Raw genomic sequence first — 72,089 nt, forward strand, 5'->3', positions numbered from 1 at the left:
TCGGCCGCCTGTATGCGCCATATTGTCTATATATAGAGGTACCTTAATTAACAAATATTTGGGGGCTCTTAGACGACGCCCGTCCCCCACATCCTTATATGAATTTTTCCGGGGGCTCCTACCCTATATAATATCGTTCAGTGGTTCCTAAGAATTAAGAAAGCTCTATATACCAAAATGGCGCTTTTATCCGGCAGTTGTTAACGGTAATCGATAAATTTGACGCTATAAGCCTTAGCTGCCTGCAGTTACCACACATAGCTGCATTACTATACTTGCTGTGTACTAAAAACTGTGCTATTGATTCTCAACATTTTAAACACCACTGTACAAAACTCAACTAATTTCACTCAAAATTGGTACTTTAGGGACAATTGACGACACCTCAATAGCAGTAAAATATATTTTTTTTATTTTTTTGATCTTAATTTTTTTTTTTTTAATTCAAATTGTGGGTCTACTGTCAAACTTTCCGATCAACCGCATCGGCATAATTGTGTGCATTTGTGCGTTGTGAGTGTATTGACTAAATGCCCGTGCCCGCAAGCGCATAAGCATTGACTTTCGATCTCGTATAGTCTATGTTTTGCTGGAGTGACGAAAATGAAGAGTTGTTGAAATACGAGGTGAGTCAAACACACTTCAGCTTGAACCTTGAAATTTCGCTGGGATTTTATGTTTGACTTGTAACGCAGATATAGCAATTTTTCATTATTCTAAAGCTATTACTATAGGTCTAGACCTAGACCTAGATCTATATAGTAATATTCGGATCTAGATTTATTTTAGTATTATGCTGAATTTAATGTTCAGTCCCATGTATTAGTTTCCTTGTGATCTGGCTGTGTATTAAAAGCTGTGCAATTGATACTTTACATTTCGACGCTTGTTCAGAAACTTATCCAAAATTTGACCCGTTACTCCGGCGTGGGGATACCCTACTAAAACATATCCAAAATGAAGTGTAGGAGTCTAAATATTATTAAATGTCCAAATAAAGATCACAAGTTAAAATTTGTTGTGTTTATTTAGGGAGGTCAATGCCCGGGCGTAAGGCTTCTACACTTACGATTTGTGCGCTCGTCGCCCACTTCAAAAAATTAGCAAAGGGAAAAAAATGATGTAAAAATAAAAATTGAAGAAAATAAGAAAAGAAAATACAATTATACATTTCACAACATACCTATAATCACGGATCTGTAACAGTCTTTCACCATTTGTTGACAATCTTGCAGATTTTGACGTTTTTTAATCCAATAATTGTGGTTGCAGACGACCTTGACGCACTCGCACCACCGACTAAGAAAATCCTAGAGGGCGTAGAGGTTTGCTCACTAAAAACCTTCTCATTGGCAGAAGGTAGACCCTAAAAATATGGGATCCGTTTTGAGTAAAGAACTTTTGATAGAGATCAACATTTCAGATGTTCACAATTGCCACTTCTAACAACTAGAAAATATAAAGAAAAAAGATTATATCTTTTTAAATACAGATTTTTACAAACTGAACATTCGAAAGTAGATAGAGTACGATGTTTCTGTCAATCGTGCATTGGTTTGAGCCCTATAGCTACATCCATCTCAAAATGAGAAGGAAAACAGTGAACAGTGACGTCATTGTTCGCGCCAAAAATAAAGGGTATTGCGACATAATCTGAGCTCCGGTCAGATCGTGCGCAAAGCGTAGTCTTATTTATAGACCCTAGTACGTTATTCTCACAGCACTAGATACGAGTGTCGTGCAGTAATGTATGAGAAGTGTTAAAAAAGATATTTCAGTAAAAAAAAAAGTCTACGTGAGCAGTCTATACTCCAATTGAGAATTGAAATGAAAGCCATGATTTGAAGGTGTGTGTTGTATGATACATGGTTAGTGAGTGTGTATGTTACGTATAGCGAAAGGGAGAGAGAGAGAGAGAGTGAGAGAAATATTAGTACACGTACGTTGCATGCATGGATGTGCGCTATGATTGTGTTCGCTGCAAGATGGATGTTAATTGGACCTCGTAACTTCTCGATCGTTGATAATAAGGAATACTCATGAGGAAATCAAATCATTGGAATGCACATCTAAGGTAAATATCAATGAATTATATATATTTCTATTCTTCATTTTTGAACCATCGTCTTCGGCTCGTAGTAGTAGAAGATGTAATCGTTCGCACATTGATGGCTGGACTTCAGCCTGCATCGGGGCTTGCCTGTGTCGGTGGTGGGATCAACTAAGAAGAAGAAGGTGTGTACGTGTGCGACCGATTCAAGGCTAGCCGCTGTTGAGTGATTGCACTTTCGCGCGAAGTTTTAAACTTCATCATGAACTTTGTCCCTCGGGCCTGTCTAATTATGAACGTAACTTTGCGACATGAAATATAATTGTTTCAAGGCTCTTACGTACGGAAAGGCGTAGAAGGAACCTCATAGGAACTAGCTGGATATCTCCTATTTGATGGAACTTCTGGAGTCGGCAGATGGGTGGATTTTCTTAGTGAAAGTAAATGCTTTCTTTTAATCTTAGTTTTAGTATAAACAAATTAGTAATTAAAAAGTTAGATTTGGGCATTGGCCTCCCTAGTTTATTACCTGTTTCGTGTCAATTTTCTTATTTTTGGAGTATTTTTCGGAAAAACATTAGACTAGGTCTAGTATACACTTTACAGGTTTCACGGCAAGCCGTTGCACAATACAAGTACATATCGATGGTGGGTTGCGCGTCCGTGTGAAGTTATCTACCGTAATGAGGATCTGAGTACTGAAGAAAGGTGTTTAGAAATAAGATTCTTAAGGAGAAAATAGGAAATTGATATCATCAATATAAAGAAAATAATAAGTGGATAGTGAGGACATGACGTCACTTACTCATGAGTGAGTTGCCAATTTGTCTAGTGATTTTCAAAGTTGTTAATGTCATTAAAAATTCATAACTTTCATATTAGTTTTTTTTTAATAGTAAGTCTGATTTTTCTGCTTCTATCGAAAGTACCGGTAAGTTGTTTTTGGAGTGGACTTGGGCTTTAAGGGCTTGTTGGTAATATTTTTATGATATCGATTTGTTACATTGCAGTGTAAATTGATTACATGTATATGTTTATAAACACAATATTGATGTACATCAATGAAGTTTATAACATGTAGATGAGAAATTACTAAAATATTGACAAAATATGCATGTTCATGGGGCACACTCAACACAGCATTACCAGTACTGTACTTAGTATGTAGGAAAAAAATTGTAAGAACTAAGACACTCCTGATTAATTCTCAAAACTCTCAAACACTGGTCACTGCTGGACAAAGCTCCTCAACATCTGTAGAGAAAACAAGACAGAAGAGGTTGAGAAGTTCCATCCTCCCCATTTTTTTTTTTTTATATATTTTTTTTTTTGGGGGGGGGGGGGGTGGGAGAGATGGTATTTATGTATTCTTTTATTGCTTTATTATCATAATTGCTTCTATTTTATTTTTATTTTTTTTATCTATTTATTTATTAATTTTAATTTTTTTGGGGGGGTGGTGGATTTTTTAATTTTTTTATTGTGTTAATATCATAATTGCTTCTATTTTTCTTTGTTTTTTGGGAGTGGGGGTATTCATGTATTCTTTTATTGCATTATTATCATGATTGCTTCTATTTTTTTTTGGGGGGGGGGGGGGGTGGGGGTATTCATGTATTCTTTTATTGCATTATCATCATAATTGCTTCTATTTTTTAATATTTTTTTTATATCGGTAATCGTTATGGTCCATCGTCATCAGGCCTAGAGTTTTTTCATCGGGCCTAAAGACGAGTCTGGTTCTTGAACATACAGGTGTATCTGCAATCATTTGGGAATTGGGATCTTACCCTGACATGGTGTGTTATTCATTTCAGACCAGTTGCAGGAAAGTACATGTGGTTGTAGCCGAGTGAGCAGAAGATGGAACATCTCACAGGGTGTGGCAACACTGGAACAAGTGAGGGCGCTGGTCAAACAAAGTTCATTCAGGAACGGGGAATTTCAGTTGAAGATGGTAAGACAAAGAGCCAAACCTTTCGCATGCTTCGGGATCGTTTAACAATACAAATCTGAGATACATGGCCCTATGAGTAATCAGTGTCTGTGATATGGTGTAACATTGAAGCCCTAAAAAAATTGCACTTCAAAATGGTCATGAAGTGCCTCAACAAATTAAAAATCTCTGAGTGACAGGTTTTACCATACTCATTTTCCCAGATAGAATGTAATGTTATAAAAAAACAGTAGGAAACTGTTGTTTGAAATTTCGAATTCCAATCAGAAATATTTTGATAATCAGACAGGCGAAACATTGCCCTTTTTCTTATGTGAATTGAGAGCTGATTTGATGAGATGACCACCAGTCAGTGACCATGCAGAGAGGTCTTATCCCTCCTGGCCATTCTAGTGCAGATTGGCTTTAATCTAAGTTTTTGTAGTTTCGATGACACCACATGCACTTCAAAATTATTCATACTTCTCACCTTAAAGGTAAAGACCAGTTCTGGACATGCGATTGCATTGTGAAAGGAACGTTGTGGAATCGATCAGAAAAGGTTGATCATCTAGCAAATAAGTATTGGTGTGTACTGCAAGGTTCTGGAATATTCAAAATGATAAGAAATTTGGCCCAGTCTTGGTAAAGTTACAAGCACTGTACACAGAAAGATGTACACATGGGACTACGTGACACGTGGGTGATATCTATCCGGTCCGGATAGATATAATAATTTACCAAAAATATCAATTAGTAGGCAGTTTCCCGGCAATATTCGTATTATCATGTATGAGTCAAAACATATTCTTTCACATGATTGGTAATAACAACTTCCATTTCATTTTTTTGAGAGGGGGCCGTTTCCAAAACTGGTCTATACCTTTAATAGCAAATTGCTGTGAAAGAAAGCAGAAAATAAGAGAAGCAAATTGTTGAAAGATGTATGATGTAGTGACTGACAACTCTACCATTTGTTCCTACAAGCAAAACAATTAAATTTAAAAAATGTTTTACTCTAGAGTCTTTTCTTTCTGACCAATAACTACATGTATGCAATCCATGATATATTGTTAGTAGTGCCTCAGGGAGAATTTTACTTAAAGTATTACAAAGTTTTGGTATGGGGTCATGAATTTGGTTCAAATTCAAATTAATTCAATTCAATTCAATTCAATTTTTTTCAATTCAATTCAATTCATTTCATTTTCCTCTTTCAATCGTTCATATTTACAATGATGGTACATTTTAACATATTCACATATTTATATACATATAGATCAATTTGCACAATACAATACATTAAAGAAAATAAACATGATATTGAAAGGGAAGGAGGGCCGACTAAAAAGCAGAGCTTGTAGGGTGTAAGCCCCCCTGTAAAAGTAATTATTTATGAATTATTATTTTGTGAGAAAAAAACAACAACAATAACTGATTCAATAATACAAAAAAAAAATTACTTTTAAACTAACGAGCATCGGATCGGCCGCCGATACCGATCCGATCAGGGGTGATCGGGGAAAAATTTCCGATCGCCGATCAATTAAAATGATCGGAAAAAAATCGGCAATTTTTTTTTTTTTTTTTTTTTTAATGACGAAAATTTTCAAGTTTTTGGCTGTCAAATGCTCAAAAAAGTTCATGGCTGGGATTATTTTGTCATTTGGAGTTGTTGTAGACAATGATCGTTGATATTTAGTGCCTTTTCATGACTTTGAAATTAATAATATTGGTCTAAGAGCAGAGGCAAAACATGCGGGCCGCCATCTTGGATTATAATGTAGGTTTTTTTTTTTTTTTTTAATGACGAAAATTTTCAAGTTTTTGGCTATCAAATGCTCCAAAAAAGTTCATGGCTGGGATTATTTTGTCATTTGGAGTTGTTATAGACCATGTTTGTTGATATTTAGTGCCTTTTCATGACTTTGAAATTAATAATATTGGTCTAAGAGCAGAGGCAAAACATGCGGGCCGCCATCTTGGATTATAATGCATACCTACATTATAATTCAAGATGGCGGCCTGCATGTTTTGCCTCTGCTCTTAGACCAATATAATTTCAAAGTCATGAAAAGGCACTAAATATCAACAAACATGGTCTACAACAACTCCAAATGACAAAATAATCCCAGCCATGAACTTTTTTTAGCATTTGATAGCCAAAAACTTGAAAAATTTCGTTATTAAAAAAAAAAAAAAAAAAAAAAAATCGGCCGATTTTTTTTGTCGCTCTTCCGATCCGATACCGATCAAAGGTGCGAGGGTGTCGCTCCAATCCGATCAGAGCCCCAACTTACAGGGTTATTTTAAACGCAAAACATTGATAAATACATGTTTATAAAAAGAAACAATAAAAGTTGCATAAAGTCACACTACAAATGATATTTGATTCGGGAAGGCAATAGCCTAGTAACTATTCAGAAGAAAGCTTTTAAGTCTCCTTTTGAAAATTTGTATCGAATTACACTGTATATTATCATTTGAAAGAGAATTCCACAGTTTTGGACCTGTAAAAACAAATGTCTTTTGTGCAAAAGATGTTCTATTTAAAATTGAACATATTGGAAGCATATATGCGATCCTACAATATTCAGTGATCGTTGTCGCGGTTGAAATCAAGTCTAAAGTTATGAAATTGTAAATAATAAACTCTTTATGTTGTATAGCTCCCTATCGAGGTCAAGATATTAATGAAGCTAAAAAACAATGTTTCTTGACTAAAATCGACCTACAGTGTATTAGCTATTCCCGTTTGGAAATTATATATCACAACTACATATTCTGAGATTTTCATGGTCGAAACAACCATTGTACGGCCGTAGGAGCTATTTGAAATTCATCAAAATTTACCAGGAGCACTAGTAAATTTGTATATTCAATTTTTTCTCGAAAGCAGAAGTGTTTTAGGGGGCTAAATTTTCTATAGTGCTTATAATACATCCCAGGGGCATCCAAATATATCAAAATTGTAAAGAATTACCATCCACTCAATTTTCAAAATTTCCCAGAACTTTGTATTATTCCTTTAAGAGAAAAACACAAACAGGAGAATTGCTCGGTACTACTACATGTACATGTACTGACCAAATTGCTAATTTGAGATTCACACAGATGAATAACCACAACTCAACTTTATCTTTAACATACCATTTACAAGGCTTTCTGTAGATTTCTTTACATGCATTATGTGTGTAAAAGTATATCTGTTGTTGAAAGTGACTTCATCATATACTAAGTAGTTGTTAAGCCTTCTCTGTGTTCCTTTCTATTACAGATAGCATTCTAAATCCCTTTAGACCAAAGGAAGTTTCCATTGAGAGGGATCAAAGCACCAATGATAGCCCTCGTATTCCAGTCAGCAATAACAGCAGAGGTGAAAGCACTCCCAGTGCAGCCGGCAATACATGCACTACAAATGTGGCAAGAATTGCACCACTGAAGACCCTGGCGAATCGAGTCTATGTGCATTCTATCCAGAAAAGCGTTTGCCAGAGGACAAAGAGTTACAATGCTACATACAAAAGACAAAGAAGTGTTAACAATGAAGAAGGCATCTGCCAGGGAGATGCACCTGAGAGAGGCAATGATGACGGCAGAGGAAGCGTGCCAAAGACTATTGCTAAGACGCCTGTGTATCCAATCTATGCCCAGTCCCTACACCAGAGTCCAGGCAAGAAGGACGCAAGTAGTAGAAGATCTCCCCATAAGAATGAAAGCTGGAAAGCCAGTAATATTGACAACGACTTGAGTGGTACAGCCCATGGATCAGACCACCGTAGAAATCAGATTTCCACAATGGGTGAAGTGGAAGCTACCTTGGGTGAGAGGGAAGGTGCCACCATGGTGTCCAAGAGCCTTGGGCATCCTCCGTCGGTACAGCACCTTGCTACCTCAGGTGAGAGGGAAGGTGCCACCATGGTGTCCCAGAGCCTTGGGCATCCTCTGTCAGTACAGCCCCTTGCTACCTCAGGTGAGAGGGAAGGTGCCACCATGGTGTCCCAGAGCCTTGTTGGGCATCCTCCGTCGTTACAGCACCTTGCTACCTCAGGTGAGAGGGAAGGTGCCACCATGGTGTCCCAGAGCCTTGTTGGGCATCCTCCGTCGGTACAGCACCTTGTGAATGGGACTGTGAGTGACATTAGCAGCTTTGCTCGTGAGATTGAGAACAACCTGCGTGAACGGAACAGCTGGTTAGGTGTCTATCCTATTCCCATGTATAGCTCCCTTGATTCCCAGACTCGTCCCAACATGCTGCAATACCCAATGAACTTCCAGTCTATGCATCAGAACAACCTTAGAGTGGACAGTGAAAATGATGGCAGCAGCTGCACCAGCAGAACCCAAACTGTGTCAAGGGATGATAATGAATTGAATGATGCAGAGAAGCTGGCTATTGAGAAGGCTCAGAATGTTGTGAAGTCTCTTTCATTGAAGACATCATGGAAACCCAAAGAGCAGTTCAAGTGCGAGTCCTGCGACAAGATCTTCAAGTATCAAAGTCAACTGAAGCTGCATGAACTGAAGCACACTGGTGATCGTCCATTCCAATGTGATGTCTGTACCGATTCTTTCCGAAGCCGTAACCAACTCACAAATCATCACCGGAAACATTCAGGGGAGAAGCCTTACGTGTGTAAAGTTTGCAACATGGCGTTTCGCCGAAGCAACCAGCTCAATGTCCATGTTCGCCAGCATTCTGGTAAGCGTACCTTCCAGTGCCAGTATTGCGAAGAGGCATTCGCGGAGAAGGGTAGCTTGTGTTCTCACATGAGAACACATGCAGGTATCAAACCGCACAAGTGTGAGGTCTGCGGCAAGGCTTTTAAGAGGCGGAGTCAGATGACGCCTCACATGCGTGTGCATACTGGGGACCAACCATTCCTGTGCTCCCTGTGTAACCAAGCCTTTAGCCAGAAGGTACACCTACAGTCACACATGAGGAAACACAGTGGGGAGAAGCCGTATGAGTGTGAGGTCTGCCACAAGACGTACCGGGATCATAGCCAGCTCAAGTCACATTTCCGGGTGCACACTGGAGAAAAGAATTACAAGTGCAAACTGTGCCCGCTGGCTTTTAGGTATCTACCGCAACTTAAAAAACATTTGAAATCATTGCATGCAGATGAGGCGCCCGTTACTAGTTCATAGGTGTTCGTTCGTTCTGATGAAACCGCTATGATACTGCCCCCAGGCGCGGATCCAGGATTTCTTAGGGGAGGGGGCCCAACTTTTTTTTTTTTTGCTCCCGAAAATTTGAAAAGCGCGCCGGCCAAAAATTCGCTCAGTGGGGGGGGGGGGGGGGGGGGGTAGTGAACACATTTTTTTTTTTTTTGATCCTCAAAAAAAATTTCAATTTGCACCCCCCCCTTGAGCGCCAGGGGGGGGGGCCCAACCCCCCAAAAAGGTAAAAATCACGTGATTTTACATGATTTTTTTCTCAAGGGGGGGGGGGGGCCCGGGCCCCCCGGGCCCCCCCCCTGGATCCGCCACTGACTGCCCCCGATTTGTTAGTTACAGGAGTTTGAGAGAAAAGTCAGAAAACTGTGAAGAAGACTAACATGACATCTAGGCAATAACAGAACAAAACAAAACAAATCCTATGGATATAGGTTTATAATTTGTAACAGTCATACTGTACACTATGATGGTAAACGTTAAAAGGTTCCAATATTTTTTTGTCCAAATTGATTGAAATATGGCTGGAGGCATTCTATAGAGTGGTTTGTGAATACTAAAGCACCTTTTCACCTTGAAAGTATCCATTGACTGATTGTTTCCCATTAATGCTTCTTTGAACCCTTGTTGGTTTCTCTTCTACCCTGTTTGGTTTCAAGACCAAGGGTGTAACACAGTGCTGAGAAACCCAGTGTCGCATCTTTGACCTACTGTAGTCAAGGATAATAAGCAATTTAGAAGTATAATATTTGATATGTACATCCACACGGCCCCGTCTTACAAAGACTTTAATACGATAGATCCAAATCAATCCCAAGTCCTCCAATCAATCAGTTTGCAATCTCCCATCTGTTATGTACATAGTTGCGATTGATATCAATCGCAAATAGGTTTTGATTAAAGGGAAAGTCCACCCCCAAAATAAGTTTGTTTCGATAGAGGCAGAATAATAAGAAAATCAGGTGAGTGAAAGTTTGAGCAAATTCTGAATGAAAATAAGAAAGTTATGAATTATTGAAGTTGTGATCAATCAAATACAAATTGGCAACTCTGTGACTTATCATACGAGCTCTCCTTCATTTGCTTTGTGCATAATTTTCCATAAAATCATGTTTTCTTCGTTATTGATGACGGAATATATATTTGTTCCTTGCAGGGGGAGTATAGAAACATATTTGCAATTATTATATTTAGGGTGCATGTATGGTTGAAATTTTTCTTGAGGGAAAATGAAAATTTTAGATTTTTTTAGTACTGAGCAAATGGAAGTTGAGCTCGCATGATATGTCATAGAGTTGCCAATTTGTGTTTGATTGATCACAACTTAAAAAATCCTAACTTCCTTATTTTTAATCGGAATTTGCTCAAACTTTCACTGACTTGTTTCTCTCATTTTTCTACTCCTATTAAAACTAACTTAATTTCAGGGTGGACTTTCCCTTTAATATCAACGCTTACAATGACTTACAACGCACCAATCATTAAAGGGATAGTCGAGTTCTTGTTTCAGACCGCAAATACCTTCAAAGTGTGTGTTTATTGCTCTTATTCTTATCTATGACATTTCTAGTGCCCTTTTGGGAACTAAAACTGCTATGAAGGTAATTTTAGACCCCAAAATGTGTAAAATTTAGCCAATACGATCATACCAATTCAGCTCCACTTTCAAAAAAATATGGTGACCGTTAATTAATTAATGAATTAATAATAATAACAATACATGGGCCAGCTGGTTGTGCGTAATATAACCAACACGACAAAGCCAACAAAAAACAGCTTTTTCAAATTATCTGATATTTGTGGTGGTACACAAAATTAGAAATCATTATATTTATGGATATTTCAGCCGTCTCTGAACCGATTTTGATCAAACAAAGATGATATTGTCATTTAAATTGTATTTTCTTTCAAATTTTACACTCAGTTTTTCATTATTTCACCAAAAAAATTATTTTGTGTAGCGCCCTCTGCAACGGAACTCAACTATCCCTTTAAAAAAATAATGTGTGTACAGCTAGAATCATGTATAAAATCTAGCCCCCTAAAAACTATACCGGCTCTCTATGGGTAAACAGATACATGTATAAGGGGTATGAAGAAAATAAGAATATAATAAAACAGTGCACGTGACATGGAACCCAATTCGGGCCTGGGTTCCGTGCGTACCATGATATGCGAGCGCGTCCATGAGCGTTCAGTATTCTACTTGATCAGTACTTGCAAATCACTTTCATGTATAAGGCCTAAAAAAAAAAAGATGTTGTATTGCCCTTTGCCACCGACCCAAACATCTTGAAATCTATGGTCAGCTTTTAATTTTTAATTTTTAATTTTTTTTTACCGTTTTTGGCGGAAAAAAATGTATTAAAGCATTCAAAACTGAGAAATATCTGCCCAAAGAGGGAGAAGAAAAAAAAAGTTTAAAAAAAAGATTTCTGACCGACCAACCAATGTTTTGGCACCTAAAGGGCAATACAACATTTGTTTATTTTGTTTAGGCCTACCGTAATGGAAAGTGTACGTGTTAAGTTAAAATTGCAAAATCTCTTTATAGAATTGATATTTGAAGCTCATATTAATTGCAACATGAAACTAATGGAAGAATATACAAAACAATAGTTTGTGGGGATTGGTACCTTTCAATGCAGCACTACTATATATATATATATATCGGTAGGTCAATGCCAGTGTGATTTGTGTGTGTGTGTTTGTGTGTTCACAGGAGCTATTCTGGAATTTGCTTTAACAATTTGAGATTTCAGTCCTCATGAGGATTCTAGTGCAATGCGTGTATTTATTGTTGCTTTTTGTTTAATTCATTTTTTTTTTTTACCAGAGGTATTATTTTGTTTCTAGAGCTAAAGAGCTAATCAGATATTATACAAATAATACATGTTTGGGAACTGCGAGTGCATTAGTGAATATGCACTGCACCCAGGCTAAGTCACAGCAGGATAATGAACGAGATTTGTCGAGAGCTAATCAGATATTATACAAATAATACATGTTTGGGAACTGCGAGTGCATTAGTGAATATGCACTGCACCCAGGCTAAGTCACAGCAGGATAATGAACGAGATTTGTCGAGATCTTTGTCTGTCTCAAGTGCAGTGCATATCACTAATGCCCGAGCTAAAAACGTGTAATATTTGTTTTATAAGAAAGGTATAAAGTAGAGAAATTGAGGATTGTTATCCTCAAAATGCACTCCCCTTACATACATGTAAAACTTAATACACGCGCACGTGATCCATTTCGACGCTTCTAATTGGCTACATTCTTGAACCCATTTCATGAAGTTGAAGTATGTTACTTTTTGTTGTTAGATAATGTGAATGATGTTGGTTTTGTGTTTGTAATTGTACTGGGCAGATTTTGCCTTCTTACTGACAAAAACATGTGATGAACATTAATTTGCCCATGCTGCCCCAGTTAATGGAATAGCCTCCATGACTCTCTTAGAGACATTGATACAAAAGATAAATTTGAGTCTGCCCTTAAAACACACTTATTTCAAATGTTAACAGATGTTTAAAGTTGCCCAAAGATGGACGTACATACCCATGAGAATGACTTCATTTTTTGTGCAGTTATGTAGCTAGATATATTCCATTTTTAAATCATAATTATTTGATAAATTAATCTTAAAATTGTGAGGCATAAGATATCCTGTTTTCATTATTTTCTTAGACATAAACTCAAAGAGGACCTAAAGCCGTCGATCTTCTGGTTGCTTACTAACCCGGCCCCTCACTCAGTGTTATTTAGGGTACGCGTATGCTCGTTCCCTCTTTTTGAAAGCACCCCCTATCTGAGGAATGCCAACATTTCCGAACCCCCCTTTCGCGGGCTTTTCCTGTCTTGGAGACCCCCCTAAATCAGGAAAAATGCTCAATGTACCCCCTAAATTCGGAATAATTTTTCACGAGTCCAAAGAGATGAGAGAAAAAAAGAAAAACACCCCCTTTTTAAAGAAATCTCCAGGTGAAAAGTCAAATGCACCCCTTTTTTTAATTTTTTACAATTCTCGGGCCGGACTTTGTCGCACGAAAAGTACCCCTTTACTGGACATTTTGGTAACACGCATGCGGTCATTCCGACCCCGGAGTGGGGGGGGGGGGGGGGGGGCTTACTAACAAGCATTTAGTGCTTTCTTAGCCGTCAGGTAAAATTACCATAATATTGAAATCGTGAATTTGTCATTTATCATGGTTTTATGAAACGCGATAATATTGATATCGTGAATTTGTCACTTATCATGGTTTTATGAAACGCTATAATATTGAAATCGTGAATTTGTCACCTATTATGGTTTTATGAAACGCGATAATATTGAAATCGTGAATTTGTCACCTTTTATGGTTTCATGAAACGGTTACCCGCTTCATGATATCTCCATGAGTCGCGGACAAAGATATGATTTCGTGAAACGACTACTTGGTGCACAAAAACTATATCGGGGGGGGGGGGGGTATTTCAAAAAAGGTAAATTCTGAAGGTTTGACCACAATTGGTAAATCCCTTGAGAAACTAATGCCAGGAATGGTGAGAGAAAACAGTGGCTTGCACGGCCTGCCATAGATAAGTCCAATTTAAAGTCGATCTACCATGGTCAGGCACGTAGCCAGAGTTTGATGTTTGGGGGGGGGGGGGCACATGTAATCGATCGAGGTAAAAAAAAACCATCTTGGATTTTTTTTTGGGGGGGGGGGGGGCACGTGACCCCCCCCCCCCCGTGGCTACGTGCCTGACCATAGTTATGAAACACCCCATAGTACTATTTTGAGAATTTCTTTGTTCATTGGAGTAGGTCAAAGAAATGAATCATGGTTGTAATTTGTATTCTCTGTAAAAAGAACATTATTTGGATTGTGATAGTGATGCATCCTGTTAACATGTATTACATTGACTTTCGTGTGTGTGTGTAATTAAAACTTAATTTTTTTTTAATGACTTTTTTTCTTTCTGAACTACATGTTCTTGATAATTTGAAAATCAATAAAGAAGAAAAAAGTTTATGTAAGTTAAGTCAGTGATTCGTTGTCTATGAAGTAGATTTAATTGTAAAAGACTTGTCGAGGATGCAAAATATATAATTGTGGAAATATGCTAATAATTGTATGGAACAGAGCAGGTAAGATTCTTCTAAGAGCTTGAATATGGTAAATAATTGAAATAAGGTACCGGTAATTGAGGGTCCCGGCGCGTATAGCTTACCATCGATGATAACTTGACGATTAATGGTAACTGTCACCTTCATTTGCCTGATTGGCTGGTGAGTGATGTTGCCATGGCTAAGTTGCCATCAATGGGGCGCAGATATGTCAAAGAACAACAACTATTCCTGCAATGTTGATTTTCATGTAGTAATTATCAATATCTTAGCTTTCAAGACACCTCTTTTTGAGCTTTTACTTTTTGCTAGCTGAGAAAAAGTAAATGTGATTAAGCTATCATGATCCGTGTTCTGATACATGTCAATAGGGACTTTTAGATTCGCACGAAGACATGGGGATTGCTACGATCGACGTCCTTTTAATGAACTGCCTTGAATGGACGACACACGCAGGGCAGGGGCGGCGATCCCGGGGGGGGGGGGGGGGGACGGGGGGACACGTCCCCCTCGATTTTTTAGGAGGGGATCGTCCCCCCTCCCCCCTCAAAATTTGAAAAAGTGCACACAAAAAAATGTATAGCAAATATTGAATAAAGACTGCAATACACTTTTAGGCTCTGGAGGGCCCAAGAGTGCAGCGTTTAAACAAATAAAAATGCACAAATCTTCTCACTCAGTAGCTACGCTCCCTCGCGAAATATCCTTCAAAATGAACAAGTAAATACCGAGAAAATTGAAGAGTGAAAAATGGTATATTGCTAACGTTTATACTATAGTTTTGCTAAGGAATGTAATTTTGTAATACACCAAAACTTCAAAAACCTGTGAGGGGGCAGTCACTTCCGTCACCTTCACCCCTCTCATTCACTATGCTCCCTCGCATTTGCGTACTGATTGGGGGCAGTCCCCCCCAAATGAAATTCAAACGTGGTTTATTTCTAATTCGATACCAGTGATTTACAAATGTTGGAGAAATGGCATGATTTAACCCTGACCTCCGGGTGTCCTGCCCCTGGACCCCACCAAGGGCCCTAAGGCGGCCCCTTGATGTTCATCTGATCGTAATTTAATGCCTAAAACCCCTGAGCTTCTGGGGGCTCCACCCCAATAAGTGACCTGCATGCCAGTGTCACAAATAAGGTAAAATTATGCTCATCTGACCGTAATTAAATGCCTAAAACCCTTAGCCTCCGGGGGCTCCGCCCCCGAGATGCTCGTCTGACCTTAATAAATGCCTAAAACCCCTAAGCTTCATTAGGCTCCGCCCCTTGACACCCGCCGTGCTTGCCCCTGGACCCCACGCCAATGTACACGTCGTTTTGCTTTGCTTTGCTCTACCTGATCGTAAATACTTTAGCTCCCCCCCCCCCCCACTTTAAAAAACGTTCCCAGGGCCTGCGTAACGTGTAAGAGTGGTGGTGATGCGGATTTTTTTCTGCCCCCCCCCCAAAAAAAAAAAACCCATTATGGCACTGCTCCCTTGCCCCTGGCATTTTACCCCCCCCCCCGGTCATGAAAAGAAATCGCCGCCCCTAGTCACACGTATCAGTCCATGCAAATCTAAAAGTCCGTATTGCTCCCCCTAAGTTTTTCAAACTTGAAACTCACTGAAATTGTGATGTGTAAAAGTCTACATGTGCTGTAGCCATTTGGCTAGTAATGACCCCCCAAATAAGGTGCAGACAGAGTGTATGTGTGTGTGTGTGTGTGAGAGAGAGAGAGATAGCATACAGGTCGAATGAGAGAGTGATGGTGGAGGGGACGGAGGCAGACAGAGAGATAGAGAGACAGGGGAGGGAGAGTATATAAACAAGAATGAGGGGGACAAAGAGTCAGGTATATAGCATCCCAGGTCGGAATTCCAGTTGAAACCAGTAGGCAACTGGTACCAGTTAAAACCAGTAAGTCAACTGGTACCAGTTGAAACCAGTAGATTTAACTGGTTTTTAATATGGAAATTGAAACAACGCTAACTGAGACCAGTTGAATTACTAGTTGATTTACCAGTTCAATTACCAGTTGATTTACCAGTTGATTTACCAGTTGAATTTCCAGTTGAATTACCAGTTGATTTACCAGTTCAATTACCAGTTGATTTACCAGGATTTACCAGTTGAATTTCCAGTTGAATTACCAGTTGATTTTTCAGATGATTATCCAGTAATCAATCATCTGATAATCAATAATCATTATTGGCATCTGGCCACTAACTTGACAACATATACTAACTCTTGCAATTACCCCATCACAATGATTATTTGAAGTAGATTACAGATGTGTATTGTGTGATTTGACATATATTGTTCGTGCATAGATATATACAAATTTATACACTTTATTTCTGGTTAGTAATTACATATATATATATCAATATATCTCATTTTACGTCTTAAATCAGATGAAAACATGATCAGACATGTGTAATATATTTGTCAATAATTAACTAAGAAAATGTAAATCACAAAATGTATGTGCATTGTCACATTTGCTTGAAAGATCATGATAATTATATTTTCTGTGAAAACATGCAAATCATGAATATTCATAAGATACATTGAACTGGTTTTTCAACTGGTAAATCAACTGGTAATTAAATCAACTGGTAATCTTTCTGGTTTTCAACTGGTAAATCAACTGGTAATCATCTACTGGTTTTCAACTGGTACTCATCTACTGGTTTTCAACTGGTAATCATCTACTGGTTTTCAACTGGAATCAACTGGTAATCATCTACTGGTTTTCAACTGGTAAATCAACTGGTGATCATCTACTGGTTTTCAACTGGTAAATCAACTGGTAACCATACTGGTTTTCAAATGGTAAATCAACTGGTAATCATCTACTGGTTTCAACTGGTAAATCAACTGGTAATATCAACTGGTCTCAGATGTCAACTGGTATTTCTACTGGTTTCCAAATTGTATCAACTGGTATCAACTGGTACCAGTTAAGACAAGTTGAGACCAGTTGAGACCAGTTCAAACCAGTAGATACCAGTTAGAAATCCTTACTGGTTTCAACTGGTATCAACTGGAATTTCGACTTGGGATACAGGCCGAACGAGAGAGTGAAGGGGGATGGAGGCAGAGAGAGAGAGAGAGAGAGAGACAGACAGGAGAGGGAGAGATACACAGGGGAGAGGGGGGTCGCAAAGAGGCAGGTATATATCATACAGGCCGAACGAGAGAGTGAAGGGGGATGGAGGCAGAGAGAGAGAGAGAGAGAGACAGACAGGAGAGGGAGAGATACACAGGGGAGAGGGGGTCGCAAAGAGGCAGGTATATATCATACAGGCCGAACGAGAGAGTGGAAGGGGGATGGAGGCAGAGAGAGAGAGAGAGAGAGAGACAGACAGGAGAGGGGGTCACAAAGAGGCAGGTATATAATATAGTTTACAGGAAGGGGGGGGGGTCGAGGCAGAAAGAGAGAGAAAGAGAGTGAAGGGGGACGGAGTCAGAGAGATAGAGAGACAGACAGGAGAGGGGGTCACAAAGAGACAGGTGTATAGCCTACAGGCCGAAGGAGAGAGTGGAAGGGGAACATAATTATATCATAAATACTCGCGAGCGTAGAGAGCTTAGCGAGTCAGATTTGGGTGAAATTAAAGAAAAAATTGCTCTAAATCGCTTTAAACTAGGAGCACTTTTTATGAGGAAAAGAAAAAGGGGGCACATATCCAAAGGGGAAAGAACACTAATTAGAAAAGAAAAGAAACACATGTCAAAGTAAAAAGGGGAATTACCGAAAGGGCATCTTATGACAACGGAAAAGGTGCAATTATCAGAAGGAAAATGGTGCTAATTATCGAGGATATTAAGTGGGCACGTGTCAAAATAGAAGGGCCAATTATCAGAGGAGAAAAGGGGCACTTATTACAGAGTTAAAGGAGGCATCTCTCAAATTTGAATAAGGGCACTCATCTGGACTTGAGAAATGGTGGAAAGATGCCCCACATAAATATGATGACAACCCCAACCAAACGAAACCATGGATAGGAACAACAATCTAAAGACTGAATAATCCTGGATCAAGTGAGTAAGATAGATAGGGGCACTTAATTATACGAGAAAAAAATCTCACGCACAAATTATGCAAAAGCGGTAAGTAATAGCGTCCCGCAGGACACAACAAAATTCCCAGGTTAGGTTCCGGAAGCTGGAGGAAAATCATTTTCGCATTGTTTACTGATTATAATTTTGATAATTTACAAATCTATCCAATCTGTCCATATTGTTTAACAGTAACGACCCATATGTGACACTAATAAACGATATGCATGAAACTAATTTTGTTAGGCATATTTTTTCAGATTGAATGCGCAGATTGAAAAAGAAAAATGTTGACTGACTGTTCATCTTCTGCGCACCTGTACAACTGAATGACATGTTTTTACCCAGATTCTTGCGATAAAAGTGTGTAATTTTTTGAACAAATTTGGCTTTTACGATCGCCTTTACGGAACTGATTTTATGAATCCACAAACTGCCGAACTCGAAAGCTTTGCCGACGTCCTTGACGATGCCCCACTTCTAACTCCTTTTTTAGCCCTTCTTTCTTCCCTTTTCCTTCCCTTTTCCTTTCCTTTCCTTTTTTTTTTTTTAGGGGGGGGGGGGGTGCTCCTGAGCCCGTTGGCCACTCCCCACCCCCGTGTATCCGCGCCTGGTGACAGGAGTAGTATTAGAAGTCTGTTTAAGTCTGTTAAAGGTGAAATTCAAAGAAAATCAATATGTCAACTAATGTATCACTAGAAACTGGTATAAGCTAACAGATGGCCACCGTACAAGTTTTAGGTCAACTACATATCGGGTGATTTATAACAAATACAAATACAACCACCTCCATAGCAGCTGGGATATACGAGAGATTCGCCGGAAAAAATAACGATGTTTTAATGACGTCACTATATGGACCAATACTACCCAAGCAGACGACATCCCATAAAGAATGAACATAACTGCAAAGCTATTATTTGTCAAATTATAATGAGTTTAGTGTACATAAATGTAATAGCATGTCAAACCATTCAAAAGGGGATCTGACCCGATTCTGATAACTAAAATCTTTTGCTTGTAAATACACAGGATAGGGGTTAATTAACAATCAAAGTACCAGACTTTCAAATTGAAAACCCCCCCGGAATGATACTAAGGACGCCGGGCATTTGTTCCCTCTTGGAACGCCGAACATACCGCGAAGTGTGCAGCTGAATATACAATGGCGTCTAGTTACAAGCGACAGATTCCTTTATTTTTTAATCGCTGCATTAGTGTCATCAAAATAAAACCATGCGCGGGGTTTAGAGTGAGGCAATAGATTATACATTTAGCCTGACGGTAGTAAAGAAAGAGAAAGAACTCAAAAGAAGATGAAAACACAGGCACTGAAAATGTGTGAGATGTCATGGGACATCGTCTGCTTGTGCAAATCATGTCCATACTGTGATCTCACACATCTCAGCAGCGTTCGGAGAGCTCTTCAGGTGCTATGCTGGGGCTGTATTTAAGCGTTTTGTAATTTATAATAATCATTACTTCGAATGTTTCCAAGCATTGGTTTTTGATAACCTTTTCGAATCAAAGTTTCAACTTTGCAATAATGAACAAAAAAATAGTTATTAATGAATATCTACTTAAAGTTTATGGGAATACAGGGTCAATGAGAACGAATGTTTAGAAAACAGGATTTCGTGTAAAAGTGGAATATTTTGTGTACAAAATGAACGGAAGTTTATTATGACAAACGACTGACTTATTATGTATAACACGTGTGTCTGTGGGATTTTGACGTTTTTAATTAACATAGCGAATTTTCATTATTCTCTGGACTTTGTTTTTTAGAGCAAAAAGTGACTTACAACACGTATTTCTACGGGAATTTAACGTTTTGAATTTCACTCGTGTGTTTTATGGGAACTTTTGACGTTTTGATTATTGGATAGGCATTTTATTATAGGACTTAATTATTACGCATGATTGTATCTATGGAATTCATTCATCGAATATCATACCTCTTTTCATTCATCTGCTTTTAAACCCCTCTCCCTCTCCATCGAATTCATATCTCTATCTTTCTCCATCGAATTCATACCTCTATCTTTCCCAATCGCATTCATATCTCTCTTCTACATCAAATATCTTATCTCTTTTCATTCATCTGCTTTTAAACCCCTCTCCCTCTCCATCGAATTAATATCTCTCTTCATTCACCGAATATTATACCCCCTCCCTTTCCATCGAATGTCTATAATTTGTGTTTGACTTTCTGAGGAATGTTCACGCCGTTGGAGGTTGGACCAATATCTAATGTTCGATCAACTAAATAAAGGAACAAAGGGTATGTGTGTTTAACCATACCGCGAACCTCGCATGACAACACGAGGAACCGTATTGTTACCTATTTGTAAAGGGAATTGATTTTGTATAGGTTTAGTGTCTTTTGTATTTACATTACCTCTTTTCAGACTCTTTTATCTCTTAAGACTTCTGCCCATTTTTATTTTTTTCCATTTATGACGACGCATTGACTCCTGTCTCCAAGGAAGCTCTGGATCCATCTCATCAGGTTTCCGCTAATGCCATGAGCTCTGATCTTCTTGAGCAGGCGCGCCGGAAGGGGGGGGGGGGGGTACAGAGCACAATTTTTTTTTTTTTTTTTTTTTTTTTTTTTTTTTTTTGCTCCCGAAAATTTGAAAAACGTGCCGGTCAAAAAATCGCTCAGTGGGGGGGGGGTGAGCACATTTTTTTTTTTTTTTTGATCCTCAAAAAGATTTCAATTTGCACCCCCCCCCCCCCTTGAGCGCCAGGGGGGGGGGGGGCCCAACCCCCCAAAAAGGTAAAAATCACGTGATTTTACATGATTATTTTCTCAAGGGGGGGGGGGGGCCGGGCCCCCCGGGCCCCCCCCCCTGGATCCGCCACTGGTTGAAGATGGTGGTCAATGGATCAGCGATACTATCTGCAGTCTCCTCCAGTACTCTGGGGTGTATGCCATCTGGTCCAGGAGACTTTGATAGGTTTAATTTTTTTTAATTTCTTCTCCACTTTATTAAAACTTATGTCGTATTCTCCTAGGGGAGCTCAATCAAACGGTGATTCGACATCATTATACATCACTGCATTGTTTGCTCATGCCATTAAGTAGAGTCGGTATAGCCACAATCAGGGTGCAACTATTCTACCTACAGTGTTACGCATCTCTCCTGGAAACACAAAGTCATTTAATCAAATTTTTGTGGCCTGAAATGTTGGACCATATGAGTTTTCATCAGGCAGCAACTTTTGTTTGAATTTAACTTGTGTTAGCTGTGGAAATATAGGGCCAAAAATACCACTTTTTGGCTGTTACCCATTTGTACTTTGAAAATAGGTCTTTTTTCATAAGTTGTTAAATATGCCATATCTTTTCATGTCATCTTAAAGTCCGTTTTTATCTCCACTCAATATTTTTTGACGGCTTGAGAATTGACCCAAGAAACTGCGATACAGTGGTTATTTCCGTAAAAAAAAACAAGCGTAACACTTTTTTTGGAAAAACAGCTAAGTGCATAATTTTGCCTCTATAATTAATATATTTCAGCTTTATATTAATTGGTTATTGGTTATATTTTCTGGGTAATATATTGTCCTATCATCATCAGAAAAAAAAAATCGAAAATAGATACAAACTTTACAAAAATATATCCCCCATTGCAAGCATAAATTTTGTCCGAAATTTTCCTGTAGTGTCCGTAACGGTGTCATTCCTGCTATATGAAAATGCTTTCAAAGTTCTTATATAGTTTGCTTCGTGTAACTACCCCCGGGGACTAGGTGTGGTAGAATAATATTCAAAATATATTGCACCCTGATTGTTGCAATACCGAGTACGTACACAGACCCCAAATCCAGAGTTTCCATTGCCTAATATTGTTTTCCATTTTCCTTTCTTTGTTTTTTTTGTTTTGTTCTTGTTTATCATGTATGTGTGTGCGTGTGTGTGTGTGTGTGTGTGTGTGTGGGGGGGGGGGTACAACTTTGTTTTTATAGTGCTTGCTATATTCCTAAATGTCTATAAAAAAATTGACGCCATTTTTTTAAAGCTTGCAGTGTGAGGGTTTTATGATTACAGTAATATATAATCACAAAACGAAAAACAACGTTGTGGGTCACAGAAAAAGCTTTAGTGATAGCCACTTCAACTATTCCATGGTTTTGAAACAGCAGTAGGCATACTGGAATATATAATTCATTTATAGATATAAGAAACGATAATTATGATAATAATAAAACAAATAATAATGAAAATTATGATAATAATAATAATGATGATATTTACGTAATGATATTTACAATTTCTGATTTTCAAACTGAAAGATATAGGCCTGCATCGTCATCACTATTTCTATCTCGCTCTCCCGTCTCTCCTTTTCTCTCGTCCCCTCTCTCCTCTCTTTCACACACCAATACATAAACACCAACTCGGCCCTTTCCCCCTTCCCCTTAACACTCTTCATTTCCAGTCATATTTTGTTCCCTTCTATGGTAAACCAAGTCCCTTTAGAATAGAACTACAATAAATCATTATTATTATTATTATTATATTGGTTTGGTTGTTTGTTTGTTTGTAAATGTGTATTTCTATTGTACTTTGTTTTTCTGTCTTGCTTTCTTGTATTGTCTCTTATTGGTTTTGGAAAGCATATTTCCAGATTTGTGGACAAGAATAAATAAATAATGATTGATCAATGAATCCAAAGGGTTCTTGCTATAGCGCTGTTTACTGGCGACTCACAAATATGGGTCTTACTCGAACTAGGATGTCTCTACCGGGACCTGGGGGGTGTTTCACAAAGATCCTAAGTTGATCTTAACTCTATGTTGGACTTAAAAATTATGGAGAGCCATTTGTAGCCTTAAAATTTAATATATTCAAAAGCAAAAGTTATTCTAGACTTTTTGTAAATTGAACATTAAGAACATGAAATCTCCTTGATATTAGAAAATATGAATGATTCGAATCAACATTTTATGCCTTTTAAAATAACTTTTACGAAATATTTTCATAGATGCTAACGGCTTCCCATGACTTTTAAGTCCAACTTAGTGTTTAGTTCGACTTAGAACCTTTGTGAAACACCCCCCTGATCGCATATGTCCCGGTAAACCCCAGTGCTTTCTTCGTTAAACAAATATATATATATAAATTCTTCTTGTTACGTATACAATGTGATAACCAAAAAGTGAGAAGACTAAGAACTTTTCTTATTTTGTTTTGCTTAAATTTGTTATTCATTTCAAAGAAACAAAAAAAAAAAAAAAAAAAGAAGAAGCAGAAATTACAATAATCTGAAGGAAAACAATGCCGCAGTTTCCCGAGTCATATTTGAGGGAGCCGTTATTGAAATCGAAATGAAGTGTATGTACTATTAGTAAATAGTGATATCCATTGAAAAAAGATGCTATATAATATTGGATTTTATACATCTACCTTGATTATAAATAACATGAATACTGAAAATGAAACTTCAATGAAAAGCAGAACCATGATATTTGTTTAACACCAAGAATTAAGTTTATTGCACATTGCCAAAAAAGTTTTATAATGGTACATTTCAAGTTATTTATGACTGTCTTGTTTTACAGTAGAACATGTGTTAGAGCCTTTCAATTCTAGATAGATGTGATCATCTTTCCAACTATTTGAGTTGAACATTTCTGCCGCTCTTCACTATGGCAAATAACCAAGATTAATGCTGTTTAAATTCGTTGTGACGGCAAACAGAACGGGTGGCACGTAATAGAGATAGCTGACACAGTGGACAAGGTTGCTGGTTCTATACAAGTTTGTGCTAAACAATGGCGTGGTGATCACACCAGCGCTAAACACTGAATTTGCCCCAGTCTAGTCTGTTGCTTGAATGAATGAGTTCGAGGTTTTATAGAAGTGACAAGAGTATTGCCTCAAAATAGTGATGATTTTATGAGCAGCATACTTTTTAACCATAATGCTATCAATGTTTCCGATCAAGATCATGTTAATGCCTTTAATATAAACACATTATTCCTTTGCTTCTCGTCGGTAATGAATGATTTTTTATTTAAATTACTGAATTGGTTGAGATTTTAATTTTGGAGCAACAATTCCAATGGAATGTGCACATTCCGGACCAGCCAAAGATATGTGCAGATTCCATGCGAGAACTGTTGCTCTATGCAATTAACTTAAAAGCTCTTGAGTTATTTTTATTTTTTCTTGTTTAGGGATGGCATCAAGTACCATCTTATCATTGCGTGACATTTGAATTAATGGAAATACTTCAATCATGTAAAGGAAGGAAAACGTAATGGATGTCAATTATATACATGATTAAGCATTGACATTTAATTAAGTATATGACATAAATATCATAAAATAGAGATTGAAGATTTTTCCACCAATTAACACATTATAATGACTGTGTGCTTATAGATATATACAACAGATACAAATTCCTTCAAATAGAAGGTTTGTTGAAAAAGAAAAAGGAAATTTCACCCACATTCGACTGTCATAATTTCCTTGGTATACATGTTGATTGTTATCTAAAATGGGATTTTCATGTCAGACATGTCTGTAATAAAATAAGTAAAACCATTGGAATTTTATATAAATTGAAATATACAGTACCCCCACATATATTAATTCTATTATACAATGCTCTTATCTTGCCGTATCTCATGTATGGTAATATTGTATGGGGTTCAGCGTGTAAAACCAGATTAGTAAGTATTTTTAAGAAACAGAAACAAGCTATTCGAATTTGTACTCTTTCGCATTATCTTGCCCATTCTAGTCCTATTTTTCATTCGTTAAATCTTTTAAACATTTTTGACATATATAAATATCTTGTTGGTATTTTCATGTATCGATATATAAACAATACTCTTCCACTTTCGTTTCATGATATGTTTCAGCTAAATTCAGATATTCATTCACATTTTACCCGCAATTCAATGAAATTTCGACTGCCAAAACCTCAAAATTCGTTAGATATAAGATCCATTCGGTATACTGGTCCCAAAATTTTAAACGAAATTGAAAATTGTATTTCCGATGCAACCACACTCAATGTATTCAAACGTAAAATTAACCAGCATTTCGTTAACAGTTACAATACTTGATGTACTCCAACAATGATTTTCAAAAGATTGTTTACGTTACATTTTGGTTAGTAGTTAGTTAGTTTGTGAGTGAGGGTGTGTGTGTGTGTGTGTGTGTGTGTTTGTGTGTCGGCGCATTTTTGTGTGTGACTATTGTGTTTTGTGGCTGGGTGAATTATTTTGCAATTATAAATGTATTATTTAACTTTGTTCAGGTGCCTTCTATTGTACAAGCCCCGTGCTTTTTTTGAAGGTATCCTTTCATCTATTGTTATTATTGTTATGCATCGTCAAATATTGTCAATATCTGTTATAATTTTTATGGATGATGAATAAATAAATTGAATTGAATTGAATTGACATTCAGTTCAATTTTAAAAACGGACGTCAGTAAAGATTGCTTTAAATGTTAAGTTTATCTCAGACACAATGTTAACGAGTTTGAATCTATAGTTTACAGTTTAATAGTTTTTATATTGCACAATAATTGGACAGAGTTCCAATAGAAAATGGTAATGCTGATAACTATACAACGTTCACAGACTTCCTCAGCAAATTTTCAAATAACATGAAGTGCTTGGATGCCAACGTAATTGATTCTTTATCTTTAAATTATAATTGAAGTTTACAGCATTAATACCTTAAACTACATAGCGACAGTAAAGTATACTTTAGTGTGATAGTTTTCTTCAAAATGGCGGCAGGTGAACCAAAACGTAATGACAGATATTTGAAGATCTTTGTATTATCATTCCAATATAAACACTATGCCCTTTTGCGAACAGAGATTTCAATTTATGTGTCTAGTTTGAGGAGAGTCACTTCCGTTTGTATGTATATACGGTGACGAGAGTTCATAGGTCGCAGGTCAATTGTAGACAGCTTTTCCCCGCTCCTGCGTTGAGGTTGAGAAGGGCCATTTCCATATAGGCGTCAAAGGTGAGAAGAGTTTAAAGGTCATAGAAAAGAGTCGGGTCTGCACACTAAAGTAAGTCAAGTGTTTCAAATGTCAGCTGGAAAAAAAAGAAAAAAGGAAAAGAAAAGGCAAACACTTTGGTTAGAATAGAGTAGGATAATGAATGTAATAAATATTTGTGAGCTATCCATTACTATTTTTCTTTATTTAAGTGAACCGGTAACATTGTAAAAGGTTGAACAAAGAAGTGCGTAAGTATTGTACGACATGTTACTTTTATATTCCGTTTACTGTACAGGCCCTCTAACATAACTAATTATAGGTATTTCTATATTGCCGTCTGTCTAGAAATTCTATTCCGAGGCGCATTAATTATTACCCCGGCTTTAGCCTAGCTGCCATTACAGCGCTCCAGCATTTCAAGGAATTAATTCTTGCCAGGTACCCATTTACCTCACCTGGGTCGAGTGTGGTAAATGAAGATTAATGCCTTGCCATAGGACATTAGTGCCATATCGGGGATCGAACCACGACCTTTGAATTTCAAGTCAAGTGCTTAAACCACTTGACTACAACACTTCTACAACATGCAAAAAAATCCTGAAAATAATGATTGAACCACAAAGATATTTATGGTTTTCTTTGAAGGCGTTGTGTAACCCCCTTTAACAGTACATTCCTACCAGATTAAACCGTTTTCCAAACCGTTTTTCAATGAAAATAAGACTTAAAGCAGGCATTTAATGTTCTTGTTCACACATTAAAGTTTGGAATGGTATATAGATGAAATTCAATGCTTTGTGACGATTTACATTAACCTGACATTAATTTTATTTGAATTATAATAATATAGTTCGAAGAATTTAGGAATCGATCAGATAATTTTTTCCAATTGTTATCAGTGATAGTGGTCTGTTTTCACTTAAATTGTCAGATTATCTTTGATTGTACATCTAGCACTGAAGTCACTACCTTAGTACCACTTTCTCTTAACTGAACAATGTTACCAAATCCCTTAAATGATAGAACAATCTTTGATTGTATATCTAGCACTGAAGTCACTACCTAATTACCACTTTCTCTTATCTGAACAATGTTACCAAATCCCTTAAATGATAGAACAATCTTTGAATGTATATCTAGCACTGAAGTCACTACCTAAGTACTACTTTCTCTTATCTGAACAATGTTACCAAATCCCTGAAATGATAGAACAATCTTTGATTGTACATCTAGCACTGAAGTCACTATCTTAGTACCACTTTCCCTTATCTGAACAATGTTACCAAATCCCTTAAATGATAGAACAATCTTTGAATGTATATCTAGCACTGAAGTCACTACCTAAGTACCACTTTCTCTTATCTGAACAATGTTACCAAATCACTGAAATGATAGAACAACGTAAAAGCAATGCCCATTATAAGAGCAGTGGTATCACAAAAGGCCAGTTTGTAAATACAATATGCGCATGAGCACATAAAGGTCATTTGTCCAAAATTTTAAACCAAGCGATTCGAATACTGGATACGTGCTCATGAAAGATTGAAATGTATGTACTTATTATTCATTAAAGACCGTCAATACTACTTGACCAGAAGGAATTAGACCACACAGTGAGGTCACTAACAGGTGGCTATCTCATTAACTCAGCTTTCAACTAACATAAGAAAAAAGAGGATCATGGGGGACCAACAGGCACCGATTGGGGAAATTTTCTATATAGAGGGAGCAAGCAGCTACAAGTAGGACAGTGGAGCTTTAAGAACCGACAGTACATGTTTTTGTACACGTGCAAAGAGTTGGACTTCTCTATGTACGTGTAAAAGATCTTTGTACATTTTGGGTCACTTTTACTATGTGCTAACTGTTAGCAAGGCATAATATAAAGGAAGTAGGATAGTCCACATGGCAGGATTAAATATTCAGTAATCACAAAGTACATGCAGGTTCGGATAATATTGGCCGCCTGTTTGTGTAGTTTATTCCTGACTATGTGTATTCATTTTTTTAAAATATAAATAATGCTATTTTTATTGTTTAGAGCCAAACCGTGCAAAGGTATACCTTTTATACATGTCTATTAAAAAAAGCGACGTGCTCTGTACATGCTAAAATATTTTCCCATTAATTCTTAAGCTATATTTAAACACTTTAACGCTTTGTTTCTCATCACATTTGCAAGACATTCCTGGTGGATACTGCGGTCCTTTTAGGGTATGTATGTATGTCAATCAGCATGTTACCACAATATTTTAAGATATGAAGGTCAACATTCTATTTTAAGAGACCTCTAAATCTGAGAATTAAATAAAAATTAGAGAAAAGAAGAGAAGAACGATGGTAATAATGCAAACGCTACAATCAAACAGATGTTATAAAAGAGATGTTATACGTCACAAATGTGAAAATTTGTAGATTTTTTTTGTACAAATAATATGACTGTTGCTAACTATTCACTTAAGTTCTGAAGTCAAAATCGCTTATTTGCTAACGATTCAGTTCACATATTGCAGGAAGTTTATCGTGGCAACACTCTTTTCCCCATCCGCCAGACCCTATGTTCACACATCGATCACTGTCTGAAGTTTTGGCAGGAAGTTTAGAGAAAGTCGACCTGGAATAGAAGAAGAAAAGAAATCATTCAGCTTAGCTACGTCAGGTCACATCAGGCCATGTTAATTCAGTCAGTTCAGCCTCAGTTCAGTCAGTTCAGCCTCAGTTCAGTCAGTTCAGCCTCAGTTCAGTCAGTTCAGCCTCAGTTCAGTCAGTTCAGTCAGTCCAACCTCAGTTCAGTCAGTCCAACCTCAGTTCAGTCAGTTCAGTTGAGGTCAGTATAGGCTCATTTGAGGTATATTTAAAGGTTAAGGTCAGTTCAGGGCAGTGCAGGTCAGTTTAAATTTAGTAGGTTGAGGTCAGTTGAGGTCACTTTAGTTCACATAAATTCAGTCATTCCCGGTCAGTTCAGTACAGTCATAATTTATTTTCACTTTTATTCAGTTCAGTTCAGCAAACATAAAATGTGCATGAAAGTTTTGAGTACAGACTTACTTACAAGATTTTTATTACAAGGTTATACGATGTAATGTATATAAAGAGCATAAGTTCCTAAGTGGGAAGACCTGAAAAAGGCTACGCTTGTACTTTGATCCTCAGAATACCCCCACATACAAGTAAGGTTGATCGTAGACCTAAGCCTAAGGTCAAACAACCCTTAATCCACGCCAAGGGCTTAAACGTGATCCCACCTTTGATCCCAACCCCAAAGGTTGATCGTAGACCTAAGCCTAAGGTCAAACAACCCTTAATCCACGCCAAGGGCTTAAACGTGATCCCACCTCTGATCCCAACCCCAAAGGTTGATCGTAGACCTAAGCCTAAGGTCAAACAATCCTTAATCCACGCCAAGGGCTTAAACGTGATCCCACCCCTGATCCCAACCCTGATCCCAACCCCAAAGGTTGATCGTAGACCTAAGCCTAAGGTCAAACAACCCTTAATCCACGCCAAGGGCTTAAACGTGATCCCACCTCTGATCCCAACCCCAAAGGTTGATCGTAGACCTAAGCCTAAGGTCAAACAACCCTTAATCCACGCCAAGGGCTTAAACGTGATCCCACCTCTGATCCCAACCCCAAAGGTTGATCGTAGACCTAAGCCTAAGGTCAAACAACCCTTAATCCACGCCAAGGGCTTAAACGTGATCCTACCCCTGATCCCAACCCCAAACCTCACCCCAGGCATTTTCTTTATTATGTCACTTACCATGCCCCTATTCCTTTAACTCTGAACGTAATGCGCTCTAATGGTTAAAGGGAACCAAAACCTTCATACTAAGTTGCTTTTATTGTTAAGTTCAAGATATTTGAATAAAATCAGTGAAAATTTTAACAAAATCGGGCAAGGAATAAGGAAATTAAAGCTTCTTTAAATGACTGGTCACTAGAGGGCGATATTCAATTTTATGACATCATCTGTGGACAACTCTCCATGCCTTTTGTACATCAAATTTCATGTTTTGCCTTCTTTCTTATGATAATCTATTCCCTGAAAGCAAGGTGTAGAATGCAAAATGATATTCTACTTCACATGTTATGAAGTCGGATCAAGAACACAAATAGATACGAAGAAAACGAAAGAATTGTGAAATTTGATATACAGAGCTTTTGAAATTTACAGGATTTCCTGCAGATACGCTGATAAACTTAAACATGAAAGTAATATTTAAGTAACAATTCAATGCATATAAGTAGCGCAAAGATTTAACATCAGTAGCGCAAAGATTTAACATCAGTAGCGCAAAGATTTAACATCAGTACATGGTGTGGTGAATTTTTAATTTGCCCTTTTTATAAGATAAGATGCATTTATAGGTCTCTTGTAAACTCACAAGAAATTTGTACTGGACAATTTTTTGTTCTACTAAAAAAAAAGAACACATAAAATGCTTAAACTGGTTACATAATTGAGAGCAATATTACATAAAGGAAAACAATACACAAAGAAGAACAACTAATAATTTACTGTATAACCCAAATTTTCTTTGAGTTGAAATGACATTTTAACAGAAAGAAGGGATGGCATTTAAATTATCTCATTCATATCTTGTTATTTTTATGATAATGATAATTATTATTATTATTATTATTAACATCATTATCATCAAAAACATCATTATTATTTATTTGTATTACTATTATTATCATCATCATCATTATTATTAATATTATTATTATCATCATTATTATTATTATTATTATTATTATCAATATTATAATTGTCATCACTATTGTTAACTTATCATTAATATTAATACTAATATCATTACCATTACTTCCATTGTTATTATTATCATAACTATTATTGTTATTGTTATTATCATAACTATTATTGTTATTGTTATTATCATTATTATTGTCATTATCATCATCATTAGTTCAAATCTGTTATTGTTATCATTACTATAATTCTCATCATTATCATTACTTTGATTGTTATTATTATTATCATTATTATTATTATAATTATCTTATTATTATTTTCATCAAATCAGATGAAATCAAATCGAATCATATCAAACTTACGTGAGAAGTTCAGTGGTTTGATAGTTACTACTCGAGATGAGATTGTGTAGGTTAAACCATGCTGGCTTGCCGTTGGCTGGCGATTCAGATTTGTAGAATGCAAGCAGAGCTTTATTTTGTGCTTCGTTCAGAGATGGGGCTAGGCGACCTTTGAGCCTTCTGCATTCCTTCAAATTTAGTGGAAAATGCGTGGTTATTATTATTTATTAACCCTACAACTACTGCAACTTCTACTACTACTACTACTACTACTACTACTACTGCAACTACTACTACTGCAACTACTGCTACTACTACTGCAACTACTACTACTACTACTACTACTACTACTACTACTACTACTGCAACTACTACTACTACCACTACTACTACTACTACTACTACTACTACTACTACTACTGCAACTACTACTACTACTACTACTACCACTACTACTACTACTACTACTGCAACTACTACTAGCACTACTACTAATACTACTACTACTACTGCAACTACTACTACTACTACTACTACTACTACTACTACTACTACTACTACCACTACTACTACTACTACCACTACTACTACTACTACTACTACTGCAACTACTACTACCACTACTACTACTACTACTACTACTACTATTTAAAGGTATTAAAAGGTACTCTTGAACTATACCTCCTCCACGTTTTAATGATTTCTGGATACTTGAGATTAGTTTAACAAGTGCTACCTCTGAACTGGTCCTATGTAACCCTTCATTTGTCCACATTGTGGTCTTGTCACAATTAGAGAAACCATTATTCTAGATTATCGCTGTCAGTAAGATGTCCTTCAAATATGCCTTTCCAGTGGACATGCACAGAGCCATCAAAATGCCTTTACATAATTTGCCTAACCTTCATCTAGCTGGCTATCATATGGCGAATACTACTACCAAATAAAAGAATAATTTTGATGCACCATGTTATGACTATTAAACCGAAACCGAGTTGGCCAGACTCTGGATATAGATCGCTGTGGTCATGTGCAAACATTTTATTGTTGAGTGAATGTTAGAGGTCAAAGGTCAAACTTACTTTGCATTGGGCTTCAAAGGAATCCGGATTGGTTATAAACCTCAGGCAACGATCTTGGAAGAAGACGTACCCACTAACATCATCGCACTCTTATGTCACAAACAAGAGAACAAACAAAGAAATTCAGCATGAATTTACAATTGACAACTTCCTAATGTCATTGCATTTTGCCCCGATCCCCTACATTATGTGGGCATGCCTTGAACCATAATGCATAGGCTTTTTTATGGACCGGGGGAAAGTGCAATGAATTATTGATCGTTTATTGCATTTTCTCTGTTTTTGTATTTGTGGGGGCGGCGACGTACAGTGAGTGAGCTGAATGAGAAATGACGCTACAAACCCTCAAATACTCTAGATGGAGATATGGGAGGGAGGAAAGTGACTGAGCTGAATGGGAAATGACGCTACAAACCCTCAAATACTCTAGATGCAGATATGGGAGGGAGGAAAGTGACTGAGCTGAATGGGAAATGACGCTACAAACCCTCAAATACTCTAGATGCAGATATGGGAGGGAGGAAAGTGACTGAGCTGAATGGGAAATGACGCTACAAACCTTTAAATACTCTAGATGCAGATATGGGAGGGAGGAAAGTGACCGAGCTGAATGGGAAATGACGCTACAAACCTTCAAATACTCTAGATGCAGATATGGGAGGGAGGAAAGTGACTGAGCTGAATGGGAAATGACGCTACAAACCTTCAAATAATCTAGATGCAGATATGGGAGGGAGGAAAGTGACTGAGCTGAATGGGAAATGACGCTACAAACCTTTAAATACTCTAGATGCAGATATGGGAGGGAGGAAAGTGACCGAGCTGAATGGGAAATGACACTACAAACCTTTAAATACTCTAGATGCAGATATGGGAGGGAGGAAAGTGACCGAGCTGAATGGGAAATGACGCTACAAACCCTCAAATACTCTAGATGCAGATATGGGAGGGAGGAAAGTGACCGAGCTGAATGGGAAATGACGCTACAAACCTTCAAATACTCTAGATGCAGATATGGGAGGGAGGAAAGTGACTGAGCTGAATGGGAAATGACGCTACAAACCCTCAAATACTCTAGATGCAGATATGGGAGGGAGGAAAGTGACCAAGCTGAATGGGAAATGACGCTACAAACCTTTAAATACTCTAGATGCAGATATGGGAGGGAGGAAAGTGACCGAGCTGAATGGGAAATGACGCTACAAACCCTCAAATACTCTAGATGCAGATATGGGAGGGAGGAAAGTGACTGAGCTGAATGAGAAATGACGCTACAAACCTTCAAATACTCTAGATGCAGATATGGGAGGGAGGAAAGTGACTGAGCTGAATGAGAAATGACGCTACAAACCCTCAAATACTCTAGATGCAGATATGGGAGGGAGGAAAGTGACTGAGCTGAATGAGAAATGACGCTACAAACCTTCAAATACTCTAGATGCAGATATGGGAGGGAGGAAAGTGACTGAGCTGAATGAGAAATGACGCTACAAACCTTCAAATACTCTAGATGCAGATATGGGAGGGAGGAAAGTGACTGAGCTGAATGAGAAATGACGCTACAAACCTTCAAATACTCTAGATGCAGATATGGGAGGGAGGAAAATGACGACTAAGCTGAATGACACTACAAACTTTAAATAATATAAATGCACTTTATCCGCTATCCAGGCACAAATCATCAAAATTATCATTTTTTAACTTTTCTCCCATAGCTCTTTCCATCTTGTGCATTTCGGCGCCCTATGTCACCCCACCCACCTGTCACCCCCTATGTCATCCCCACCACCTGTCACCCCCTATGTCACCCCCACCCCTATGTAGATACACAATTGAGAACATCCATACCGGGATCGCCGATGGGCCCAGTTTCACAAATAGCAGGATGGCGGGTGTAACAACATTCGTTGGTCCATATGCCGTTCGCATTTACAGACACACAATCGGGTCCAAGTCCTTTGCCACTCGCCCGTTGTGGCTTATTGTTCCTAAATTGATTGAAGGAAAGCCTGGACAACAAAAATAATAAAATAATTAAAGAACTCTCTGTAAAAGAAGTTTTTTTTTTATACTACCCTGTATGAAGAACAAACACTAAATAAATAAGTAAATAATTAAGTAAATAAATAGATGAATATTTAGTTTAATGAATGCATAAAAAAGTTGTCTGAATAGCTGAATAAATATAAAGATGAATTAGATATACATATTTTTTTTTTTAAATACCTCTCCACAGTATTTTGAATAAAATTAGTCATCTAATTGGTCAAAATTGGAGTCATGATTTTAGTCATGCTCGCAAAGAAACGAACCATGCCCGTTGCCCTGCCGAAAGGGGCATAGTTAATTAAAAATATGCCCGTTTCCCCGGGTAAAGTTAAATTTGCTGAGATCCCCATTGGTTTACGTGAAAAAAGTTTCTTTGTGCGAGCGCGGATACCATACAGTGTGTGTACGATTCCCAATTGATCGTAAAATTCAGGCAACTTTCCATCGAAGATTAACATACAGTGTCTCAGATTATTTGTGATGTTTGAACCAATCTTTACTTAAGAAGAGGATAATAAGGCAAGTATCTTTTGTAGACTATATTGTGAATTCGGGATATAAAAGTTAAATAAGACTACTGACTCTCGGGGCGTTACATCCTGCTAAGAACCCTTGGCGCACCGAGGGGCGATTGGGGTGGACATTGGGGTGGTGGACATTAATGCACCAAATGTGGTTCTCAAATGAAGTGCCTGAAAATGCGCCTAATGTGGTTCTAAAATTGCAAATGCTTCCTAATCAGGGAGGTGGTTCTGAACGTATCATTTTAAAGAGTAACTGATATAATAATAATGATAATAATATTTTAAAGTCCACTCCAAATTGTAATTGAATTAAACCAAAAATGAAAATTCTTTTTGCCAAATTGATTGTGAGCCCGGCAGCCACTGAGCAGCGCCAGATCGACGTTGCTCTATCCCCTGTACATCACCAACTTTATGAGTTCATTAACGATAATATTATCTTGAATAAATCAGTCTGGGTTTCGAGCGAAGTATTCTACAACAACAGCACTCAGGAAATTATTTATCATGGAACATTGAAACCATAAAGATCTCTGATGTCGCTTTTATCGACTTTCGTAAGCATTTGACACCGTTGATCACAATCTTGTTTGAACAAAATTAACTGCTATTGGATGTTCTCATGAATGTGTGAAATGGTTAAGATCCTATTTAACAGGTCATAAACAGACTGTTCATTTTAATAGTGCTAAATCTAATCAATTAACAGTATTGATGGGCGTATACCACGGGGATCTATTTTGGGTACTTTATTATTATTCAATATATGTGAATACTTTACCAAGTTTTATATATGGTGGTAATGGGGATATGTATGCAAACGATTCCACTTTAACCGTAAATGAAAAGTAACTATTGGCATATTTTGGTAGGTATTAGCCTAGACCTCGAAAAAAGGCAACATATACTTTGAGAGTTCAATTGTTATATACATATGGACAGCAACAAAATATATTACAGGATAGTAAACTACGGGATAATATGAAAACTTAATGCATGTATATAACAATTGAATGCACACTCTTAAGTAACATTTAAAATACAAATGTATTAATAGCTGATAATACATTATATGAAATCATTCTTTGAAAAGCATTATATCGTCCTACATTCAGTGCTAAGAAAACATACACTAAACACAATTCCTCTTGTCATTTAACCTCATTGGGAATCGATAATGCAAGATTTTTTTAACATGTATTTAAAGGTGTTCACAGAGCTTGCCATTCTCAATGATATTATGTCCAACTGATTCCATGCTATAATTGAAGAAATTAAGGGGGCTATGTTTAAAGCATTCTGTTTTATACTTTGGCACAGAAAGTAAACCTTCAACGGCCTGCCTTGTATTATGCTGATGAATGTCAATTACTTTAATTAAACTTTCTTGTAAATAGGATGGCGCAAAAAAAAAAAAACACGCTGAAATTAATGGTATGGGCTAATCAAAACAGCGTTTTACTAAACACAAACAAAACATGCGTCATGGTAATAGCTCCGCGTGCAAATTTAAACAAAATAACAACCTTCAACGTTTCTATAAATCGAAAGGTACTGATAAGAGTTAATGTCGTCAAATTTCTTGGTACAATAATTGGTGAAGAATCGAATTGGCCCAAGCACGTTCACAAAGAAACATCATCCTTTTAAAACGAGCTATTAAGGACTGTTTACCAATAACTTCTTTAAAGTTGTTGTATAATGCACTCGTATCACCTACCTTTGATTATTGTTCCTATGTGTTGTCAAATAAGTATCGGGAACAAACGGATAAACTCAAGAAAGTTCAAAATCGATCTGCTATGATAATTTCAAACAGAAGTTACGAGACTCCATCAAGTGAATTGATTAGCAATCAAAAATGGATGCCAATTGAGAAACGTTTTTAATTTCAGCGTGTAAATATGATGTACAAATGCAAACATAATTTGGCGCCATCCTATTTACAAGAAAGGTTAATTAAAGTAAGTAACATTCATCGGTATAATACGGGGCAGGCAGTTGAAGGTTTTCTTTCTGTGCCAAAGTAGACAACAGAATGTTTTTTTAAACATAACCCCCTCGTTTCTTCAATTATAGCATGGAATCAGTTGGACAGATCATTGAGAATGACAAGCCTATAAATACATGTCTAAACAGTCTTGCAATATTGATTCCCAATAAGATAAAATGACAAAAGGAATTTTGTTTAGTGTCTTAACAAGTTTTTACTTTAATTCCCTTTTAGCTTCCCAGCAAATCAAACCAAGCGATTGGCTAATGATACGCTTGCAGAACAACATGATAAAATTTGGTTTTCATATACATCCTCATTGCTAGGAAAATGTCACTTGATGCTTTTTATCAAAATTTAAAAAAAGTTTAATGAGATGCTAGCTGTATCTCTTTTTAATGGAAATCCTCTGTCATTATATTTGGTAGGTATAAACATGTGTTCTTTCTTGCATTTCCTAAATCAATGAGGGTGGTCAACCTCAATCTCATTATGCGTATGAAATGGTGCAACAGAGACCTTTTATATCATGAGACAATAAGTTGGTGGGCTAAAGATAATTTAAGGTTGTCCTGTTGACTTATACAAGACAAGAAGTTAGTGGGCTAAAGATAATTTAAGGTTATCCTGCTGACTTATACAAGACAAGAACTTGGTGGGCTAAAGATAATTTAAGGTTATCCTGTTGACTTATACAAGACAATTAGTTGGTGGGCTAAAGATAATTTAAGGTTATCATGTTGACTAATACAAGACAAGAAGTTGGTGGGATAAAGATAATTTAAGGTTATCCTGTTGACTTATACAAGACAAGAAGTTGGTGGGCTAAAGATAATTTAAGGTTATCCTGCTGACTTATAAAAGACAAGAAGTTGGTGGGCTACAAGACAAGAAGTTGGTGGGCTAAACATAATTTAAGGTTATAACAAGGTCCTGTGAAAGCTTAGATACACATGATTCGCTTAAGCATGAATCTGAAATCAACATTTAAAATGATTTAAGAACAAAGTAACACGTGTATAATATTGCTTGACCCATTACAACCAGTGCATCATCGTGCACAAGGGCATTTAGACGGCACTGTTTAACAACCAGGTTGCTCAGTCACCCGTAGCGAAAAATTATGAATATAGGGTAACGTTAGATAGAATACAAGTTACACTGTACATGTTTTACAAACCTGTTTAACTCAAAGTCAGTAAAGACATTGCTGACAACAAGAGCTTGGGGTCCAATCCACACGTCGTTTTTGAGATTCTCTGTGTGATATCTTTGTAGAACTTCGGCTTTGTCTTCAGAGCGAGGTATTGCCAGTTGTCCCTTCTTGGCCTTGCATTTCTAGAAGGTAATGTTTGAATCTGATGTTATTACCAAGAACTATATGTGGATAATAGGGTTAAGCTTATAAAGCGTTTGGGGAGCTGCGAATTATATGTTTACTAGAAGAATGCTGAGGATGCCGTTGACAGATGGAGTGAGTAATGAGCAGAAGTGAGAGATGATATGTAAGAGATGGATTAAGCAGATGAGATTAATGGGATATCCGATACGAAAAGGAGGTTTGGGGAATGCTCAATTTCTATCTCAAATTCTGCCCTGAGCCAATCAAATGCCACGATTTTAGTAGCTACTAAGAGTTATTGATGACAACTTTTATTAAAACAGGGCCCTCACATTGATATCAAGGATGGGGGAAGAGGCGGGTAGTGGAAGGAGTGTAAGTATAGTCAGCAAAGATGGGGCAATTAGGATCGAGAGAGGAATGAAAGGCCAGGGAATGAAGCTGTTGGCAATGCAATAAACAAGGAGTTATAACGCAAACAGGTAAAGAGAGATATATCTATATATATATAGAGAGAGAAATAAACCAATAAATTACAGCGCTCATGTATACAACAATTTTAACTCACTGTACGGAGCATCATTATTTCTTCTATTTTTGTGTATTTTCTTGAACTCCGAGCAGAAATCTAGCCTTTCTTAAAGTGCATGTTCATAATACATATATTTATATAACACCAAAGACAAGGAAGAAGAAAAGTTTTATCATACAGTTTTCAGGATCCCCTTTCCCGCGTGGTGTGTAAATGAACCATTTAACCAAGCCTCCCCTTTCCCGCGTGGTCTGTAAACGAAATATTAAACCAAGCCTCCCCTTTCCCGCATCGTGTGTAAACGAAACATTAAACCAAGCCTCCCCTTTCCCGCATCGTGTGTAAACGAAACATTAAACCAAGCCTCCCCTTTCCCGCATCGTGTGTAAACGAAACATTAAACCAAGCCTCCCCTTTCCCGCATCGTGTGTAAACGAAACATTAAACCAAGCTTCCCCTTTCCCGCACGTGTGTAAACGAAACATTAAACCAAGCCTCCCCTTTCCCGCATCGTGTGTAAACGAAACATTTTTTTTTTGGATTTTATTTCATTTCTGCATTTTTTCCATATAAAATATAACTGAATAACAAAGAACATATAAATGTAAGGTATAATACAACATAAATAAACAATAATTTTTTCATGTCAAAATGTTTTTTTACATAATATATGTACATATAATAACGAAACTTAATATTTCCATAACATATATTCATAAATTTAAAGTATTAACCGAACTATTCTGTTGGAAAAGTGCAGGAGACCGCAATCATAAGCAAAGCTTGACAAGGATGGCGGCCTAAAAAAAAACAACAACAATTTTTTTTAAGGTAAACCTTAAAATGAAAAAGTGTTTAAACGATCTTTGTGTATGAGTTGGTGAGGGTGTTGTGCAAATGTATATGTATATATATATATATATATATATGTATTGTGTGTGTGTGTGTGTGTGTGCGTGAGTGTGTGTGTGTGTGTGTGTGTGTGTGTGTGCATGTGTACGCGAGCGTGCGTGGTTGTATGTGTTTGTAACGAATATATGAAAGTGCACGTAGCTCTGTGTGGTATAGAGGAGTGGAAACCATTAAACCAAGCCTCCCCTTACCCGCATCGTGTGTAAACGAAACATTAAACCAAGCCTCCCCTTTCCCGCGTTGGTGTAAACGACTTACCCGTGCCTGTACTTCCCATATGTCGGCCTTGCTTATTATGAGGAAGCAATATTTCCCTTCAAAAAGTTCAAAGCCTCTTGGACATCTGAGGGTAGTTCCTTGGGTTGAACTTTTTTCCGCTATAGGGATGCGCAATAGAAAATAAAATGAAAAGAATATGACTCGTCAATTCTCTCCCCATATTTATAATATCACCAAAGTCAACGAAAGTCCGCGTATTACAACAGTTAGACTTTCTGTAGATAAGTACAAATATTTGGTTTTAAAGGTAGTTTAAGTCCAACTCCTGCGCTTCCTATTGCACTGTAGCTAAGGAGCAACTATGAAATATTAGGCTGAATTCTCAGGGATCTGCCCGAATACAGGAATATAAATTGTGTACCATGAAAACACAGAGTAACACAACGAAAGACGGAAAACAAAAACGATAAGAACGCAGAGTAGCATAGCGAAAGACAGAAAGTGAAAATGATAAAAGGATACCAACACAGAGTAACACAACGAAAGGTAGAAAGAGAAAAATGATAGGACGGTATATATATAAAGAATATATTAGGGAAGGAAAAAAGAGAGGATATCAACACAGAGTAACACAACGAAAGACGGAAAACAAAAACGATAAGAACGCAGAGTAGCATAGCGAAAGACAGAAAGTGAAAATGATACAAGGATACCAACACAGAGTAACACAACAAAAGGTAGAAAGGGAAAATGATAAAAGGATACCAACACAGAGTAACACAACGAAAGACAGAAAACAAAAACGATAAGAACGCAGAGTAGCATAGCGAAAGACAGAAAGTGAAAATGATAAAAGGATACCAATACAGAGTAACACAACGAAAGGTAGAAAGAGAAAAATGATAGGACGGTATATATAAAGAATATATTAGGGAAGGAAAAAAGAGAGGATATCAACACAGAGTAACACAACGAAAGACGGAAAACAAAAACGATAAGAACGCAGAGTAGCATAGCGAAAGACAGAAAGTGAAAATGATAAAAGGATACCAATACAGAGTAACACAACGAAAGGTAGAAAGGGAAAAATGATAGGACGGTATATATAAAGAATATATCAGGGAAGGAAAAAGAGAGGATATCAACACAGAGTATCACAACGAAAGACAGAAAGCAAAAACGATAACAACACAGAGAAGCATAGCCAAAGACAGAAAGTGAACATAATAAAAGGATAACAACACAGAGTAACATAGCGAAAGTGATAAAAGGATAACAATTCAGAAGAACTTAACGAAATACAGGAATAATAGTGATAAAAGGGTAACGAAACAGAATAACATAAGGAAAGGTAGAAAGCAAAACTGATGAATTGATAAATACACAGAGTAACTAGAAATGCAATCGTGTCACAACGATGTGCGTGCAATGACGCCATGGTTCTACGTGTCAAACGAAAGAGCTTCTCACGGACTATCCAGAGCAATTTGTACGAAGTCTGTAGCTTCTGTGATATTGGAGATAGGTAGGGCGAAAGAAAGGCCTCAACAGTGACCTTGATGGGATGGTAGTGAATATGCCTACGAAGTTGGAAAGAAATTGGGATAGGGGAAAGAACCTAGAAAGGGCTCGCAAGCACTGCGTGCAAAAACCAATGGGATTTGGTGCATGTTCGTCATCGCAATGAAGATCGTTCTGGGGGCCAAAAGCGTGAACCCGATATACCCCATAGACAATGCGTGTAATGCATGGGCGGAAAACGTACAGGATCTGTATTATGACCGGAGTTAAATTGTTTTTTTCTCTCTCTCTTTATGTCTCTTTATGGGGCGTATTTGGTATCATTCGAAAGAAAATTTCATGGTTGTTATTGTAAATCACTTTTTTTTTTCTATGATCATCCTATCGAAACACGTGATGTAAAAAAGATTTATAGGACAAAATGGCGTCTTGAATGGCCCCCTTGACCAATTTCAAAAATCCGGCCATGAGGTACCCTGCGTATTAGAACTCGGCATGTCACTGCAAATTTTCAAGGGAAAAAAAGGACGTTTAAGGGGCGAAAAGCAGTCTGAAAAATTACGTCATAGCCAATACGTGTTAGATTCGGGGGGAAACTCGGCGGAATTCGTGTAGTGACCTTTGTTCAAATGCGATTTATCACAATTTTCTGTGTGAACATATACTATACTTGGTATCATTCGAAAGGGCACTTCATTGCGGTCAGTTTGACACCATTGCTATATTCGCGCAATGTATTGCACGCATTAAACGCGCTATTACGTAATGCATAGTACATTTATCATTTTTGGCGATAACTTTGCGCTGACATATCCGAATTTTACTAAATTTGGGAAACAGTTGTCACGTATATGGATATATATGTCTGCCAAGTTTCATTGATGTAGGTAAAAAGATCGCCGTTTTAGAGCAAGTTGAAGTTATTTTTGAATTTTCTTGAAAATGGCGAATTTGGAGGGCATTTTTCGCAAAGTCGGTCAGTGATAGGGTATATAATTTTGTATATGGCTGGGAAAGGCATATCTTCAAGTATCTAAATCCACAAAAGAGTACGGGTTTGCCAAGCCATAATGGAGATACGGCCACAGAAAGAAAGCCAATTCCCAGAACTTTAGAGGGCGCTAATTATATTTTGCAAAGCCATTGGAGCGTGAAATTTGGCATGGCTATGTGCAATTGTCAGATAAAGATACTGTGAGATTTAAATACAAAACGGAATTTATATGAGAAAGTTATGGCAGTTTTAGATTTTTAGGGGTCAATTTCTCAAGAATTTTAAAGATTTTTGACGGAGTCGGTTTCAGATTTGAATTTTGAGTACGAAGATGGCATTTTCAAGGTCTTGTTATACGTCGCAGATAAAAGAACATCTCTTAGAATATCTAGAGGAATTTGTTAGAAATGTGTAGGATCTAGGATAGTGGAGATAGGAAGGAAGAAAGAAAGGCCTCAAAACGGACCAGAAACAGACAAAATGGCGCCTGGACGGTCATGCATGAGGGATTTCAAAAATCGAAAATAGGTGACCTTCATGAGATGCTATAGATGATGCCTACGAAATTTGAAAGGAAAAGGACTTGAGGAAAGTACCTAACTAGGAATAACAAGCACTACGTGCAAAACGAAAGGGATTTTTGGACGATAAGTATATTAATGGGGAAGAATGTGAACGAAAACAAGGCAATGACGAAGGTCGTCATTGCAATAATGAAAGTGAACATAATAAAAGGATAACTACGTAGAGCAACATAGTGACAGACAGAAAGTACAACGGTATATATAAGGAATATATCAGGGAAGGAAAAAAAGAGAGGATATCAACACAAAGTAACAGAACGAAAGACAGAAAGTAAAAATGGTATCAACACAGGGTAGCTAAGCGAAAGACAGAAAGTGAACAAGATAAAAGGATATCAACACAGAGCAACATAGCGAAAGACAGAACGCGAAAATGATAAAAGGATACCAACACAGAGTAACACAATGAAAAGTAGAAAGAGACAATGATAGCACGGTAAATATAAAGAATATATCAGGGAAAGAAAACAGAGAGGATATCAACACAAAGTAAAAGAACGAAAGGCAGAAAGTAAAAAAAGATAACAGCACAGAGTAGCATAGCGAAAGACAGAAAGTGAACAAGATTAAAGGATATCAACACAGAGTAGAATAGCGAAAGACAGAAAGCGAAAGTGATAAAAGGATAACAATACAGAATAACATAAAGGAAGGTGGAATTACAAAATGATAAAAAGATACCCACAGAGAACAACATATGTGAATGAACCTTGGCTTTTAACAAAATACATACCTTCGCAAGTGGGTGGATCTTTAGACCACTTTCCAGTGGGTGCGTTACCGTTTAGTACACAGACGGTCTTCAGTTTTTCAGAGGGGGCGGTGTAGCCGGGTTTGCAGGAATAGGTATAATCCTGGTTAAGGTTCCTTCGTCCACCAGACACTGCTATTGTATTAGTACCTGCTCCAGGCTTAGCACAAGTGATCGCTGTATTGGGTAAAGAATAATGTGGAGGGCTCATGTAGTTCAGGAGTTCAATGAATATATACAATAGAAAATGAAATTAAACAAATATGCCTCATCAATTCTTTCCACAAAACTTATCATCTCACCAAACTAAACGAATGCCCGCGTATTTCAACAGTTAGTCTTTTTGTGGATAAGTACAACTTTGTGGCTATAAAAGCAGTTTAAGTCCAATCCTTGCAATGCCTATTCAGGCGCGTACGCAGCGGGAGGGGGGGGGGGGAGGGTTGAACCCCCCTCTATTTTTGTTTATGTGTGTAATTTTTCATGAACCCCCCTTCACTTTTTTTAGTAATAGGAAGGAAAAAATGTGCTCTTACCACCCCCCCCCCTCCGCTTTTTCAGCGGCTGGCTGAGGCATTGCGAATTTTCGGCGCGATTTAAAAATGTTAACCCCCCCCCCCACCTTTAAAAAAAAATCCTGCGTACGCTACTGTGCCTATTACACTTTAACTAAGAGAAAACTATGAAACATTAGGCTGAATACCAGGGATCTGCCCAAACACATGAATAATGGTGCACCATGAAGACGGGTTGAAATTTTGCTACATGTGCAGGTCCTTCCACGAAAAGGAATGAATCTACAAAAGAGGATTGAGACAACCTTCATTTTTTCTTTACGTCACTCAAGAATTCATTTGTGGACCATGACAAGATAGCCGAAATACAAAATTTAAATTTGAAAAGAATACACATCGGGAAAACAAAAGAATCACTATGTCTTCCCCATTGTACGGACCTCCCGAATAATATAGAGTAAACTAGCGCAAGACAGAAAGTGAAAATGATAAAAATATATCAACACAGAGTTACATAACTAAAGCTAGAAAGGGGAAATGATATGACGGTAAATATAAAGAATATATCAGGGAAAGAAAACAGAGAGGATATCAACACAAAGTAAAAGAACGAAAGGCAGAAAGTAAAAAAAGATAACAGCACAGAGTAGCATAGCGAAAGACAGAAAGCAAAAGTGACAAAAGGATAACAATACGGAACAATTTAACGAAATACAGGAAGAATAATAATAAAAGGGTAAGGAAACAGAATAACATAAGGAAAGGTAGAAATCAAAACTTTTGAATTGATTAATACACAGAGTAACATAAAGAAAGGTGGAATTACAAAATAATAACAAGATACCCACAGAGAATAACATATGTGAATGGGACCTTGGCTTTTAACACAATACATACCTTTGCAAGTGGGTGGAGGTACAGACCACTTTCCAGAGCTTGCGTCACCGTCTACTACACAGACGGTCTTCAGTTTATTAGAGGTGGCGGTGTAGCCGCCTTTGCAGGAATAGGTATATTCCTGGTCAAGCTTCCTTCGTCCACCAGACACTGATTTTGTTTTAGTACCTGCTCCAGGCTTAGCACAAGTGATCGCTGTATTGGGTAAAGAATAATGTGGAGGGCTCATGTAGTTCAGGAGTTCAATGAATATATACAATAGAAAATGAAATTAAACAAATATGCCTCATCAATTCTTTCCACAAAACTTATCATCTCACCAAACTAAACGAATGCCCGCGTATTTCAACAGTTAGTCTTTTTGTGGATAAGTACAACTTTGTGGCTATAAAAGCAGTTTAAGTCCAATCCTTGCAATGCCTATTCAGGCGCGTACGCAGCGGGAGGGGGGGGGGAGGGTTGAACCCCCCTCTATTTTTGTTTATGTGTGTAATTTTTCATGAACCCCCCTTCACTTTTTTTAGTAATAGGAAGGAAAAAATGTGCTCTTACCACCCCCCCCCCTCCGCTTTTTCAGCGGCTGGCTGAGGCATTGCGAATTTTCGGCGCGATTTAAAAATGTTAACCCCCCCCCCCCACCTTTCAAAAAAATCCTGCGTACGCTACTGTGCCTATTACACTTTAACTAAGAGACAACTATGAAACGTTAGGCTGAATACCAGGGATCTGCCCAAACACATGAATAATGGTGCACCATGAAGACGGGTTGAAATTTTGCTACATGTGCAGGTCCTTCCACGAAAAGGAATGAATCTACAAAAGAGGATTGAGACAACCTTCATTTTTTCTTTACGTCACTCAAGAATTCATTTGTGGACCATGACAAGATAGCCGAAATACAAAATTTAAATTTGAAAAGAATACACATCGGGAAAACAAGAGAATCACTATGTCTTCCCCATTGTACGAACCTCCCGAATAATATAGAGTAAACTAGCGCAAGACAGAAAGTGAAAATGATAAAAATATATCAACACAGAGTTACATAACTAAAGCTAGAAAGGGGAAATGATATGACGGTAAATATAAAGAATATATCAGGGAAAGAAAACAGAGAGGATATCAACACAAAGTAAAAGAACGAAAGGCAGAAAGTAAAAAAAGATAACAGCACAGAGTAGCATAGCGAAAGACAGAAAGCAAAAGTGACAAAAGGATAACAATACGGAACAATTTAACGAAATACAGGAAGAATAATAATAAAAGGGTAAGGAAACAGAATAACATAAGGAAAGGTAGAAATCAAAACTTTTGAATTGATTAATACACAGAGTAACATAAAGAAAGGTGGAATTACAAAATAATAACAAGATACCCACAGAGAATAACATATGTGAATGGGACCTTGGCTTTTAACACAATACATACCTTTGCAAGTGGGTGGAGGTACAGACCACTTTCCAGAGCTTGCGTCACCGTCTACTACACAGACGGTCTTCAGTTTATTAGAGGTGGCGGTGTAGCCGCCTTTGCAGGAATAGGTATATTCCTGGTCAAGCTTCCTTCGTCCACCAGACACTGATTTTGTTTTAGTACCTGCTCCAGGCTTAGCACAAGTGATCTCTGTATTGGGTAAAGAATAATGTGGAGGGCTCATGTAGTTCAGCAGTTCAATGAAGATACACAATAGAAATTAAAATTAAACAAATATGCCTCATCAATTCTTTCCTCAAAACTTATCATCTCACCAAACTGAACGAATGCCCGCGTATTTCAACAGTTAGTCTTTTTGTGGATAAGTACAACTTTGTGGCTATCAAAGCAGTTTAAGTCCAATCCTTGCAATGCCTATTCAGGCGCGTACGCAGCGGGAGGGGGGGGGGGGTTGAACCCCCCTCTATTTTTGTTTATGTGTGTAATTTTTCATGAACCCCCCTTCACTTTTTTTAGTAATAGGAAGGAAAAAATGTGCTCTTACCACCCCCCCTCCGCTTTTTCAGCGGCTGGCTGAGGCATTGCGAATTTTCGGCGCGATTTAAAAATGTTAACCCCCCCCCCCCCACCTTTCAAAAAAATCCTGCGTACGCTACTGTGCCTATTACACTTTAACTAAGAGACAACTATGAAACATTAGGCTGAATACCAGGGATCTGCCCAAACACATGAATAATGGTGCACCATGAAGACGGGTTTGAAATTTTGCTACATGTGCAGGTCCTTCCACGAAAAGGAATGAATCTACAAAAGAGGATTGAGACAACCTTCATTTTTTCTTTACGTCACTCAAGAATTCATTTGTGGACCATGACAAGATAGCCGAAATACAAAATTTAAATTTGAAAAGAATACACATCGGGAAAACAAGAGAATCACTATGTCTTCCCCATTGTACGGACCTCCCGAATAATATAGAGTAAACTAGCGCAAGACAGAAAGTGAAAATTATAAAAATATATCAACACAGAGTTACATAACTAAAGCTAGAAAGGGGAAATGATATGACGGTAAATATAAAGAATATATCAGGGAAAGAAAACAGAGAGGATATCAACACAAAGTAAAAGAACGAAAGGCAGAAAGTAAAAAAAGATAACAGCACAGAGTAGCATAGCGAAAGACAGAAAGCAAAAGTGATAAAAAGATAACAATACGGAACAATTTAACGAAATACAGGAAGAATAATGATAAAAGGGTAAGGAAACAGAATAACATAAGGAAAGGTAGAAATCAAAACTTTTGAATTGATCAATACACAGAGTAACATAAAGAAAGGTGGAATTACAAAATAATAACAAGATACCCACAGAGAATAACATATGTGAATGGGACCTTGGCTTTTAACACAATACATACCTTTGCAAGTGGGTGGAGGTACAGACCACTTTCCAGAGCTTGCGTCACCGTCTACTACACAGACGGTCTTCAGTTTATTAGAGGTGGCGGTGTAGCCGCCTTTGCAGGAATAGGTATATTCCTGGTCAAGCTTCCTTCGTCCACCAGACACTGATTTTGTTTTAGTACCTGCTCCAGGCTTAGCACAAGTGATCTCTGTATTGGGTAAAGAATAATGTGGAGGGCTCATGTAGTTCAGCAGTTCAATGAAGATACACAATAGAAATTAAAATTAAACAAATATGCCTCATCAATTCTTTCCTCAAAACTTATCATCTCACCAAACTGAACGAATGCCCGCGTATTTCAACAGTTAGTCTTTTTGTGGATAAGTATCACTTTGTGGCTATAAAAGCAGTTTAAGTCCAATCCTTGCAATACCTATTCAGGCGCGTACGCAGCGGGAGGGGGGGGGGGGGGGGGGGTTGAACCCCCTCTATTTTTGTTTATGTTTGTGATTTTTCATGAACCCCCCTTCACTTTTTTAGTAATAGGAAGGAAAAAAATGTACTCTTACCACCCCCCCCCCCCTCCGCGTATTCAGCGGCTGGCTGAGGCATTGCGAATTTTCGGCGCGATTTAAAAATGTTAATCCCCTCCCCCCCCCTTTAAAAAAAATCCTGCGTACGCTACTGTGCCTATTACACTTTAACTAAGAGACAACTATGAAACATTAGGCTGAATACCAGGGATCTGCCCAAACACATGAATAATGGTGCACCATGAAGACGGGTTTGAAATTTTGCTACATGTGCAGGTCCTTCCACGATAAGGAATGAATCTACAAAAGAGGATTGAGACAACCTTCATTTTTTCTTTACGTCACTCAAGAATTCATTTGTGGACCATGACAAGATAGCCGAAATACAAAATTTAAATTTGAAAAGAATACACATCGGGAAAACAAGAGAATCACTATGTCTTCCCCATTGTACGGACCTCCCGAATAATATAGAGTAAACTAGCGCAAGACAGAAAGTGAAAATTATAAAAATATATCAACACAGAGTTACATAACTAAAGCTAGAAAGGGGAAATGATATGACGGTAAATATAAAGAATATATCAGGGAAAGAAAACAGAGAGGATATCAACACAAAGTAAAAGAACGAAAGGCAGAAAGTAAAAAAAGATAACAGCACAGAGTAGCATAGCGAAAGACAGAAAGCAAAAGTGACAAAAAGATAACAATACGGAACAATTTAACGAAATACAGGAAGAATAATGATAAAAGGGTAAGGAAACAGAATAACATAAGGAAAGGTAGAAATCAAAACTTTTGAATTGATCAATACACAGAGTAACATAAAGAAAGGTGGAATTACAAAATAATAACAAGATACCCACAGAGAATAACATATGTGAATGGGACCTTGGCTTTTAACACAATACATACCTTTGCAAGTGGGTGGAGGTACAGACCACTTTCCAGAGCTTGCGTCACCGTCTACTACACAGACGGTCTTCAGTTTATTAGAGGTGGCGGTGTAGCCGCCTTTGCAGGAATAGGTATATTCCTGGTCAAGCTTCCTTCGTCCACCAGACACTGATTTTGTGTTAGTACCTGCTCCAGGCTTAGCACAAGTGATCTCTGTATTGGGTAAAGAATAATGTGGAGGGCTCATGTAGTTCAGCAGTTCAATGAAGATACACAATAGAAATTAAAATTAAACAAATATGCCTCATCAATTCTTTCCTCAAAACTTATCATCTCACCAAACTGAACGAATGCCCGCGTATTTCAACAGTTAGTCTTTTTGTGGATAAGTATCACTTTGTGGCTATAAAAGCAGTTTAAGTCCAATCCTTGCAATGCCTATTCAGGCGCGTACGCAGCGGGAGGGGGGGGGGGGGGGGTTGAACCCCCCTCTATTTTTGTTTATGTGTGTGATTTTTCATGAACCCTCCTTCACTTTTTTAGTAATAGGAAGGAAAAAAAATGTACTCTTTCCACCCCCCCCCTCCGCTTATTCAGCGGCTGACTGAGGCATTGCGAATTTTCGGCGCGATTTAAAAATGTTAACCCCCCCCCCCCCCCCCCCCTTTAAAAAAAATCCTGCGTACGCTACTGTGCCTATTACACTTTAACTAAGAGACAACTATGAAACATTAGGCTGAATACCAGGGATCTGCCCAAACACATAAATAGTTTTGCACCATGAACACGGTTAAAAAATATGCTACAATTGCAGGTCCTTCCACGCAAGGAATAAATCTACAAAAGAGGATTGAAACAACGTTCATTTTTTTCGTTACGTCACTAAAGGATTCATTTGTGGACCATGACAAGATAGCCGAAATACAAAATTTAAATTTGAAAAGAATACACATCGGGAAAACAAAAGAATCACTATGTCTTCCCCATTGTACGGACCTCCCGAATAATATAGAGTAAACTAGCGCAAGATAGAAAGTGAAAATTATAAAAGTATATCAACACAGAGTTACATAACTAAAGCTAGAAAGGGGAAATGATATGACGGTAAATATAAAGAATATATCAGGGAAAGAAAACAGAGAGGATATCAACACAAAGTAAAAGAACGAAAGGCACAAAGTAAAAAAAGATAACAGCACAGAGTAGCAAAGCGAAAGACAGAAAGCAAAAGTGATAAAAGGATAACAATACAGAACAATTTAACGAAATACAGGAAGAATAATGATAAAAGGGTAAGGAAACAAAATAACATAAGGAAAGGTAGAAATCAAAACTTTTGAATTGATCAATACACAGAGTAACATAAAGAAAGGTGGAATTGCAAAATAATAACAAGATACCCACAGAGAATAACATATGTGAATGGGACCTTGGCTTTTAACACAATACATACCTTTGCAAGTGGGTGGAGGTACAGACCACTTTCCAGAGCTTGCGTCACCGTCTTCTACACAGACGGTCTTCAGTTTATTAGAGGTGGCGGTGTAGCCGCCTTTGCAGGAATAGGTATAATACTGGTCAAGCTTCCTTCGTCCACCAGACACTGCTTTTGTGTTAGTACCTGCTCCAGGCTTAGCACAAGTGATCTCTGTATTGGGTAAAGAATAATGTGGAGGGCTCATGTAGTTCAGCAGTTCAATGAAGATACACAATAGAAATTAAAATTTAAAGAATATGCCACATCAATTCTTTCCTCAAAACTTATCATCTCACCAAACTGAACGAATGCCCGCGTATTTCAAAAGTTAGTCTTTTTGTGGATAAGTATCACTTTGTGGCTATAAAAGCAGTTTAAGTCCAATCCTTGCAATGCCTATTCAGGCGCGTACGCAGCGGGAGGGGGGGGGGGGGGTTGAACCCCCCTCTATTTTTGTTTATGTGTGTGATTTTTCATGAACCCTCCTTCACTTTTTTAGTAATAGGAAGGAAAAAAAATGTACTCTTTCCACCCCCCCCCCTCCGCTTATTCAGCGGCTGACTGAGGCATTGCGAATTTTCGGCGCGATTTAAAAATGTTAACCCCCTCCCCCCCCCCTTTAAAAAAAATCCTGCGTACGCTACTGTGCCTATTACACTTTAACTAAGAGACAACTATGAAACATTAGGCTGAATACCAGGGATCTGCCCAAACACATAAATAGTTTTGCACCATGAACACGGTTAAAAAATATGCTACAATTGCAGGTCCTTCCACGCAAGGAATAAATCTACAAAAGAGGATTGAAACAACGTTCATTTTTTTCGTTACGTCACTAAAGGATTCATATGTGGACCATGACAAGATAGCCGAAATACAAAATTTAAATTTGAAAAGAATACACATCGGGAAAACAAAAGAATCACTATGTCTTCCCCATTGTACGGACCTCCCGAATAATATAGAGTAAAGTAGCGCAAGACAGAAAGTGAAAATGATAAAAGTATATCAACACAGAGTTACATAACTAAAGCTAGAAAGGGGAAATGATATGACGGTAAATATAAAGAATATATCAGGGAAAGAAAACAGAGAGGATATCAACACAAAGTAAAAGAACGAAAGGCACAAAGTAAAAAAAGATAACAGCACAGAGTAGCAAAGCGAAAGACAGAAAGCAAAAGTGATAAAAGGATAACAATACAGAACAATTTAACGAAATACAGGAAGAATAATGATAAAAGGGTAAGGAAACAGAATAACATAAGGAAAGGTAGAAATCAAAACTTTTGAATTGATCAATACACAGAGTAACATAAAGAAAGGTGGAATTACAAAATAATAACAAGATACCCACAGAGAATAACATATGTGAATGGGACCTTGGCTTTTAACACAATACATACCTTTGCAAGTGGGTGGAGGTACAGACCACTTTCCAGAGCTTGCGTCACCGTCTTCTACACAGACGGTCTTCAGTTTATTAGAGGTGGCGGTGTAGCCGCCTTTGCAGGAATAGGAATAATACTGGTCAAGCTTCCTTCGTCCACCAGACACTGCTTTTGTGTTAGTACCTGCTCCAGGCTTAGCACAAGTGATCTCTGTATTGGGTAAAGAATAATGTGGAGGGCTCATGTAGTTCAGCAGTTCAATGAAGATACACAATAGAAATTAAAATTTAAAGAATATGCCTCATCAATTCTTTCCTCAAAACTTATCATCTCACCAAACTGAACGAATGCCCGCGTATTTCAAAAGTTAGTCTTTTTGTGGATAAGTATCACTTTGTGGCTATAAAAGCAGTTTAAGTCCAATCCTTGCAATGCCTATTCAGGCGCGTACGCAGCGGGAGGGGGGGGGGGGGGTTGAACCCCCCTCTATTTTTGTTTATGTGTGTGATTTTTCATGAACCCTCCTTCACTTTTTTAGTAATAGGAAGGAAAAAAAATGTACTCTTTCCACCCCCCCCCTCCGCTTATTCAGCGGCTGACTGAGGCATTGCGAATTTTCGGCGCGATTTAAAAATGTTAACCCCCTCCCCCCCCCCTTTAAAAAAAATCCTGCGTACGCTACTGTGCCTATTACACTTTAACTAAGAGACAACTATGAAACATTAGGCTGAATACCAGGGATCTGCCCAAACACATAAATAGTTTTGCACCATGAACACGGTTAAAAAATATGCTACAATTGCAGGTCCTTCCACGCAAGGAATAAATCTACAAAAGAGGATTGAAACAACGTTCATTTTTTTCGTTACGTCACTAAAGGATTCATATGTGGACCATGACAAGATAGCCGAAATACAAAATTTAAATTTGAAAAGAATACACATCGGGAAAACAAAAGAATCACTATGTCTTCCCCATTGTACGGACCTCCCGAATAATATAGAGTAAACTAGCGCAAGACAGAAAGTGAAAATGATAAAAGTATATCAACACAGAGTTACATAACTAAAGCTAGAAAGGGGAAATGATATGACGGTAAATATAAAGAATATATCAGGGAAAGAAAACAGAGAGGATATCAACACAAAGTAAAAGAACGAAAGGCACAAAGTAAAAAAAGATAACAGCACAGAGTAGCAAAGCGAAAGACAGAAAGCAAAAGTGATAAAAGGATAACAATACAGAACAATTTAATGAAATACAGGAAGAATAATGATAAAAGGGTAAGGAAACAGAATAACATAAGGAAAGGTAGAAATCAAAACTTTTGAATTGATCAATACACAGAGTAACATAAAGAAAGGTGGAATTACAAAATAATAACAAGATACCCACAGAGAATAACATATGTGAATGGGACCTTGGCTTTTAACACAATACATACCTTTGCAAGTGGGTGGAGGTACAGACCACTTTCCAGAGCTTGCGTCACCGTCTACTACACAGACGGTCTTCAGTTTATTAGAGGTGGCGGTGTAGCCGCCTTTGCAGGAATAGGTATAATACTGGTCAAGCTTCCTTCGTCCACCAGACACTGCTTTTGTGTTAGTACCTGCTCCAGGCTTAGCACAAGTGATCTCTGTATTTGGTAAAGAATAATGTGGAGGGCTCATGTAGTTCAGCAGTTCAATGAAGATAGACAATAGAAATTAAAATTTAAAGAATATGCCTCATCAATTCATTCCTCAAAACTTATCATCTCACCAAACTGAACGAATGCCCGCGTATTTCAACAGTTAGTCTTTTTGTGGATAAGTATCACTTTGTGGCTATAAAAGCAGTTTAAGTCCAATCCTTGCAATGCCTATTCAGGCGCGTACGCAGCGGGGGGGGGGGGGGGGGGGGTTGAACCCCCCTCTATTTTTGTTTATGTGTGTGATTTTTCATGAACCCTCCTTCACTTTTTTAGTAATAGGAAGGAAAAAAAATGTGCTCTTTCCACCCCCCCCTCCGCTTATTCAGCGGCTGACTGAGGCATTGCGAATTTTCGGCGCGATTTAAAAATGTTAACCCCCTCCCCCCCCCCTTTAAAAAAAATCCTGCGTACGCTACTGTGCCTATTACACTTTAACTAAGAGACAACTATGAAACATTAGGCTGAATACCAGGGATCTGCCCAAACACATAAATAGTTTTGCACCATGAACACGGTTAAAAAATATGCTACAATTGCAGGTCCTTCCACGCAAGGAATAAATCTACAAAAGAGGATTGAAACAACGTTCATTTTTTTCGTTACGTCACTAAAGGATTCATTTGGGGACCATGACAAGATAGCCGAAATACAAAATTTAAATTTGAAAAGAATACACATCGGGAAAACAAAAGAATCACTATGTCTTCCCCATTGTACGGACCTCCCGAATAATATAGAGTAAACTAGCGCAAGACAGAAAGTGAAAATGATAAAAGTATATCAACACAGAGTTTCATAACTAAAGCTAGAAAGGGGAAATGATATGACGGTAAATATAAAGAATATATCAGGGAAAGAAAACAGAGAGGATATCAACACAAAGTAAAAGAACGAAAGGCACAAAGTAAAAAAAGATAACAGCACAGAGTAGCAAAGCGAAAGACAGAAAGCAAAAGTGATAAAAGGATAACAATACAGAACAATTTAACGAAATACAGGAAGAATAATGATAAAAGGGTAAGGAAACAGAATAACATAAGGAAAGGTAGAAATCAAAACTTTTGAATTGATCAATACACAGAGTAACATAAAGAAAGGTGGAATTACAAAATAATAACAAGATACCCACAGAGAATAACATATGTGAATGGGACCTTGGCTTTTAACACAATACATACCTTTGCAAGTGGGTGGAGGTACAGACCACTTTCCAGAGCTTGCGTCACCGTCTTCTACACAGACGGTCTTCAGTTTATTAGAGGTGGCGGTGTAGCCGCCTTTGCAGGAATAGGTATAATACTGGTCAAGCTTCCTTCGTCCACCAGACACTGCTTTTGTGTTAGTACCTGCTCCAGGCTTAGCACAAGTGATCTCTGTATTGGGTAAAGAATAATGTGGAGGGCTCATGTAGTTCAGCAGTTCAATGAAGATACACAATAGAAATTAAAATTTAAAGAATATGCCTCATCAATTCTTTCCTCAAAACTTATCAACTCACCAAACTGAACGAATGCCCGCGTATTTCAACAGTTAGTCTTTTTGTGGATAAGTATCACTTTGTGGCTATAAAAGCAGTTTAAGTCCAATCCTTGCAATGCCTATTCAGGCGCGTACGCAGCGGGAGGGGGGTGGGGGTTGAACCCCCCTCTATTTTTGTTTATGTGTGTGATTTTTCATGAACCCCCCTTCACTTTTTTAGTAATAGGAAGGAAAAAAAATGTACTCTTACCACCCCCCCCCCTCCGCTTATTCAGCGGCTGACTGAGGCATTGCGAATTTTCGGCGCGATTTAAAAATGTTAACCCCCTCCCCCCCCCCCCTTTAAAAAAATCCTGCGTACGCTACTGTGCCTATTACACTTTAACTAAGAGACAACTATGAAACATTAGGCTGAATACCAGGGATCTGCCCAAACACATAAATAGTTTTGCACCATGAACACGGTTAAAAAATATGCTACATTTGCAGGTCCTTCCACGCAAGGAATAAATCTACAAAAGAGGATTGAACCAACGTTCATTTTTTTCGTTACGTCACTAAAGGATTCATTTGTGGACCATGACAAGATAGCCGAAATACAAAATTTAAATTTGAAAAGAATACACATCGGGAAAACAAAAGAATCACTATGTCTTCCCCATTGTACGGACCTCCCGAATAATATAGAGTAAACTAGCGCAAGACAGAAAGTGAAAATGATAAAAGTATATTAACACAGAGTTACATAACTAAAGTTAGAAAGGGGAAATGATATGACGGTAAATATAAAGAATATATCAGGGAAAGAAAACAGAGAGGATCAACACAAAGTAAAAGAACGAAAGACAGAAAGTAAAAAAAGATAACAGCATAGAGTAGCATAGCGAAAGACAGAAAGCAAAAGTGACAAAAGGATAACAATACAGAACAATTTAACGAAATACAGAAAGAATAATGATAAAAGGGTAAGGAAACAGAATAACATAAGGAAAGGTAGAAATCAAAACTTTTGAATTGATCAATACACAGAGTAACATAAAGAAAGGTGGAATTACAAAATAATAACAAGATACCCACAGAGAATAACATATGTGAATGGGACCTTGGCTTTTAACACAATACATACCTTTGCAAGTGGGTGGAGGTACAGACCACTTTCCAGAGCTTGCGTCACCGTCTTCTACACAGACGGTCTTCAGTTTATTAGAGGTGGCGGTGTAGCCGCCTTTGCAGGAATAGGTATAATACTGGTCAAGCTTCCTTCGTCCACCAGACACTGCTTTTGTGTTAGTACCTGCTCCAGGCTTAGCACAAGTGATCTCTGTATTGGGTAAAGAATAATGTGGAGGGCTCATGTAGTTCAGCAGTTCAACGAAGATACACAATAGAAATTAAAATTTAAAGAATATGCCTCATCAATTCTTTCCTCAAAACTTATCATCTCACCAAACTGAACGAATGCCCGCGTATTTCAACAGTTAGTCTTTTTGTGGATGAGTATCACTTTGTGGCTATAAAAGCAGTTTAAGTCCAATCCTTGCAATGCCTATTCAGGCGCGTACGCAGCGGGAGGGGGGGGGGGGGGGTTGAACCCCCCTCTATTTTTGTTTATGTGTGTGATTTTTCATGAACCCCCCTTCACTTTTTTAGTAATAGGAAGGAAAAAAAATGTACTCTTACCACCCCCCCCTCCGCTTATTCAGCGGCTGACTGAGGCATTGCGAATTTTCGGCGCGATTTAAAAATGTTAACCCCCTCCCCCCCCCCCTTTAAAAAAAATCCTGCGTACGCTACTGTGCCTATTACACTTTAACTAAGAGACAACTATGAAACATTAGGCTGAATACCAGGGATCTGCCCAAACACATAAATAGTTTTGCACCATGAACACGGTTAAAAAATATGCTACATTTGCAGGTCCTTCCACGCAAGGAATAAATCTACAAAAGAGGATTGAACCAACGTTCATTTTTTTCGTTACGTCACTAAAGGATTCATTTGTGGACCATGACAAGATAGCCGAAATACAAAATTTAAATTTGAAAAGAATACACATCGGGAAAACAAAAGAATCACTATGTCTTCCCCATTGTACGGACCTCCCGAATAATATAGAGTAAACTAGCGCAAGACAGAAAGTGAAAATGATAAAAGTATATTAACACAGAGTTACATAACTAAAGGTAGAAAGGGGAAATGATATGACGGTAAATATAAAGAATATATCAGGGAAAGAAAACAGAGAGGATCAACACAAAGTAAAAGAACGAAAGACAGAAAGTAAAAAAAGATAACAGCACAGAGTAGCATAGCGAAAGACAGAAAGCAAAAGTGACAAAAGGATAACAATACAGAACAATTTAACGAAATACAGGAAGAATAATGATAAAAGGGTAAGGAAACAGAATAACATAAGGAAAGGTAGAAATCAAAACTTTTGAATTGATAAATACACAGAGTAACATAAAGAAAGGTGGAATTACAAAATAATAACAAGATACCCATAGAGAATAACATATGTGAATGGGACCTTGGCTTTTAACACAATACATACCTTCGCAAGTGGGTGGAGGTACAGACCACTTTCCAGAGCTTGCGTCACCGTCTACTACACAGACGGTCTTCAGTTTATCAGAGGTGGCGGTGTAGCCGCCTTTGCAGGAATAGGTATAATCCTGGTCAAGCTTCCTTCGTCCACCAGACACTGCTTTTGTTTTAGTACCTGCTCCAGGCTTAGCACAAGTGATCTCTGTATTGGGTAAAGAATAATGTATAGGGCTCATGTAGTTCAGCAGTTCAATGAAGATACACAATAGAAATTAAAATTTAAAGAATATGCCTCATCAATTCTTTCCTCAAACTTATCATCTCACCAAACTGAACGAATACCCGTGTATTATAACAGTTAGACTATCTGAGGATAAGTACAAACATGTGGCTGTTTAAGGTAGTTTAAGTCCAATTCCTGCGCTTCCTATTACACTGTAGCTGAGGAACAACTATGAATAACTAGGCTGGAATCTCAGGGATCTGCCTAAACACATGAATAATGGTGCACCATGAAGACGGGTTGAAATTTTGCTACATGTGCAGGTCCTTCCACGAAAAGGAATGGATCTACAAAAGAGGATTGAGACAACCTTCTTTTTTTCTTTACGTCACTAAAGGATTCATTTGTGGACCATGACAAGATAGCCGAATACAAAATTTAAATTTGAAAAGAAAACACATGTAGAAAACAAAAGAATCACTATGTCTTCCCCATTGTACGGACCTCCCGAATAATGTAGAGTAAACTAGCGCAAGACAGAAAGTGAAAATGATAAAAGTTTATCAACACAGAGTAACATAACGAAAGTTAGAAAGGGACAATGATAGCACGTTATATATAAAGAATATATCAGGGAAGAAAAAAGAGAGGATATCAACACAGAGTAACACAACGAAAGAGAGAAAGCAAATACGATAACAACACAGAGTAACATAGCGAAAGACAGAAAGCGAACATAATAAAAGTATAACAACACAGAGTAACATAGCAAAAGAAAGAAAGCGAAAGTGACAAAAGGATAACAACACTGAACAACTTAACGAAATACAGGAAGAATAATGATAAAAGGGTAAGGAAACAGAATAACATAAGGAAAGGTAGAAATCAAAACTTTTTAATTGATAAATACACAGAGTATTATAATGACTGCTTTAATATTCGAGAAATAGTTGACGCCTCGGGCAATAGCACAATTCTAACCTTCCCTTGAGCGTATAAAAACAACTATTTATGGGCTATAAGGCCAGGGTAATATAAATAGTCCAGGCTAGAGAGCAAGGAACCTTGTTTTGTTATATATACAATGTTTTTTGATGGTTTCTTGTCAATTCAAGGGTGCTGATTCCAAATCCGATGAGTGCCAGACGCGAAACCTTGAGCATTTCTCGTAAACGGCGAAAATTCAAAATGGCCGCCAAAATGGCCGCCAAATCATGAAAACGCTTATTCTTTGGCCATTTAACGGGTTATTTTATGTTTTCTTGTCAATTTGAGGGTGCTGAATACAAATCGGATGAGTGCCAGATGCGAAACCTTATGCATTTCTCGTAAACGGCGAAAATTCAAAATGGCCGTCAAAATGGCCGCCAAATCATGAAAAGGCTTATTCTTTTCTAATGTTTGGCCATTTAACAGGTTATTTGATGTTTTCTTGTCAATATGAGGGTGCTGAATCCAAATCCGATGAGTGCCAGACGCGAAACCTTATGCATTTCTCGTAAACGGCGAAAATTCAAAATGGCCGCCAAAATGGCCGCCAAATCATGAAAAGGCTTATTCTTTTCAAATGTTTGGCCATTTAACAGGTTATTTGATGTTTTCTTGTCAATATGAGGGTGCTGAATCCAAATCCGATGAGTGCCAGACGCGAAACCTTATGCATTTCTCGTAAACGGCGAAAATTCAAAATGGCCGCCAAATCATGAAAAGGCTTATTCTTTTCAAATGTTTGGCCATTTAACAGGTTATTTGATGTTTTCTTGTCAATTTGAGGGTGCTGAATCCAAATCCGATGAGTGCCAGACGCGAGACCTTGAGCATTTCTCGTAAACGGCGAAAATTCAAAATGGCCGCCAAAATGGCCGCCAAATCATGAAAAGGCTTATTCTTTGCAAATGTTTGGCCATTTAACAGGTTATTTTATGTTTTCTTGTCAATATGAGGGTGCTGAATCCAAATCCGATGAGTGCCAGACGCGAAACCTTGAGCATTTTTCACAAAATGCGAAAATTCAATTTGGCCGCTTTGCTGGAGTTCCAAAACTTCTGCCTGATGGGAAGAGGTTCCCCCAGAGTTTCAGGGTGCTTCGATTTGTCATTGAGGAAATATTGAGATAAGTACTGGAAGACCACCACCTCACTGACTTTGACGAGTTGTTTGAAATAGCCAGCAGTCAAGGCAGTCAAACTACTAAATTGTGGATGAACTGTCTTGTAACGCCCATTATCATCTGTAGGGATTTTTTTAGAGCTGGAAGGGAGGGTGACTGGTCTCTCCATCTGCAAGCTGTCAAGGAAATATTGCTCTATTTCTTCGCTTCAGGGCATACAAATTTTGCACGCTATGGGCTGTATTATCTCCTTTCCATGCAAAGTCTAGCTGCCACCAGCATTACTCAAGCAGTTCTCAGATAGAGAACATGTGATGCACCATCTGGTCCGATATGTACTTTGAAACAGCGTACATGCGCTATGGAAAGGGACCTTCCACTTTGAATGACTCTACCCTTGCTCTCTGGGTTTTGTCTCTCAGCCTCTTTGGACAACTGAAGAATGACTTGGAAGCCATGCAAGAAGGGGAAGATCAGAAAGTTGTCACTTGTCACCTTAAGGAGAGAGTACATGTACGTCTCAACAGAATCAAATCAGATGTGGCTGACAGAAAGAGAATTCGTGAGGCGCTATCGACTTGTTTAGACGCATTTAACAGTGAGAAGCACCCTCCTTCAAGCCTGGTGAACATCTACACTGCAAAAGTTGTGGATGATTCAGCAGTAAATGCCGATGATCCAATCAAGATTGGATCTGATCAGATGAACGAAAACGAAAGAAAGTTGCTGAAGGGGTTCCATGGTACAATTAAGAAGAAAGTCAAAGGAATGGCAAAGGCTTCTGATATATGTCGTCTAGAGGTGAGGTATCTACAGTTGCCAATACAGGGATGATCTACGACCAAGTAATCGAGATCATGGCTACATCAAGGGAAGCAATTTTAACCAAAACCTTCTTCTATTATGAATTGGCTCCCTATCCACCCGCACTGTTCGACAAGAATGGTGATGCACGTTCCACAAGTAAGTCCGTCTTGAATTCAAGGAGCAAAGTTGAGATAGTCAACAAAATGCACAGGTGCCAGATGTTATATCAGGCTTGATGGATGTGCTCTTCTTTGGATTGTTCCGTGTCCTGCTTCTCCCGCAAAGGTGTGTACTTTTGTAGATGTTGCTGTTGCAACATTCATGAAATATGCAGACAGATGACCAGTTATTCATGTGGTTTTAGACAGATAGTATGAGAGCAGCGTCAAGTCCGTTTTTTTACGAACAGCACGTGCAAAAGGTTGCAGCCGTGTAAAATAGATGAAGAGTGAGTATCCTCTGCCAAAACAGAAAGTCATCCTAAATGTTTCTGCAAACAATCAACAAGTCATCAAGGTGATCGTACATCAGTTGTGTTCCATGCGAGCACAAGAGGGCAAACGACTGATCGTAACTGGACCCGATCCCCATCCAATAATTATTGTTGTTGGGGCACTGAAGAAGAAGCAGATGTAATAATGGCCTACCACATGATAAAGGAGGCTGAGAATGGTCACTCACCTATCAAAGTTCTGTGCGATGATACAGATTTTCTGTTCATTCTGGCACACCATCTACATTTTCAAACTAATGGCATACCACACACAACAAAGGTGGTAATGGAATCAACATCTCACACTCGAGCAGTCATAGATATCAATGAGGTTCTCAAGAAACACAAGAAAATCATGCCCTATCTACTTTGAGCCCATACATAAGTTATAAGTGACACCACTTCCTGTTTAATACAGAGTAGGAAAGGCTTCTGTACTGAAGAATTTAGAGCCATAGCTATCCTGATTCTCTATACCCCTTGGGAATACTGAAACCCTTCTCAATGAAGTAATCGAATCCTGCTTGACATACGGGGCATCCATGTAAGGAGAAGAACCAAAAGATTCTCTTGACACAATGCGAAGGATCATTTTTCGCAAGGAAGGCTGGTGGCAAGCGCCTAGCCCCTTTCAAATTGATGAGTCTTCCATCAACTATGGCCGCTTTTCGGCCAGATTACCATCGTGCCTATTATCAAGTGACGTTGTGTGTGGCTGCTGGCAAGCCAGTACCCCCAGCCCTATACCAGCCTAGAATAAGACCCATTGAAGAATGGATGGAGGAAGAAGTCTTCTACGATTCAACCTGTATATTTTGAAAATGATCAGCCAGTCGCACCGGAATAGTCCTCAACATTAAGTGTGGGTGTAGGAGCGACTGCAGAACAGCCCATTGCATCTGCAAGAAATCTTCACTGGCATGCTCGGAATTCTGCCGCTGTATAAAGGGCGATGTCCATTGCCAAAATCCAATGAATAAGGCATCAGAAGAGAGTGACAGTGACAGTGACATTAGCGGTTGTGAAGACTAGTGCGTTATTAAAGAGGTGTTAAGACTTAAAACTTAAAAGACTTCAATAATGGTAAATGATTGTCTATAATGGACAAGGATATGGTTTACAATGAATATCTGTATCATATATTCATGTTTTCATTATTTTATTCATATATAACCTTCCCATTGCACAAAGTTTTCTAGCTAGCCTGTTGGGTTCGCTGTAACGGTATCCACTGCAAAAATGCAGGTGTTAGAGCAGCACAACTTATGTATTGGACCACACGGATAGATACAATTTGCTGTTATTATCACTCGCGTATTCCAGTATACTGTAGTTGAACCACTGGATTTCTGTCTTTAGCTAAATCAAAATTGTTGACCCTTGAATAATAAACCATCCGATGCTCACAATGGTAAAGCTACCCATATTAAGACTAACAGTGGAAATCAATAGCATTGCATCTAAACTTATGTGAGTAACATCTAGATAAAGCACACACTCGGTATACAGTTGGCATACATCATTGCACATGTTGGGTTTTTCGGCCATTTTCATTATAATTGGACAGGAGAAAATCAACCTAATAAAGGAAAAAGTTTATTTGTTTGCAGCTATATGAGCTTCCGGTGAACAATTTGTACACTATGATGATAAGAATTAAAAAACTGCGTAATAATAATTGCTGTAGTGAGATTCACATTTGGTTCGCATCTGGCAATCTTTGGTTTTGGAATCAGTGCCCTCAATTTGCCCCAAAACATCAATCAACATGATAAATGTCCTTAGAATAAACGTTTTCATGATTTGGAAGCCATTTTGAATTTTTGCCGTTTACGAGAAATGCATAAGGTTTCGCATCTGGCACTCATCAGATTTGGATTCAGCACCCTCAAATTGACAAGAAAACATCAAATAACCTGTTAAATGGCCAAACATTTGCAAAGAATAAGCCTTTTCATGATTTGGCAGCCATTTTGGCGGCCATTTTGAATTTTCGCCGTTTACGAGAAATGCATAAGGTTTCGCATCTGGCACTCATCGGATTTGGATTCAGCACCCTCAAATTGACAAGAAAACATCAAATAACCTGTTAAATGGTCAAACATTTTAAAAGAATAAGCCTTTTCATGATTTGGCAGCCATTTTCGCGGCCATTTTGAATTTTCGCCGTTTACGAGAAATGCATAAGGTTTCGCATCTGGCACTCATCGGATTTGGATTCAGCACCCTCAAATTGACAAGAAAACATCAAATAACCTGTTAAATGGACAAACATTTGCAAAGAATAAGCCTTTTTATGATTTGGCGGCCATTTTGGCGGCCATTTTGAATTTTCGCCGTTTACGAGAAATGCATAAGGTTTCGCGTCTGGCACTCATCGGATTTGGATTCAGCACCCCTATATTGACAAGAATAAGCGTTTTCATGATTTGGCGGCCATTTTGAATTTTCGCCGTTTACGAGAAATGCTCAAGGTTTCGCGTCTGGCACTCATCGGATTTGGAATCAGCACCCTCGAATTGACAAGAAACCATCAAAAAACATTGTATATATAAAAATGCAAGGTTCGGGTCTTTTCCTATGGGGCCTAGCCTGGACTAAAATACTTTATAGGCCCCTTGAGCATTCGGCTTCTGGGAATGGATACGTGTGCGATTTGAGTGTAGCTACTATACTATTTCGATCGCGCAATACATGAATAGCTGCGCCATCAAGTCTGTTTAAAAAGATATTGGCACACTATTTAATCGTATTGTGAGTTTTAAGTTAGAAATATATGCATTTTTCTTTCCAAGTTAGTCAACTGTTTAAAAACTAATATATTGTATTTTCATGGGAGAGGGGTGGGGGACGTTTGATATTGTGTCCCCCACCCTTGATTTTTATAATTTTGTTAATATATATATATATATATATATATATATATATATATATTAAGGGGGATGTCCCCCTGTCCATCGCATACTTGATGCCCATGCATTACACAAGTGTTACATCTGATATTGATTAGGGTGTATTTACCATGTGCAGAGTTGGCATTTGGATTTAAAGGAAAAGGCACACCCACTCAAAAGTGTCACCATCAGTGCATTGGTTTAACCACCACAGGCAGGGGCAGATCTACGATGGGGGGGGGGGGGGGGGGGAGGGGGTTCACCCCCCCTTGGGCTGCCAAGTGAAAATGTGATGTGCATAGAAAAATGCCATCATTGTCAGACCCACACAGTATTAGTAGATGTTAGTAGATGCCAGGAAAACATCACTTACGGGGGTTCAAAATAGAAAGAAGAAAAAAAAAAAATCGCCTTGCCGCTTCGCGGCTCGTAGACGATGCTCTGCAACGTCATTGGGTCACCTTCCCTTGCAAAAGCTAGATCCGCCTCTTACAGGTGAGGTTTAAACACAATGGCCCGAATTCACAAAGGAGGTTTGTCGACAAACAGAGGTTTACGTACGTCATATGACGCGTTTTGACGCGTTTTTTACAAACCTGTTTGTAAAAACAAAAGTAGGTTTGTCGAAACAAAAGGAGGTTTGTCGACAAACCTCCTTTAAAATTTGGGCCATTGTATTTCAGCCATTTCGCCCTTTCAAGGACGGGATTTTGTTCAAGTTAGCAACAGAAATATCTTTCTTTTAATGCCACAGTGCTCTAATAACGTCTATGAAATAATGCCTATGAAACTGTAGTGAATCAACCTTAGAAGAACTTTACATTTGTAAATATTATTGTCTTGTCTTGCATTAATTGAAGTCTGGCCCTTTATTCAATGGTCACCCATTTCTATAGAGCCAAACGTACTTTCTCTTCAAATATATTTGCATTATCTCTATGATTTTGGCTCAGACTACTAAAGGGTTGTTCAAGAGAGTGAATTTCAATTTGGGTTTTTTCATTACTTAAACTGTTTACTGAATTAATGATTTTCCAATATGCCCGTGGCTGATTGCTTTTAAGATTTCTTAATTTACTGTGGATTTTTATATCAAAGTTGTTTTGAGTTGAACGAATAGCTTTTTTTTAATACATTTTCTTATATTTGGTATATTCCTTTTCAATACTACCAAATTTGTCAATCTTCCTAAGACTTTTTAGATGAAATACTGAGCCCTTAACCGAGCACAATTTGCATCAAACCATTGTTTCCCATTTCGACCAGATTTACAAGGCTTCCACTTACACGGTTTATGATTTCCATGGGTTTTTACCATTCCGCTTTTGGGGCCGCCGCAAGGTAAATATTATTTAATAAACAAACTACGTAATATCGATTAATTCCTGATCAACCTGAATGTCGAGACCCTCCAGACGATCAACGGCATAATGTATATTTTCAACTAGACTTTGATCGATGTTATTAATAAAATCTTTAAAAGAATTTACACGCCTTTTTATTTTTCGTTGTTGATCTCGAATTTTCTTATACCTTTTTTCACTTTTACGTTTTTCATACCTGCTTTCGATATTTCATCTGAATACCATGGGATTATGTTTATTAGACATAAAGGGGATCATATACATCAAACGCACAATATTATTATTGAGAACATGAAATCATTCGAGCGATGCGGCACAATAATCAAATTGTATTTGTGTTAGCACATGCAAAATCACCTTGTTTATCCACGCCTACTCGACCATTTGCAATGATCAGTTTAAAATGTCTACATTTAAAAAAAAAATATCTTGCCGGGGTTATTAATTACAGGATCGCTGTTACATCTTCTCAAAACTGATGTTAGAAGTCTGAAAATCCACAGTATCGATATAATCGTTATCAGAATCATTCGCGCAATCCTCATTTTCAGAATAACCAGAGATTTTATTTTCTATACCTGTTCTTGCATTAAAATCTCCTAAAATTCAAAATAACATATTATGTACACTTTTTACCATGAAAAAATAAGAAACAATGTCATCAACATAGATTCGTTGAAATTTTTAGAATTTTCAGGGTAAATGTAAACAGCATCAAGTATAAAGGCAAATCCAAATGCTTTTTCGCTGATCTTTAACCAAAATACTGGTTCGGATTTAACCTGTTTAATAATTGACACAAAATTGAACATTTCTTTTCGTAGTAGAACACCAAGTCCATGAACGCCACCTAATTAGAAGTTGCTTTGACTTGGTTTGCCTTTAAACAGGTATTTGAAGTCATCTGGTAAAATAGATTCATGAATATTTTCAGTTTTAGTTTCATTTAAACTTACAATATTAAAATCATTAATGTACTGTTGTAATATTCCATCATTTGATTTTATTCTTAAAGGTAATGCAAAGTTTAGGCCAATAATTTCGAAAATTGGATTGATAGTAATTCTTTACAATTTAGGTATATTTGGACGCCCCTGTAGATGTGTTATAAGCACTAGAAAATGTAGCCCCTTAAACACTTTCACTTTCGAGAAATTGAATAATCAAAAACTTAACGGTGCTCCCGTTAATTTCTAATATTTCCAATAAAGCCTAAGGCCATTCCATGGTACATGCGACCATGAAAATATCAGAATATGCAGTTCTGACAGTTACGTACGCAAGATTTTTTCAAGGGGGGGGGGGGGGGGGGGGGGGGGTAAGAGCACATTTTTTTTGTGTGTCCCAAAATTTGAAAATTTTACCGATCGATATTGGGGGGGAGGGGGGGGGGGGGTAAGGTCTGCTCTTTTGGGTCATCAATTACCACAACTTTTTTTCTTTTTTTTCTTCATAATTATTATGGAAAAAGAAAAGGGGGGGGGGGGTATCCAAAACGTACACATGAGAATTGTTAAAGGGGGGGGGGGTTCCCCCCCCCCCTGTGTACACGTCTGAGTTCTGATACATAATTTCCAAACGGGAATAGCAAATTGGTCGATCGTAGTCAAGAGACATTGTTTTAGAGCTAAAGTAATATCTGTCTTGAGAGGGCGCTATACAGCATAAAGAGTTTATTATCTATAATTTCATCACTTTAGGCTCGATTTCAACCGCGACAACGATCATTGAATATTGTAAAATCGCATATGCTTCCTAATTCATTTGAACCAAATTCATGACCCCATACAAAAACGTTACCTTTAACCCGCAATATTAGATGCGCTCAAGGTAAGCTACGCTTAATTTGGCACCTTGGTAGAAAAAGATCAAGCTGACTCTGGACAATAAAGGGGATGTCTAATTTATGGGAAATTTGTAAAAATACTAGTTGTAATTAATGGGTCAAAAATTATTTATGTTTAGAAAGATCTCATTAAAAGAGATCGGACAATTTTAAGTCGTTTTCGCTGTGCAATCATTACCTGCCGATTGTAGCTGGTCGATATTCAAATACTCCCATGAAAATGAGGTTATGAACGCTTTGCAATTTGCAATCACTTTGGGACGAGTTTCATCACTTGTTTGTTTGCCCTGTGTTTCGTTCAGACAGAAAATTGTCCATATATATATATATTTAAAAAAAAAAAAAAAAATCCCCTTCCACAGGGTTCTTTATTTTCAAAACAAATTTCATCATATACAGAACATCCATATATCATATACAAATAATTAAAGAAATAATTTCCATACATAATGGCTTGACACAGATAATAATCATCACGGCCAAAAACTTTTGTGGCAGATAAAAAACAAACATTTATGACAAAATTAGTACTTTAAATATATAATTTAAAAAAAATACCAAACATAAAATACATGATCATTTTTATGTTAGCACATTTCCAACACTCTCAAAATATTTTCTAAAGTGAAACTATTTCTTTTTTAGTTTATTCTCTCTGAGATTTGTTTGGTATATATATTTTTCCATTTCATAATAACGTTTTACAGCTGATAAAATTATATCAAATGATGGTAGTTGATTTCGTAATTTAGCTGAAAATATTTCTTGTCTTACAACCATCAGAACACAGTTAAGTGCATTATAATTGCTACCGCAAAATCCAAACAATTTATTTTGATTTGTAAATTTGATCCTTTCCCCCGTATTACGAAATATCCAGAACTCTAACTTCGACTATACTTCATAAGAATAGGATGATGTTTGAAGGTTTGCATGGTGGTATGAATAATCACGGTAGAGGTTTACGGTACACCATGTGTAAAGTCCTAGAAGGACTAAGGAAAGTGGATAGAAAATAGAAGTGAAAATAGAAAGGCGAGAAAGTGGAGGTTGGAAGGAAGAGTATCTTTCAGAAGTAAGTATAGTCCTGAAAAGGACTGTAAACCAGAAAGTTGTAGATAGGATGAGAGGTTTGAGTAGAAGACTGGATTGAGTTGGAGAGTTGAGTAGAGTTGCAGAGCAGGAGCAGGAGAGTAGACTCGACGTTTCGGACAGGTTGACTGTCCGTCTTCACTCACTCCTGAAGACGGACAGTCAACCTGTCCGAAACGTTTTTTTTGATGACCTTTCTCCCAGCTCCATCAATAAATATTTAATTGAAAGACCAAATACACTGAAAATGGGTCAGCTGTTTAAGTCCTGGCCATGTGAACAAACCTGTTTAAACTTAGTAAAATGTTGTTGACAAATAATGCTTTGTTCTCTTTAATTTAATTATGTGCACAAAACATGTTATGAGTTCAATATTAATAAACTTTATGTTTCTCTTTTTTGTGTTTTATCAAATTATTAAATTGATATCAAGAATATTTTCAGTAATTCTATACATTCAGATATCAGTTAATTGGTGCCAGTAACTTTCCTTTTTTCTTCAATTGCTTCCATCAATAAAATTTTGTCATTAATTATTGTTGTTATTATTATCATCGTTTATAAAAAATAGTAGTAGTATTATCATTATAATTAAATATAATATTATTATTACTATCATTATAATTATTATCATTATCATCATAATTTTTCTCACTATTGCCGATAGTGTAATTTTTATTGAAAGTGATAGTTAAGTTCTTGTTTCAGACCGCAAATACCTTCAAAGCGCATGGTTATTGCTCTTATTCTTATTTAAGACTTTTCTAGTGCTCTGTTAGAACCTAACATTGCTAGGAAGGTAATTATAGACCCCAAAATGTGTGAAAATTATCCAATACGATCATACCTTAAAAAATTAAAAAACGGTGACCGTTAATCAATTAATTAGTTAATAATAATAAAATTTGGGCCGGCTGTGCGTATTATTATCAACATGAAAAAGCCAACAAAAAGCCAACATCGGCATTGGCTGCAATAAAATGTATAAGGCTCCATCTCGTTTTTTCCAACTGCTGGCTATGTGGGGCTCCCCACGTATTAGAAATCGTTATATTTATGGATAATTTTATGTCAGCCGTCTCTGAACCGATTTTGATCAAACATAGATGATTTTGTCATTTAATTTGTATGTACTTTCAAATTTAACACTCAGTTTTTCATTATCTCACACAAATTATTGTGTGTAGCGCCCTCTGCAACAAAACTCAACTATTAATTCGATTTGAATTGTATATTGTACAATGTTGAATTGACAAATTCAAACTGATTGTAATTTAACTTCCCCAATACCCCAATGTGGGTGACATGAGAATAAATTGTCATTGTCATTGTCATTGCTCTAATCTTAAACCTGGCCATGGGTTATGTAAATGTTAATTAGGCGTATTGGGTCAAACACAAAATGTGGAATGTTGTTTCGAAAGGGTTTACTCACCAACTTTGACGGTCAGGAGATACTTGTAGGTGCAGCATGCACCGCCCTCACAGGCCTTGCATTCAATATCGCATTCGCCGAGGGCGACCTGCAGTCGTTTTCCGCTAACATAGGGACCACAATCGAGCGATTCGACCTCTCCAGATATTGTTTTCCATTCTGTTAGCGTGACCCACGTGGACGTTTCGTCGGAAGCCAGGTAGTGAACCTCGTCCTCATGCGAAATGACGGGACACACCGCTGCGTAAAATAAGAAGTGAAATTTGGTTACTTTTGGAAGTTTTGGGCGGACTCTTTGTATTTTTTTTGTTTTGTTTTAGTAAGATCTCGAAATCAATGTCTTTCTTCCAGGAAGAGGGGTCATGGTTTAGTGGATACGTCAGGGACTATGGATCACACGTTTGGTTCGCGGATCGAGCCCCGCGCTTCGACACGACGTGTGCGATTTGAGTGTAGCTACTATACTATACTCCCTTCACACAAGACATTATTTCGATCTCGCAATACATGAATAGCTGCGCCATCAAGCCTATCAAAAAATATATTAGCACAATATTTAATAACATTGCGAATTTAAAGTTAGAAATATATATTCATTTTTCTTTCCAAGTTAGTTGAACTGTTTTTTTAAAATAATTTATTATATATTTTTCCCGTATCGAAATTAACCTTATTTGCAGAATTTCCTCAAATTTATTCCAAGTAATCAGCCGCAAGCATATCAGTTACTCCTATACACAGAGTGTGGAGAGTGGCAAATGTTGAAAAAAGGTTTTGCCGTAAGCCTAGTTATGCCAGGTTGGTATTCAATCCCTAATTTGTGAAGGTGCTGTGGTCCAGTGGATACGTGGCAGGACTGTGAAGGGCAAGGTACGACATTAAAGGTACTATTTGCAGTCCAAAAATTGAAAAATTTGAATTGAAAGATAAAACTTATTGAGAACTTCCTTCAAAACGAAAAGGCTTGAAAATGTCTTTTTTTCGTGGGAAAATAACGACCATTAGTAATTGTTGAATTGATTTAGTAGATATTCTGATTTTGTTACCCCTATACCAAATGGTCGTATGTTTTGACCTGCGTAAAGATTTAATCAGTTTAATTTTGGCCATTACAAGAAGTGGGTTATTGATATATAGACAAATGCTCATGTACACTATACAGTTCATTTTATGTCTATGTAATTACCAAAGAAAAAAAGAAGTCGGTCAGTCACTCAATAGTGTTTGACAATAAAGTCCAGAAAGTAAACGGGTTTCCTTGCATATTTTGAATACCAGATTACCGCTAATGTTTACATTTCACAAATAGGACAAACGTGACGTATAATTCATAATTCCTGCAAAGTTCTGCAGAATTTGATGATGGCTGCAAAAGGGATACAGTACCTTTAAAATTCCTATCACAGCAGCTAATGTCCTCTGGCAATACATTAATCTACATTTCCCACACTCCACCCAGTAAAAAAGATAAAGTTTACCTCGCAGGAACTAATCATTAAAACACACTATATATACAAAATGGTAATTAAGATGCAAACTAAAATTAATATCTAAACATTGAAGCCGAATCAAACACCTTCGTTGAACATAAATCAAAATACAATCGTATTAACAACAATAAAACTCTGGAAAAAATGATTTTCTTCGATTCACACTGAGACTCTCCCACACTGG

The 72,089-nt window shown here is 37.7% G+C and overlaps 3 protein-coding genes and 2 long non-coding RNA genes across 5 annotated transcripts in view; 1 reads left to right on the plus strand and 4 right to left on the minus strand.

The window, feature by feature from the left end:
• Positions 1 to 546: 546 nt before the first annotated feature.
• LOC100890811 (zinc finger protein 37) lies at positions 547 to 9,172 on the plus strand. The gene is made up of 3 exons (XM_003729415.3): positions 547 to 626; positions 3,868 to 4,007; positions 7,264 to 9,172. The coding sequence occupies exons 2-3, from the start codon at positions 3,914 to 3,916 to the stop codon at positions 9,135 to 9,137; spliced, it is 1,968 nt and encodes a 655-aa protein (XP_003729463.2). The 5' UTR covers positions 547 to 626; positions 3,868 to 3,913; the 3' UTR covers positions 9,138 to 9,172.
• Positions 9,173 to 28,786: 19,614 nt separating this feature from the next.
• Positions 28,787 to 34,409, minus strand: LOC115927083. The gene is made up of 4 exons (XR_004065400.1): positions 34,307 to 34,409; positions 32,459 to 32,547; positions 31,398 to 31,564; positions 28,787 to 28,930 (listed from the first exon to the last, which is right to left on the minus strand). It is a non-coding gene; the product is annotated as an uncharacterized LOC115927083 (long non-coding RNA).
• A 3,808-nt stretch (positions 34,410 to 38,217) lies between these two features.
• On the minus strand, positions 38,218 to 44,052 carry LOC115927084. Its single transcript, XR_004065401.1, has 3 exons — positions 43,862 to 44,052; positions 40,069 to 40,187; positions 38,218 to 38,362 (listed from the first exon to the last, which is right to left on the minus strand). It is a non-coding gene; the product is annotated as an uncharacterized LOC115927084 (long non-coding RNA).
• A 9,170-nt stretch (positions 44,053 to 53,222) lies between these two features.
• Positions 53,223 to 56,959, minus strand: LOC105438047 (complement decay-accelerating factor-like). Its single transcript, XM_030993708.1, has 4 exons — positions 56,731 to 56,959; positions 55,304 to 55,498; positions 53,874 to 54,068; positions 53,223 to 53,257 (listed from the first exon to the last, which is right to left on the minus strand). The coding sequence occupies exons 1-4, from the start codon at positions 56,957 to 56,959 to the stop codon at positions 53,223 to 53,225; spliced, it is 654 nt and encodes a 217-aa protein (XP_030849568.1).
• A 13,448-nt stretch (positions 56,960 to 70,407) lies between these two features.
• LOC115927612 overlaps positions 70,408 to 72,089 on the minus strand; it is a 2,881-nt gene continuing 1,199 nt past the window's right edge. The window contains exon 2 of the mRNA XM_030993709.1: positions 70,408 to 70,655. Within this exon, the coding sequence (XP_030849569.1) occupies positions 70,408 to 70,655 (248 nt within the window). The remainder of the gene's footprint in view (positions 70,656 to 72,089) is intronic.

The sequence above is a fragment of the Strongylocentrotus purpuratus genome, unplaced genomic scaffold, assembly GCF_000002235.5.
Source record: "Strongylocentrotus purpuratus isolate Spur 01 unplaced genomic scaffold, Spur_5.0 spur5_scaffold_20, whole genome shotgun sequence".
In the NCBI taxonomy this organism is placed as follows: domain Eukaryota; kingdom Metazoa; phylum Echinodermata; class Echinoidea; order Camarodonta; family Strongylocentrotidae; genus Strongylocentrotus; species Strongylocentrotus purpuratus.

What these genes read in the sequence shown, in the direction of transcription:
- LOC105438047 (XM_030993708.1), bottom strand. Translation starts at nt 56,959, where the DNA reads ATGAGCCCTCCACATTATTCTTTACCCAATACAGAGATCACTTGTGCT. An exon ending in ACCTCCACCCACTTGCAAAG is followed by an intron (nt 55,499 to 56,730) that starts GTATGTATTGTG and finishes TACCCAATACAG; the next exon opens with AGATCACTTGTGCTAAGCCT. An exon ending in ACCTCCACCCACTTGCAAAG is followed by an intron (nt 54,069 to 55,303) that starts GTATGTATTGTG and finishes TACCAAATACAG; the next exon opens with AGATCACTTGTGCTAAGCCT.
- LOC100890811 (XM_003729415.3), top strand. Translation starts at nt 3,914, where the DNA reads ATGGAACATCTCACAGGGTGTGGCAACACTGGAACAAGTGAGGGCGCT. An exon ending in GGGAATTTCAGTTGAAGATG is followed by an intron (nt 4,008 to 7,263) that starts GTAAGACAAAGA and finishes TTTCTATTACAG; the next exon opens with ATAGCATTCTAAATCCCTTT.